Source organism: Zosterops lateralis, assembly GCF_965231275.1.
Source record: "Zosterops lateralis genome assembly, chromosome: W".
Lineage (NCBI taxonomy): Eukaryota > Metazoa > Chordata > Aves > Passeriformes > Zosteropidae > Zosterops > Zosterops lateralis.
In genome coordinates, this window is record NC_139801.1 from 30,971,171 (window position 1) to 31,034,884 (window position 63,714).

General features: G+C 42.2%; 1 protein-coding gene across 1 annotated transcript; it reads right to left on the reverse strand.

Moving 5' to 3' along the window:
• Positions 1 to 31,533: 31,533 nt before the first annotated feature.
• On the reverse strand, positions 31,534 to 46,203 carry LOC310922061 (protein FAM199X-like; the record flags this gene model as incomplete). Its single annotated transcript, XM_083882381.1, has 6 exons — positions 31,534 to 37,802; positions 39,173 to 39,433; positions 40,532 to 40,693; positions 41,013 to 41,162; positions 43,234 to 43,453; positions 46,016 to 46,203. 6 exons carry the CDS (start codon positions 46,201 to 46,203, stop codon positions 37,632 to 37,634), a joined length of 1,152 nt encoding a protein of 383 aa, XP_083738507.1. The 3' UTR covers positions 31,534 to 37,631.
• Positions 46,204 to 63,714: the final 17,511 nt, after the last annotated feature.

Sequence of the window (63,714 nt, forward strand, 5' to 3'; positions counted from 1 at the left end):
GCCAGAAAGATGGTCTCTTTAACACTCAGGGGAAACTGAATATTTTCTAATAGAGATATAAACAATTCAAAGGAGAAGAGGGAAAACAGAGGCTGAAAAAACTCTTCCCCTGCTTCTCCCCTAACAAACTGAGTGCCCAACCATAACAACAAATCATCAAGTATATTTACAGCCTTTTTGTAAACAATCACAAACAAGCCCAATCCGGTGAATATTCTGGTTAGTGCCCCACGGCTACACAAATTACGTATAAGGAGAAATACCAAAGCTATCTCTGGGTAAGGAAATAGCCCTAGACACCACAGAGGTAGTAAAACCTCAAAAAACCCTAGGGACCAGAAATATTGGCAGGCTTTCACCCCTAATGACATTATGAGTCCAGAAAAAAACATCCCAATACACCCACAAAACAATTAGACCCACCAGTATTATTATTAAGGTTTTTTCCACTTTCTTTGACTCGGTTTCCCGGCCAACGCACCAAAAAGTGTCCTGGTTTAGGATGAATTAGAGGAGAACCTCCAAAGGAATCCCCTCATAACAAAATCTCTACCACCCCTCCCCTAGCCCTGGGTTTGGGAAGGAATTTCTCAAACAAAGTGGAAAAAACCGGTTTATTGACAAATGAAAAAACACCCCCCGACACAAGGGAAAAGGAAAAAAAAAAGCTCAGGTTACTGTGAGGGGGAGGGCGCAGGGCTTCTTTCGCGGGCTCCGGAGATCCTCAGACTTCTCAGGTCAGATCAGATCTGGTGCCGGTCCAAAACTTCAAAAGGGGGGGAGGGGAAGGGGAAAAGAAAGGGAAAAGAAAAAACTGGAAACAGCGAAAAACATGCAGCGGAAAGAAAAAAACAGCGGCGAGCGAAGCGAAGCAAGTCGAGAGAGAGAGAGAGTGCCAGCCGAGCCAACAGCAAAATAGTCCCAGCCCCCTCCCCGAAAGCGGGAAGGGGGGGGGCTGGGGACGGGACAGCTGTTAGACATAACAAGGTAGTCCATGATATGGGATAGGAGGCACTGTCAACCCAGAACAGACACTCATCTGGGATTTGAAAGAGTAATTCTACTTCTGACTCTGCCCCTGCATCTCCACGTGTCATAGGCAAGGCACTTCCCTATTTGCCACACTCTGCCCTGTCTGCAAAGCACAATGTCCTCAGGGAGAGAAGCACCACTCACCCTGCTGCTTTGCACAGCACAAAGAAATGTCAAACACAACCCTCCAGCACAGCCCCAAAGGGAGTAACCAAGGTCTTGCTGGACAAATAAATTTGTCAAGTTGATTTTTCAGGGTTATTTTACCTTTTTTCTGCTTTATACACATACATTCCTTTCATTGTATTCACTCTTAATTGCATATCTTTACTAAAATCATCTTGGTTCTGGCTTCTCTTGGCTTTTCTCCTTTGTCTTGGGCCTAGTGATACCTCTCTAAAATGAAAAGATAAATTTTCCAGGAATAAAATTGTTCCTATAACAGAAAGTGAAATGACTGCAGCTACCCAAACCCAGCTTTGCTCTGCATCCTAAGGTCAAGTTGAATCTCCAGCCACCAAGAATGCTGCTTTATAACAAATATTTCAGGGCATTCTGTGCTGAGCTTTTTTCCAGAGCATTTCTTTTGTTCATTTGGCTGGTGTCACTTCCCTCTCAGGGAACTTTTTCAGTACAACAAAATATTTATCAATGCTGAATGCTCTGTGAAGTAGAAGTGGGAAGATTCTCTTCAGTGGAAGATTTAAAAAATATTTCACTTTCTAAGTAACTCTGTGAATACAGGGAAGAAATGCATAACTTAAGCACAAGGACTTACTGACCCAGAAGTGATTAGCATTAGTGTAAAGCTTTCAGACCCTTTTTCATCCTAGTGATTCTAAGCAGAATAAATCCATAAATGATAATAGGGCTCAATTTAAATTACCTACAGCAAGTGCTGCTTTTCAGCTCTCATCAGACAATCATCCTGTTCAATCAGTTCCATTCTGTATGTACAAAGCAAATTAATGTGTATAAAACAGTTGTAACTCAGGCCAGTTTTCAACATAAGAATCTTCTATGTAGCACACAACTGCTTTTTATCTACATGCTTTTAAATGAACTTATAATGCTATACCCATATTCCACCTAATTATAGCAGAAAATTCATATATCTTTCAAAATACTGACCATACCTTTTCCTTTGTAAAGTTCCCAGAAACTTTACCAGGGTAGGGAATTATATTCTCAGTTAAGCTCAGATTTGTTTAGAAACACTGAAAGGGCACACAAAGGCAATCCTGAGCCTATGGCAGTCAAACAATGTCTCAAGGACAATTACACTGGTGCAATGAATTGGCAAGGCCAGCTGTCATGGTTCCCAGAGAAGCCCACCGGCTAGCTGAGCTCTGTCGCGATATGGTGAAGTTTTAGGCAGGTCCAGATCCCAGGCAGAAGCATGCTTGCTTATGAGAAAGGAGCGACTCACACTTGGTGGTAAAAAAGGTGTTTATTCGGGGCGAAAGCCCAGGTGTTCAAGGCTTGAGTCTGTGTGTGTGTCTGAGTGTGAGTCTGAGTGTCCCTCCTGCTCTTATGAACAAGGGTGTTACTCAGGGAAATGAGGGGGTTTGACCTGGCCATATAGGGGTAAGAGAGGGTGTGACTTTGCCATTTAGGGATGAGATGGGTGTGTAGGAACTTGAAGCTTTGGCTGAGCCAAATACGTTGAGTGTGTTTACAGATAAGATACAATAGATTCTCAAAGACTGGAGCCAGGGCTATCCAGCAGAGACAAAGCACTGGGCTAGGGTATTGAAAAAATACAATGGAGGGATCCAGGGCTATTATGTGGCTTAACGACTGTGATTAAGGAAAAGGGGTGTGTGGGGGTAGGAATGAAATCTTTTACAGAAACTTAGATACAAAAATTATACAAAATTTTTAGAAAACCCAAAATGCACACTGCAACAGCCAGCTCCTCACTCCTTGAATCCAATCTGTAAATGTGCCTCTCAAAGCCAGGGAGACAGCATTGTACGAGGCACTGATAGAGAAGTCTCCAGTCTGCAAGAATTCTTTCTTAAGCAATTTGTTTCTGTTTCAAAAGGCATCTTTTGTGTCTCACTTTCTTTACTTGTGTTGCTGAGTTTACCAGGGAACAGACAGACAGGATACTACATCTTTAAAGGGAAAATTCCTGGCACAACAGAAGCAGCAATGGCAGGAAACAGAATTAAAGACGGACTCTGGAAAATACTTCTGGGTCAATCCAAGACATTTTGCCTGTGGAATTATCTTTGAGAGGGCAGCAGTGCCAGTGGTGGGGGAGATTACTTGCACTTATCTCTGCCATTTCAAGCAGGACGGCTTAGAAAAAGCTAGTGGGGGATTCTACAGAGATGAAGGAGGACAGAGCACAGGCCTTTTATTTCCACTCCAACATCACCAAGTACAGACCTTGCTACGGGTAGGAAAAATCCTGTTGTCAGCTTCCACAGCCTTTGCAATAAAGCCTCAAGCTAAGACAACAGCACATAGTCTTCTTTAAGAACCATGCATGCCATACCATGGTTACCAGCAGCAAAGAGCAAATAAACCCAAGGCTAAAATTAGCTAAACTGTTGACATTGATTTTAACATGGATAGAACTCCACCTCAAGGATGTACATTGCAATTACTCAATTTTATTGCCAAGCTCTTCTGATAGGTCTGGTCTGCATTGACACTACACATAGGACTCTCATTTAACATTTTGCTTTAAACATTTTTCTATTAACCAGTCACCCCAAACACAGATTAAGGTGGAGGACATGAGTGTAGCCACTCTTAGGTTCATATAGATGCAGCAAGTAGCTAGGAACACCACGCAGAAAGGCAAGTTCTTCGGAAAAACACAAATACTCCTCCTGATCAATATGTACAAAAGAAACCTGTAGTGTAAATTATTCAGCTACACTTCCCACCACACAAACACACTTGCCTGGCACTCAGATGAGCAGGTGGAGTATGGCAGCCAGTGCTCCCACTCAGGGCAACAGCTCTCTACAGGAGTGACCCTCTCTTTCTTCACTTCTACTTTCTTCAGGAGTTTGTCAGGCATTGCAATTAAAAGTCTGTGAGCACTAGTGGAGTTAAAGTAAATAGATGTTTAATTTCTCTGGGGAAACATTTAAGTGTACCCAGATGTATTAACTGAAGATTTCACTAATTCAAATAAATCATGTTAAAATTACAGAGTAGACTGGCTACTGTCAGTTTTCTGAAAACCTTTCAATTCAAAAAAGCAAATGGAAATGATAAGTTCATTGATCCTTAGCTTTTTGACTGGGAGCAGAGCTGACATTGATGTGGTGAAAGACATTAGTATTTAACTACTTGAAGAAATTCACATTACCACAGTGTCCTTTTAAATTGCTGTACTTATGTTCGCCACATGTGAAAAACGAGGTTCACTTTGGTAAATTTTAAGAAATATGTTTAATAAAATAATTAAGACAATTAGGAGATAAAAAAAAGAGCAAAGTACGGCTGGCAGGGTGACTTGGCATTCAGCCAAGTCCACACTGCTATCTCGGAGACATTCTTTAAATACCCTTCTTATCACAACAGTTTATGAATATTCATATAATTCTATAAACTAGTTTCTATATTCTAGGAACTGTTTTGCATGGTCCTTCCTTGGGTCCGTCTTTTTAGAGCATACGTGTTTCGTGGCTGTGTCTTCATTATCACCTCCAGCTTGGGCTTTGGTCTATACTTTCTTCAGGTGGTAGATGCTGATAGTTGGTATATCAGTAGCAGAGTCTTCTTTACATGTTCACTGGATGTTATCCCAACCAAACAGGCAGTTTAAGCATACTTACATCAAATACTACTGTTGCCCGATCCCGAGAGAAAACACAAACCAACAGAGTGTCAGTTTATGCGGTGCTTTATTCAGGGCCCTGGGGACCTGAGGACTAGCGTCCCAAGTCAGTGTCCCGAGTTGGTTACAAAAGATGCTCATCTTTTATACCTTTGTTACAAGTCTTACTTCATCAGCCTACGTGCAGTTTCCTACATACTTCACTTCAAACATTCACATTCATCTTCCAGGTAACCTTTCTAATGGTTATAAATTTTGCACGCTTGCTTTAGCTAAAATAAAGGCTAATTTTCTAAGCTTAACTCCCACCACAGAAAACATTTTATTGGTAACCATGTAATCATATTTCACAAGTAATTTGTATACCTGTATGTACTACATGCTCTACTAAGTCCTTTAAACGTTGTTTCTTGCATCAGCAGATTCTCAGGCCTCATTTCTCAGGTTTGGTTCCCATGGGCCTGCAACAGGAACCAACTCCTTAGCCTAACTACTGCTAACGGAGGCCTTATGGCAACAACTCCCCCCTTTTGAGCATTCTTCAACCAGTTGCAAGGATGCTCAATTTTCTTTTTCATGCAGCAGTCTCTATATAAGATGGTGGTGGAGTAATTCTTGTCATGACTTCATTTCGGGTCATGGCCTTCATGACTCTTCTTGTATGCATCCTTTCCCTAAAGATCATTCCTAAGAAACAACGATATGCTACAAAAATAATCACAAGCAAGATTATAATCATTATTACATATTGAATAACAGAGGATATCCAACCAGAAACCTGGATCACTAAGGAGCTAAATATTGCTCCAATCCAATTGTGTTCAGCATCTTCTTTGGTTTCCTGTATTTTAGACTCTATATCATCCAATTGACTTATGTCTTTTTCTACTTCTTTTGTAACGTTTGGGATATGGATACAGCAATGATCTGTTCTATCATGTAAGTACCCGCAGACACCATGTTCCTTTAATAACAACATATCCAATGCCATTCGATTCTGTATAGCCATCTTACTAGTTGCTTGTAGCTGCAAATTCAAATCCTTAAACCTCTTTTTAGTGGCTGATGCTAATCTCTCAGTTTGTTCCAAAAGCTGGTAGAGCATTTCCCTATTTCTATAGGTCGATATGGGAGCAAATAATGATTCTAACATCCAACCTAATTTGACCCTTCCTGATGGTTCATGCCACTCATCTTCTGGATTTATTCCTTCTATGACTTCTCTTTTATTCCTCCTTCCTAGGTCCAAATCTGTCGATCTTGACTGTTTCCAGAATGGACATAATGTGGGCACTCCCAATGTTATTTGGGTTACCAATCCATCTATAGGTATATGTGTGGTCCACATTCCATGTCCCATGACCCATACTAAATTCCCTGGACTCCTTATGGTAGTAGTTTTGCAATTCACCTGCTTTTGCCCTTTTAATTCTCCTTTTATAGAGTGGTTGTATCCTCTACATTCACATCCCCATTTTAGCAAAATTTTCACCGGTACCAGCTCTATCTGCTCTCCTGGTGTATCACACGTAATTACCCTTGTGCAATTCCATGACTCTACTTTCTCTGTCATTTTCCTATGACTTGTTTCTGCTGTCAGAACATGGGCATGTGTCTGGTTCTTTCCACTAGTCCACTGTATACACCATTTATTTTCCCCAGATAACTATATGTTTCCAGCAAGCTTGGCCCCCAGATTGCTTGCCATGTAGTCCACTCTTCCTTGCCATTCTGGCAAACTACTTCATAGTAATATTTTGTAGTGAGCATTTTATGCGATTGCACCTCATCATATTCACACTATCCTACATTTTTGAATCGTCCAATCTTGATAAATTTCGAATTGGGTAAGGCTTCACAATCCCTTCTGCTTCCAGGTGACGACCACTGTTTACGGAGAATCGTTGTTTTAACTGTCCACTCAGTACGATTATGCAACTCTTTCCTACATTCTTTTGTCCCATTTCTGGTAATCGGGGGCATTTCAGTGATAGGAATAATTCCCCAGGGTATAGGATCTCCTGCTGCATGGGGTAAAGGTAGACAAGCAGTTATGGATGATACATTCTGAGTTTTTTCCAAAGTCTCGTATCAGTCCTACTACCAGATTTTCCTGTTTAGAGTTTCTTGGTAATCCTACCTCATTATTTACCTGCCGAGTCACTCTCATCTCACCTAGGTACATCGTCGTTCTTGCATGTGCCCACCAATCATCTTGTGCTATTCAACACCAGTAAATGCCTTCATCTTTCCCTGGCTGCACATTTCTTACTATCAGGATAATTGATTCTCCTAATTTTCTTTCTATCTGATACTTTCCTCCAGATGTTAAATTTTTCCCAAACCACCATCCATACTCGGAAAAATGCTGGCCTTCTTTAACTTCACAAGTAAGAATCACATCCTTCCTTTTGGTTACCTTGTATTCTCCATGTTGGGCTTTAATTTCAGAGCCTAAGTGGGCCCTTGCCTCCACCTTTCATAACTCAAAATTCCCTTTCCCTCCACAGGACACTATGCACAGATATATACTTTCTGTCTTTCCTATTTTTGGATCAGTATGATTCAGCCACCCTTTCCCATAAGTTCCCAGAGTTCACCAACTTATATTCCTCAGCTGTCTTTCTCATTGCTGATGTTTATTCTGTTTCCACCATTTGACTTGGATATTTTGATAACATTTCTGTTCCAATTTGAAGGTACAATTTATTCTCAAAGGAGGTCCGTCCCACATATCCACCTGAGTTGAGACTGGAGTTACATTTACAGCTACAGTTTCTTCACTTATTCTCCCAGTATCCAATGGTAAAACCTTCAATTTGAAATTCTCATAATCAAAGCTTTCTCTTATCCAGACCACGCAACGATAAACATCCCTGTCAGTTATCGTGACATTGGATAGTTGCAGGGTGGTATTTCCTTTTTGCTCATCCTTATCCCAAACCATAGTTATACCTGTATGAATTTGTTCTGCCCCATCTCCTCCACCTTACATTGACTTCTTCGGATCCAACTTTCTGGTTGTCCGTGAACAGACAGGTCATAGACACATTCATTCCTTCCATCATCACTATTTTGGGTTCGAATTCTGTAATAACTAAAAATTCATTGGTTAAAGGTAATAAACAGATCAGCAAGAACCCAACTGTCAGAATCCGATCTTGGGCTGGAACACCATTCGAGTGGAGGTTAACGGTTGAACTTCCCAACGGGTCGGCACCTTCTTGACTCGGGTGTAATGTATCCAGTTGTCGATCCCCTCGACTTTTACTGCGGTGAAGGTGGTTATGATCACTTGTCGTGGGCCTTCCCATGTTTCTTTCAGGGGGTCTGTGTTCCAATTCTTCACATAGACCTGGTCTCCCGGCTGGATGTCATGGACAGGATTTTCCAGCGGCAGGGGTCTGTTCCATTGCAGGGCTCCTTTTAGGGCAGTGAGTACCTTGTTCAGAGACAAAACATAATTAAAGAGCACATAATTCCCTACTACATGAGGGTTTCTCTTTAATACTGTAGCATGATATGGTCTGCCATACAGTATCTCGTATGGACTTACTCCTATCCTCTCTCGGGGTTTAATCTTAATTCTTAACAAGGCTAATGGCAGGGCCTGAGGCCACTGGATTTTGGCCTCCTGACAGATTTTCTTAATCTGTCCTTTCAGGGTTTGATTCGTCCTGTCTACTTGCCCACTGGATTGAGGCCTCCATGGGGTATGCAAATTCCAAGTAACATCTAACAGTCCGGCGACTGTCTGTACCACTCCTGCCACAAAATGAGGTCCCCTGTCAGAAGAGATTCTCAATGGAACCCCAAATCTCGGAATGATTTCTCTCATTAATGTTTTCACTACTTCTTTGGCCTGATTAGTTCTGCAAAGGAATGCCTCTGGCCATCCCGAGAATGTGCAGACATACACCAGCAGATACTTGTATCCTTGTGATCGGGGCAATTCGGAAAAATCTATCTGCCAATAATCTCCTGGCTCTGCTCCTACCTGTAATTTCCCTAGTTGTATCTGCTTCCTCACTACTGGATTATTTTTAAGGCACACTGGGCACATGGCATTCACTCGTTTAGCCATTGTTAGCATCTGGTTAGAGATAATTTCCCTTTTCAGAAATTTTACCAATACCTCCACTCCCCAGTGGCATTTATTATGCTCAGTTTCTAAGATCACCTTCATCAATTTGGTAGGGATCACTACTTGGCCAGTCCCAGTCACATACCATCCCATTGCATTCTTCTGGGCCTGGACCAGTTGTGCCAATTTCTCATCCTCAGCGGAATAACTGGGTTTTTGTCCCATATAAGGTTGTACTGGTCCTACCTTCGTTGGAATCAGCGTCATTTCAGTCCAGACCTCTTTGGCAGCTTTTCGTGCTGTTAAGTCAGCCAGCCGATTCCCTCAAAAAATCTTTCCCTCATCTTTCTGGTGTCCTTTCACATGCATCACAGCCACTTCCACTGGCTTATACACAGCTTCCAGTAGCAGCAGGATCTCATTCCGATGTCGAATGGATGTCCCCTGTGAACTTAACAGTCCTCTCTCTTTCCATAAAGCCCCATGTACGTGCAGAACTCCAAATGCATATTTTGAATCTGTCCATATATTTACCTTTTTCCCACTGCTCAGGACCAGGGCTCTGGTTAATGCTATAATTTCAGCCTTTTGTGCAGATGTTCCTGGGGTGAGGGCCTTAGCTTCCACCACCTGCGTGAGGGTCACCACCGCATACCCGGCATACCTGGTTCCATTCTCTACGAAGCTGGATCCATCGGTATACAGTTCCCAGTCTGGCACCTCCAGGGGCACATCTCTCAGGTCCGGTCAGCTAGTGTACACCTGTTCGATGGTTTCCACACAGTCATGTGTTAATTCGCCCTCATTCTGCTCACTGCGGAGGAACTCTGCTGGATTGATGCAATTAGTCACTTTGAGCTCAACATCATCCTGTTCTCTGAGCAATGCATGGTATTGTAACAATCTGCTCGAGGACATCCAATGCCCCCCTTTTTGTTCCAAAACTGCCAGTACCATATGGGGCACAAACACCTCCATCTTTTCCCCAGAGTCAATTTTTGGGCCTCCTGGATCAGTATTACTGTGGCTGACACTGCCCGCAAGCATGCCGGCCATCCTGCGCTCACAGTGTCCAGTTGTTTAGAGAAATACCCAACAGGCCTCTTCCACGATCCGAGGGTTTGGGTTAGTACGCCCAGGGCTAGTTGCTGCCTCTCATTGACGTATAGTTGAAAGTCTTTATTTAAGTCTGGTAGGCCGAGTGCAGGTGCCTCTTTCAAGGCCCGTTTCAGATCTAGGAAGGCCTTCTCCTGTGGTTTGTTCCACTGCAGTTGAGACTCTTTTAAAGCCTCATAAAGGAGTTTAGCCATTAGCCCAAAGTTTGGTATCCAGAGTCTACACCAACCCACCATTCCTAAAAAGGATCTTAATTCTTGGTGGTTTTGGGGTGTGGGTATTGCACAGATAGCTTCAACTCTATTGCTTCCCAATTTCCTTACCCCCTTTGAGATTTCACAGCCTAGGTATATCACACTCTCTTGGACTAATTGGGCCTTTTCCTTCGAAACCCAATATCCTCCTTGTCTCAGCATATTCAACAGTTCTATGGTTAGGGTTAAACAGACCTCCCGTTGTTCTGTAGCCAAAAAGATGTCGTCCACATACTGGAGGAGAACGTAAGAGAAGGATGATTCTCTTACCTGAGTCGTCTTCCATTCCTCCAGCTCTTTGGCTAATTGATTTCCAAAAATTGTAGGAGAATTCTTAAATCCTTGGGGAAGTCGTGTCCAAGTGAGCTGCCTTTTTCGTCCGGTATCTGGGTTTTCCCATTCGAAGGCAAAATATTTCCTACTTTCTAATGCCAGTGGGATGCAGAAGAAGGCATCTTTTAGATTGATAACTGTAAACCATTGGAATTTCTCTGACACAGATGTTAACAAAGTGTACGGATTGGCCACCACCAGGTGAATGTCTTTGACAATGTTATTTATTGCCCTTAAATCCTGTACTAGTCTATACTTACCATTTGTATATTTCTTTCATAGATGCTAGCAATGTATAAGGATTAGCAACTACTAGATGAATGTCTTTTTAGTTATCTCATTTATGCCCCTTAAATCTTGTACAAGTCTATACTCACCATTAAATTTTTTTACTGGGAATATTGCAGTATTGTATTTTAATTCACATTCTTCTAGAATTTGGTACTTTAGGAATTTATCAATGGTCTTTACTATTCCCTGTCGTGCTTCTGCCTTGATAGGATATTGTTTAATTTGCACAGCACTTGCCCCTTCCTTCAATTCTACTTGTACTGGCTGTGTCAATTTAGATTTCCTTAGTATATCCGTTTCCCACACAGAGGGAATCACTACTTTTTTTACTTTTTTAGGAATATTGGAGTTGGTTTCTCTTTTACCGTTAAAATCTTTCCTGGTTTAGACTCGGGTATCCTCATTACAAGTTCACCATTCTCAAAAGTAATCACTGCCTCTAGAGCTGCCAGAAAATCACATCCTAAGAGCAGAGCTGAACACCCAGGCATATATAAAAATTCATGTGTTAAAGTTTTATTTTCAAAGCTCAGATCTAGAGGTTGCAGGAATGGCCAGATCTCCTCCTTCCTTGTGGCTCCAATAATTACAGTCAATTTCTCTCCAATCTGCCTTTCTACATAATTTAATATGGAATATCTACAAGAAAAGTGACATCTTTCCCTTCTAAGCGCAGAGTGACCATCTGTTCCCTTGATCCTGGCTTCCCCTCACAGATCCATGACTCTGGCTATGCTATCCAACTGAGGCTGAACATACTGACTAAACCAGTTTGGGCACTCTCGCTTTCAATGTCCTTCTAATTTATTTATTCTTAATACTCCACAGCCTCTGCCAAAACCACCTCTATTACTGTCCCGACCGGTTCTGCCACTACGTCTTCGCCACCTCTAAAAGCTTGTCCAAACTTCTTAACTTTCCACTTTCTAGTTCCTGTAACTTTTCCTAGTATCCTCCTGTGACTGGTCTAGAAAAACAAAGGCGAGCTGAATCCTTGCTTGCTCACTATCTATCTGAATACCAGTATATTTCCTGGCTGCATCTGAGATATCTTCTCCACTATCACTGCTTTCCGTTCTGTTTCTTTTGCATCTCCCTCCTCTTCATCCCCGCCCCACAGTCAAATCCTGATCGTTGTCAGGGATAGAAGCAGTGGGCAACTTTGGCAGAGGAGGATTGGGGATAGGGGACAGGAGCCGATGACATAGGCGTAGGTGGAAGAGGAGGGTCGGTAGAGGGATAAATCTTTGAGCAAGTGTCAGCAGAGAAGGGGGATAGCAAGGAGAAGCATTTTGGATAGGCGCAAGCAGGGGAGAGGAAACAGAATCAGGTGGGGTGAGAGTAAGTGGAGTAAAACTTAATTCTGAGGGAACGTTGGTAGGGGCAGTGGGTCTTACAAATAAATCAGCTTTCAAATCATCTCCCCCTTTTTTTTCCCAAAACCAGGTGTTCTACACAACACTTATCTTGGACGCAAGCCAAACAATGATTATTTTCTAAGACTAGTGCTTGTATTCCACATTCCACCAACCATGCTGGTTTCTCTTTTAAATAAAAGAAAAGATCTATGTATGGCAATTCATCAAGTTTCGATTCTCGTTTACAATGTGGCATCAGTTGTGATATAAGTTCTGATTGTAAAGACCCATTTTCCGGCCATCTCTGGTTTGTTTTTGAGAGCATAAAACAAATCAAGATAAGGTATCTCATCCCATTTCTCATTATTCTGTAAAAAGCACATCAAGGGGGTTATAACATCAGGGTTAACAGATCCATTCAAAGGCCACTCTGGGCCACCAGTTTCATATTGTGGCCACCAATGATTACAGTAATCAATCATTTTACCTTTATGTAACTCTTGGTGGAATCCTTCCATTTTCCACCTTCCCAGTAAACATCCCAAGGGGGAATTCCCTGGGACCTTATCATTAGATTGTACCAAAGTCTTAAAGGTTTTAAACGGCATCATCTTTCACACCTTAAGTTGCTCACACACACACACACTAAATATAGATAGACCCAAACACTAATACTAATATTAATACCAGTGCCAATATCAATACCAATACCAATCTTGCCACTTCTCGTCGCCGCGAGGGGCAAGTGCCGATCCTGCGAGGCTTTCGCCTCGTCTGACGGTCGGCGCCTAGGCTCTCCAGACCATAGACGTCTTTCGCCCAACCCTGCGGGAATCGCCGCCCCGTCTTATAGGGCAAGCACCCAAACCTAAAGAATAAAGCACCTTCGGGCTTACCTTCCCACAGTTGTCCGTCAGGCGCGGGGTCGGGCGCGGGTCGATGACTCCCCAGAAATCACCTGGTGCCGGCGTGGAGTTGATCAGCTCGCGAACCGCCCCAGCCACCTCCGGAGTCCTGCCGCGGTCGCCAGAAAACTGTTGCCCGATCCCGAGAGAAAACACAAACCAACAGAGTGTCAGTTTATGCGGTGCTTTATTCAGGGCCCTGGGGACCTGAGGACTAGCGTCCCAAGTCAGTGTCCCGAGTTGGTTACAAAAGATGCTCATCTTTTATACCTTTGTTACAAGTCTTACTTCATCAGCCTACGTGCAGTTTCCTACATACATTCCTTCAAACATTCACATTCATCTTCCAGGTAACTTTTCTAACGGTTATAAATTTTGCACGCTTGCTTTAGCTAAAATAAAGGCTAATTTTCTAAGCTTAACTCCCACCATAGAAAACATTTTATTGATAACCATGTAATCATATTTCACAAGTAATTTGCATACCTGTATGTACTACATGCTCTACTAAGTCCTTTAAATGTTGTTTCTTGCATCAGCAGATTCTCAGGCCTCATTTCTCAGGTTTGGTTCCCATGGGCCTGCAACAGGAACCAGCTCCTTAGCCTAACTACTGCTAACGGAGGCCTTATGGCAACACTACTACTATGTCTAATCTTCTTTTACTAATAGCAGAAATAAACTTATATCCTATATCCTTACCATGTTATTAATCATATAGCACACATCTTGCGAAAAGCCAATTTTATAATACACATTTATAACACCACATAAGTTGCTATTAGCAACTCTAAAAACCAAAAAAATCCACCCCTTATGTTATAGTCTTGAACATAGCAAAGGTTTATTGTACTAAATTCTCTGGAGCTTTCTTCACTCAATATTTGAAATATAATTAAAATGCTATCCCAGGAAAAGAACTATTTCTTCTAAAGTGTATCTATAACTCACTGTAAAAACAGACTTTATAAACTAATGTAGCTGACCTGTAATCTCCAAGTTTTACATCATAAAGTAAAACAAGTCCTTGTGAGAATATTGACTTGCCCCTTAAACTTGACTTCCCAGCTTTTAAGCTAAATAAAAGCATATTGGTAAAATCCTTATATTGAAGTGATTTTGATTTCTCTGAAGCATATGATAATTCCTGTTTGCCCTCCAACACTTTTTTTATTTGCATATCACTTTTCCAAATTTATAGTACCATAAAGTTCTAGAGGAGTAGAGTTTAGATGGTCTATATTTAAAGTTGAAGCAAACATTTTATCTAGGACATATCAAACCCTTTGAGAGAATCTGCCTGAAATATTTAAGTAATGATTCTCTAGGAATGAGGCTACCTGATGTTAAAAAACAAAATAAATTTTTAAATGTCTGCTTTACTAAATAAAAAATCTGCATTACATTGAGATTTGATGGGCTGAGCTTTCCATTCAGGTAAACAACATTCTACTGAAATACCAAACAAAATCCTTGTTGCTGAAAACACTCACATTCAGCATTAACAACACAGAGTGACAACATGGTTCAAATTCAAAAAAACCCAACATGCTAGTAGATTCTCATTTACCATACTTTTACACAAGAGGATCAAATTAATGACTCAAATGAAGAAAACAGGTCCAATCTGGTAGTGGGGTAGTATTAAAGAAGGAGCAAAATTATTAGGTCAGGAAGAATGTTGGAAGGTCCTTGTTATAAACGCAAGGGCAAAATCCAGATTAATAAAGAAACGGTTTATTAATCAAACAATCCCAATCACCAACAAACAGAGAAAACCACAAAATAGGATATCAGCAGCGCCGCGCCAGGTGGATGAGGGGTCTGCACACCAAGGTACAGGTCACCCAAATCCACCCCGAACGATTCTCAGTTTGCTGTTTTATAGGGTTTTTTTGTCCTGAGGCAGTACAGGTGTCCAGGATGGACCAAATAGTCCAAATTTCTTCTAGATGGCCTTCCCGGATTTGCCGAGTCCCGTGGATCCGTTCCGGGAAGGTCTTTTTCTTATGCGAATTGAGCCAGCCAGTCTTATGTTGATTCTGGTGTGCATATTGTGCCGGGGAATTTTTCGTCGTCGGGGAATTCTGCTTCACCGTTCAAGAAGGAATTCTCCTTGCGTCGGACGGGATGTGATTCTTATCGGGGCTGGCTAGCGTCTTTGTTTGGTCTGATGGTCCTTGTCCTGCTTTTTGTTTCACAGCTGGAGCCGTGGAGACTCGGCTAGGTACAGATTTCTACCTGCTAGGTTTTTACAGTTTATTAACACCATTATATTATACATTTGATTATTATTTTATTTACAAATTTTTATACCAGATTTATCACAGTCCCCCACCTAATAATTCATCAGATTAAAAATTCGTATCTTTTTGTTTATCTTGACCTTAACTCCAATTAAGGTCACAGTCTTCCCAGTCCTCCTGTGAGGATTCATCACCTTTTTGGAGTATCTGTCCTTCTTCAAACCTCCTCAGAGCTGCCGCAGCTCTCCCATTCCCTTCACCCTCCTCTAGCTTCATTAGCTTGGAAATTGAGGAGAGAGTGGTTGCTTTTCCTTGTGCGGCTTCTGGATCTAGGGGAAGGGAGGCTATCTGCATCCCTTGGACGACTGAATGAATCAGTCGGATGAAACAGGGGATCAAACATGGGAGGAAAATAATGCCTGCAATAGAACAGGTTATGAAGAACACTAATTTCTTCCACCACTCTCCTTGCCCAAAGAGCTGATCCCACCATGAGGCCTGAAGAATTGAATTCCACTTTTGGACTGGTACATGGGCCACCTTCTTAATTTCTGCGGCTAATCCTCTAATTGTTTCCCCATAATCGTCAATCTCGATGCAGCACTCTGACTCATTGAATCTGCCGCATACTCCTCCTTCCTCAGCCAGTAGGTAATTGAGGGCGAGCCGATTTTGATATACAAAACCCCGCATTTGCGAATGTTGCTTGGCCAGAAGTTCTAAGGCATCCAAGGTGTGGTTTGAAACCACCTCTACTACCGCCTGCAGCCGTATCAGCCTATTGAGGAGGTAAATGGGCGTCCGATATCCCCAACTGCCATTGTTTGCCCAGGTGGCTGGCCCATAATACTTAATGATTCTTTCCCCGGGCCACTCCTCCTCCCCCCACTTTTGGTTGCCTCCGGCTACAGGTAGTTCTCGCCTTATTTCCCTTCTCTTCCGACTCAATGTTTCAAAGAGAGGGGCCCCTAGCAAATTACTTTTGGATCGGGGTAAGGTAAAGAAAAAGGGTCTAATCATACCTAGGGTGCAGGACCCCTTCCATTTTCTGGGAAGTTCACTGTACGCCTTTTTCCCACATATCCAATATATTCCATCAGGCGCTTTCCAGCCAGCATTTGTTCTAGCTGGTTCATCCCAGTATTCTTTCAGACCCATTAAGGCTTGGAAAGGATTAGCCCCAGGATTCTTGTGCCAACATAGTTCCATTGTCTCGAACCACTCACAATTCTTTTCTTGGATTTTGCTCCAATATCCGGAGGGTGGTTCAGGTTGCCAGATTCTCGATTTATCATTGGAATTTATCGTTAGTGTGTTTATACATGGTGTATAACCTACTAAGTCGGTAAACTCCTTCCCTTCCCTGCTGATACATATAGTGCCAATTATTCTTTTCTCTAGAATTCATCCCTCTGGCCTTTTTATGGTTTTGGATATTTTTGAACCCTCCCATTTTAGGAGTTGTTCTGGGGCTAGTCCTTCTCCTTTCCAGGGCCACCTTTCAGCTGACTTCAATCCCTCACAGATCCAACAATTTGATAGTTCTAATTCAGTGGCTATTTCTTGCATCAATTCTATAAAGAGATTTTGGTTAGGAGCTGGAAATCCCCCATCACCATATTGTTTTTCTAGTTGTTCATATTGTTCGCTGAGCGTTTTCAATCTCTCCTGTTCAATCCTCCTCTTTCTGGCTTCAGCTTCCTGTCTCCTTAATTCTAGAGTTACCTGTTTCATTTTACTTTCAGGGTTCATCCCCTCCTCGTTTCTCGAGAAACAAAAGGTTTGGTCAAACTGTAAGCATACACGATTATCACCCCTTTGTAATAGGTCAAAAATGATGGGTTCGTTGTTAAAGGAACCTTCTTCCTCATGCTTGAGATTCCTTCCCTCCCAATACAACTTCCCACCCATGGTGCATATTTTTAATTTTGATTTATCATAACACAGAGGATTTACCTTGAAATAGGCGAGGAAAGTAGATTGCCTTTTTCCTCCCACCCAAACAGTTTTATTACATTGACCACACATTTGAACCGGGGGCGGAATCTCGAGTTCACGCTTGCGTCTGACATGTGTGTTTGTTTCAGCAGGGACTCTCAACTGTCCGTCCTTAAAACTTGCCCCTGAGTGTTGGCACCGGACCCTCCCTTCCAATTCGCAGAGATAAAATCGAGTGCCATTGGCCCAACAATTACCTAGTTGTTTTCCTGGAGGGCAGTCCTTTATTGGTCCGGTTTTGGGGGCTGTTAAGCACCACTCACACTTCATGGGGGGATTCTCCCCTAGGGGTGCCTCTGGAAGGGCCCCCTTGGTCCAGCACACGGCTAGACTCAGGACAATCAGGATTCCCCACTGATATACCCCTCTGCCTCGCCCTTCGCCCGTATGTAAACATACGGCGGGGTAAACCATCTTCTCGGCAGCAAGGGTATGCTTCAGGGGCACGTGTGGTCCTTATAGCAAACCTTCTTTTATAGGTTGCCCACCTTGATAACTTAATTGTGTCACCTCTGCACGGTACCTTGATGGTCCTCCGGCACTCAATCGCCAAGATCTCTGCTTTGGCGTCCAATTTTCCTCTTATCCCCTTTTTGTAAATTTGATACCACTCAGGAGAATCTAACTCCAAAAGTCCGGCTCGAGTAGCAAGTATTAAGAGACGGCTAGTGTTCTCCTGCTCTTCAGTCAAACAGTTAGTACAAAGACCCCTTGGTCGATTCCCTCCCCAACAATGGGTGACCCAAACTTGTTTACAATACACACATTCAAAATGGATAAAAGGGAAACATTCACAGTCTGGGGTGATACAACTTATCTGACTTGTCATTTAGGATGACGCCGAAGCTTGATTTTTAGTTCTCCTGGAGGGGTGGTGACCTTCCAATCCAAGGTTCTCGAGTCCTCGATCTTTTTCACCCTTGACGAGTGAGTCCAGCCTTTTTCTGCAGTTCAGACTGCGGTGTCAGTGGTGAGCAGTACTAGGAATGGTCCTTCCCAATGCGGGGCGAGAGGAAGTTCCTTCCAAGTCCTGATCAATACTTTGTCTCCTGGCTGAATCTGGTGAATTGCAAATCCAAGAGGGGCACTTTGGGGAATAAGTCCACGCCTTCGGAGCTCCTGTAAATTTTTGTTTATAGTAATAAGATAAGGTTGTAATTGCACATCCTCGACTTGGGGATGTCCCACCGGCATTCCGTGCTTGTATGGCATCCCATACAACATTTGAAAGGGGGACTACCCGGTCTCGGAGTGTGGCATGGTTCTCACATTAAGCAGAGCAAGGGGGAGGCATTTCACCCAACACATTTTTGTCTCCAACATGAGCTTTGCCAGTTGAGATTTCAAGGTTTGATTCATTCTCTCCACCTGTCCCGAACTTTGAGGATGCCAGGGGGTGTGATATTGCCATCTGATTCCCAAAGCCTCTGATAATTGTTTTATGACCTTTGACGTAAAATGTGTCCCTTGGTCCGAATCAATCCAATCAACAATTCCATATCTAGGGACAATTTCCTCTAGTAATACTTTGGAAACTGTTTGGGCCGTAGCCTTTGCCCTTGGATATGCTTCCACCCAATGTGTTAATTTATCCACTATTACCAATAGGAATTTGTACCTCCCAACCTTTGGTAGGTCGGTGAAATCAACTTGAATCCTTTCAAATGGTCTATATGAAAGGGGATGACCTCCCCAGGCCGTTTGTCTGGATCTCGATCGATTCACCTTCTGGCAAATCACACACCCCTGCACCTCTTGCTTTGCTAATTCAAAAATTCCCTTGCATCCGAAAAACCTCAGCAACTGATCTGCCAACGCCCGTGTTCCCCAGTGAGTCTGTTCATGCAGTCGTCTCAGGATTCCTCTAGCTGCGTTCTTTGGAATCAATTCCCTCCCATTGGGTAATTTCCATTTTCCCATCTCCAAGACCCCTCCCATCTTTTTGAATCCCTCAATGTCCTTCTCGGAGGGGCATATTTGGATTTCGGGGTTCTCTTCCCCGATCACCTCAGGAACGCTCACTGTGAGCAATGCTGCCCTCTTTGCCTCCTGATCAGCTAGGTTATTACCGCGGGTTTGGAATTGTAGTCCTGCCTGGTGTCCTTTTACATGGACTACTGCGATTTCTTTAGGTTCCCTAATTGCTTCTAAGATTTGCCTAATTATTTCCCCGTGGATCAGACTCTTTCCCTTCGTATTTATCAATCCTCTCTCCTCCCATATTTTCCCAAACGTGTGAACCACCCCAAAAGCGTAACGGGAATCTGTGAACACGGTCCCCCTTTTCCCTTTCAACCTTCTGAGAGCCCTTAGGAGAGCATAAAGCTCGCAAGCTTGAGCCGACCATTCAGGTTTCAGGGGGCCCGATTCCACCACCTTTCCCGTTCCACCATCCACCACTGCATAACCCGACTTTCTCTTCCCTTCTACTACCTTTGCAGACCCATCCACAAACCATTTTTCTCCCCCCTCCAATTCCTGATCCTCCAAATCTGGCCTTACTTTGGTCTGAAGTTCCACGATCTCAGCACAATCATGCAGCAATTTCTCGGAGGTGTCTCCAAACAGAAACTGAGCAGGGTTCTGTGCAGAGGTGGTTTTCAACTCAAGACTGGGGGAGCTAATTAGAATGGCCTCATATTTCAGAAGCTGAGAGTCAGTCAGCCACTTCTCTGCCTTTTGTTGTAGGATACTTCTCACATCATGAGGAGTGTAAACCACCAAAGAGGCCCCGAAGGTAACTTTCTTTGCCTCCTCCACCAGAAGCGCCACTGCTACTATTGCCTGTAAGCATGTAGGCCATCCCCGGCTCACAGGGTCCAGGATTTTTGATAGGAAACCTATGGGTTTTCTTTTTCCTGCCCATTCCTGGGTCAGGACTCCTTGTGCTGTTTGCTCACTAACGTCTACAAACAACTGGAATTCTTTATTTACGTCCGGGAGGGTCAGTACTGGAGCAGTCATGAGAACGTCTTTTAATTTCTGAAAGTCTGATTCATCCTGATCAGTCCACTTCATTCTATCAGTGTTCAACCTTTCATAGAGAAATTTTACCTTCTCACTGAAGCCTTCAATCCACTGCCTACAATATCCCAGGAGCCCCAAGATTTGACGTATTTGTCTTTTAGTTTTCGGGGCGGGTAATGCTATAATTCCCGCCATCCTCTCAGGGTCCAATTTCTTTTTCCCTTGTGTCAGCCAATGCCCCAAATACTTTACCTCGGGCTCCGTGAACTGCAGCTTGGATTTAGAAACTTTCAAACCCTTATTTCCAATGAAATTCAGCAAAGCTACAGTACATTCCCTCACGCTTTCCTCAGTGGGTCCAGCTATTAACAGATCATCCACGTACTGCAGAAGTTTTGTCCCTTCCCTCGGGGTGAATTGAGTTAATAGTTGTTCTAAAGCCTGTCCAAACAAATTGGGGGATTCCACAAATCCTTGGGGAAGCACTGTCCATCTTAACTGTTGCTTCCTATTGGTATTGGGGTCCTCCCACTGAAAGGCGAAGTAATCTCTACTTTTCTCATCCAAGGGGCAAGTCCAAAAAGCATCCTTCAAGTCAATCACACTATACCATACGTCCTCGGGTGTGAGTCGATTCAGTAAAGTATACAGATTGGCAACCACCGGAAATCTAGTCCTGGTTCGAGCATTCACTGCCCTTAAGTCCTGAACTAGTCTGAAACTTCCATCTGCCTTTCTTACAGCCAGTATGGGAGTATAATGGGGGGACATACATGGTTCTAGGGTTCCTCCCTTCAAGAGGTCATCGATTACCTGTTTCAGCCCCTTTCTCCCTTCCAGGGGGATGGGATACTGTTTGACCTGTATAGGGTCCTCAGGGTTCTCAATTGCGATGTGAATGGGGTCAATTTCCAGTCTCCCCACCTCCCCTTTAGAGTGCCATACTTCTGGATTAATGTCCGCTTCATCTTTTTCGGTGAGCTTAAACATTTTTACCACCAGATCAGAACTTTTTACAATGATGCTAATTCCTAGTGCAATGATCATGTCTCTCCCTAGCAAATTGTATTCAGCTTCTTCTACTAACAACAAGTTTCCCAAACAGATTTTGTTTTCCGACTCAGTTTCTACATTCTTTATCACCAGCACTCTAAAAGGGTCCCCTTTTGCACCAATCACCATAACTCTCTCCTTGCTGGCTATACAGCCCTGTGGTAAATGCTGTAAAGTGCTCCTTTCTGCCCCAGTATCTACCAGAAAAATTATCTCTTGTCGTTGGGGACCTACTTTCAATTTTACCAGGGGCTCGTTAGATGTTCTGGTCCCCAAGGTGAAGAGCCCCTGACACCCCTAATCCTCCTGGAAGATTTTCTCATCTTTCATTCTTTTCCTGCAATCCTTCCGAATGTGTCCCACCTTCTTACAGTAGTAACATTCTGGCTGTTCCTTCTTTGTGACTGGGGCCGTCTTACGGGGGCCCTGGGGCTTTCGGGGTAAGGTTTTATACTTACCCGAAGCCTGCTCCTGTCTCTGGACCTCTTTTACAGCTGCTACCAGAACCTTAGCCTGCACTTTTTGCTTTTCATTCTCCCTTCTCATGTACACCTTTTGTGCTTCTCTCAACAATTCTTGCAAACTCTTGTCTTGCCAACCATCTATCTTTTCCAATTTTCTCCGAATATCCTCCCAAGATTTGGCAACAAATTGTGTCTTGAGCAATACCTCCCCTACGGGAGAGTTGGGGTCAGTCCCAGAGTATATCTGTAGACTTCGCCTTAATCGCTCAATCCATTCGGTGGGGGATTCCTCTTTCCCTTGACATTCACCAAATACCTTACTGATATTCTGGCCCCTTGGGACAGCTTCCCTTATACCTTGGATTATGATATTCCTCAGGTCTATCATGCTCCTTCTCCCGTCCTCTGTCTGTGCACTCCAATTTGGACTAGTGCTGGGCCATTTTTGATCACCGGGTGTCCCCTGGGGGTTGCGCCGATCCCAATCCCTTATACCTGCCTGTTTTATCATCTCTCTTTCTTCGTTATTAAATAGAGATCTTAGGATTGCCATGAGATAATCAAAGGTATAAATGCTACTCCCCAAAAACTCATCCAGTCTCTCCGCCACCCCAAACGGGTCGTCCAACAGACGTCCCATCTCCTTTTTAAATGCTCTCACATCCCCGGTGTTCAGCAGTACATTCACGAACCCTATGATCCCAGGAGCTGTCGGTACCTCTCTCAATGGAAACAGGCTGTGCCCCTCCACCTCATTCTCCCCCCCCCATTCATTACCCATTAATTTGGCTTTCAACCGGGTTCTGCTAGAAGGAGGGGAACTGACTGTCGCAGCTGGTTTCCCTTTCGGAGGCTGCGGGAGGGGCGCCGCTGCTTGTAGGACGGAGGGGACTCCTTCTCCCAAGGACGGCGGGTGAAGTTGCCCAGGCAGAGTCCCTGTGGGGTTTTTGGGAGTCCATGCAGGTGGGGGTACCATCGACGGACTCGCACCAGACGGTAAGGGGATGAGAGGGGGAGGTAGCAACGGGGCAGTCTGAGGGGAAACTGGCCGGGAAGCAGGTGTCGCCACGGACATTGAGCTTCCATCTAGGGGTACTTGCGCTCCCCTAAATTGGTCCCGGGGATCCAAGGGAGCTGAAGGCACCACTTGGTCCATTGGAGGCGGCGATGCCGGTCCATGGTAGGGTGGTGGGAGGTGATCTAGAGGGTCCCATACTTCAGTCCCGGTTTGGGGCCGCTTTTTCTGTTTGATCGGGAAAAGCCCTGTTCTGGAGTTTAACCATAGTCTGGCATATTCCCTTTCCTCAGGGTCCGAGGGATTTTTATTTTCTACATAGAAATTCAACTCGTTACACGTCCACTTTTCGAACGTCACGAGTACTGGCCACGTAAGGTGGCTCCTCAGTTCTTTACCACCCCACACATCCATGCAATAATAAATCATCCTTTCTTTGGATTTCCCTTTTCTCTGGGGGCAATCTCCCCAATGTTCTAACATCCAACCCAGGGGACTATTTCGGGGGATATTCATAGTTCCCTCTCCCTTATTGGAAGGGAGTTTTTCTGCTGTCTTTTTCTGGAGTTTGCTCTTTCTCTGTCCCATGTTTTTACAAGTTTTTCTTACCAAATCTCCAATTTCTCTCTGAGTCGGCTTTCTGCCTTTGCGTTGTGTGTCTGGTTTTTCTCAGGGGACTGGGGCCTTTCCGATTACTCGCCCCTTCAGCGAGCTGTGCCGAGGGGTCCCTGATCGGTGCTCAATCTCTTTCTGGATTCTATCTGGACCCTTACCTTGGTCCGCTGGCAAAAAGGGTTTACCAATTCCCGAGCTCGACAGGATGTATCCTTCCCCTTTTTGCCCACCCCGTGATCGGTCCCTGTGACTCTTCCTAGTCCCAGGTCTTACGAGCGGTATGAGAGAACTTTCACACGGAATCGCACCGTTCCCCTCGCGGGAATACGGAAATGCGACCTTGAAGTCCACACTTGCTTCGTGATCAGATCACGTCTCACACACGCGCCCGATCACCCTGCTCAACACACACAGTACTTACAGCTCTCTTCCTGCGTGGATGTCTTCATGCACTTAGACGTTTTACAAGCAATTAAGCCGCGGCTTGAAGGCCTTCTGCCTTCCCGAGCTCTCTTCGCCCCTGCATCCGTCTTTTCCCCTGTCCTTTTTGTGGTTTTCTCGCTCCTAAATTTGGTTTGGGTGTTCGGGTGGAGCCGCGGGGTCTCCCCACTCACCAGGCCGCCGAAATCAGCGGGAGTACCCCCCTGGATCGCAGGTCCCCGCAGCTTCCTCCGAATCCGAGTCACGGCACCAAATCTGTTATAAACGCAAGGGCAAAATCCAGATTAATAAAGAAACGGTTTATTAATCAAACAATCCCAATCACCAACAAACAGAGAAAACCACAAAATAGGATATCTGCAGCGCCGCGCCAGGTGGATGAGGGGTCTGCACACCAAGGTACAGGTCACCCAAATCCACCCCGAACGATTCTCAGTTTGCTGTTTTATAGGGCTTTTTTGTCCTGAGGCAGTACAGGTGTCCAGGATGGACCAAATAGTCCAAATTTCTTCTAGATGGCCTTCCCGGATTTGCCGAGTCCCGTGGATCCGTTCCGGGAAGGTCTTTTTCTTATGCGAATTGAGCCAGCCAGTCTTATGTTGATTCTGGTGTGCATATTGTGCCGGGGAATTTTTCGTCGTCGGGGAATTCTGCTTCACCATTCAAGAAGGAATTCTCCTTGCATCGGACGGGATGTGATTCTTATCGGGGCTGGCTAGCGTCTTTGTTTGGTCTGATGGTCCTTGTCCTGCTTTTTGTTTCACAGCTGGAGCCGCGGAGACTCGGCTAGGTACAGATTTCTACCTGCTAGGTTTTTACAGTTTATTAACACCATTATATTATACATTTGATTATTATTTTATTTACGAATTTTTATACCAGATTTATCACAGTCCTGCTTCCCTTTCAACATCTGTCAGAATCCAGGTTAGTTCAGAGCATTGTGTTTTCCTCTCTGAGAACTGGGCAGTAACATGTCTTGGACCTACAGGAATGAACACAGGATCAACTTGCTTCAGTACAGAAGCAGCTTTGCTACTCTATGCATACTTAGATACAAGCATCTAACCTGTTTAAGTAACACAAGATAAACAAAAGCTTCAGAGAATGGAATTCTTTCACTGACATCATTACAAAATGTCTCTCACTGGCAATTTATATCTAAAAATATAAGTAGTCTCAAAATTTCCCTGTATGACGTTTGCAGCTTAGTGCCTTGCAGCAGCACAGAGTCCCATGTTCCATTAGGCTTCATTATCAATAATATTCTTTATGGTATTTTAGTCAGGGGGACACAGCTCATTAACTAACCAGGGGGAAGGAACAAGACAAGAGTGACAAGAAGAGGAACCTCAATGGCAGAAAATTGTTCACATCACGTGCATCCAGCAAGCAAGTGAGTTTATCAGTTTGAAAGATACACTTTCTCCATCAGTGCCAAAACACTTCATTAAAGAAATGTAATTAAATATGCCTTCAGGAATGGGCTGAAATACTGCTGAAGTGGGGCTTTCAGGTCTCACTTTAAAGTGAGACTTCAAATTCTATTCTGTGGAGTTAAAGAGGGACCAAAACTCCTTTTTCTCTTACACAAACACTCTTACCTAGACCACTTCCAAAAATATTTTTTAAACAATTATGGCTGGGCTCAGATTCTTCTCAATTCTTACTTTTTTTCTGGCAGTACTGCTCAAGTTAATTTTTGTTGTCTCAGCAGAACAAATCCTAGATTTCCATGTTTTTCTAGTTGCAAAAAATGCTGCTTTCTTCTGGAACAGAGGATCTAGATTTAGTTCAGTCACTACATTAATTTTTCTAATGCATTCCAGGTCTCTGGAGACAGGTGGTTCAGGATGGAGAGAGATAAATATAGCTGTTTCTCCATGGAGCATTCTGTTGCCTCAGGTTTCCAAATCCAAATTAAGTAGTTAATGATTTATGTATACACTGAGCATTAGCATCTTTGTGCCACGTTAGTCATCAGATCACAAGTGGCTCTAAAGAGGCTTTAGTCAAACAAATGAATATTAGGTTGAATGATTCAGCTCACTTCATGTAAACAGTTCCAGCATGTTCACATCGATCATCACTAAACAGCACAGAGGCAGCAGGCTCAGTTGTAAAGGTGAAGGAAAAAAACAACACTATCATGGGAGCAGCAACAAGTCCCTGGCTCTTCTTTAAATTCAAGTTTTATCACATGGATATGCCCTTCTCCAGATGTATTATCCAAGCTTGCAAGCATTCACTGTAGGTAATGTTTTTATTAAAGCTTCACTGATGTCATTATGAAATTGCAGGACTATGTCTCTTCCTTTAAAGATAACTTTCAGCTTCCACAGTCACAAGAAACCCTGAACCTGTAAATGCATAACCATAGACCAGCTGTATTTATGCAAACATGCAAGTAGTAATGATTTTTTTTTAAACTTAATTCCTAGTGCAGAGATTTAACTTGGACTTTTTAGACACTGAGTAGGCAATACAGGGCAGGTATGAATTCTTCATCCTCACCAAAGCTTCTGGTTGTACATTTTGCTCTTTAAACCAAACTTTTCTCTGAGGGTGTTGGGTTGGCTTTTGTCTTTCTCATTTTTGATACTCAAAGTGAATAATTTTATCACCTTCGCATTGTCTTCACTGACAAGACCAACACTCCGGAATCTCTGACTCAGGGAACCAGGGTGGAGGAATGTTGGAAGGAAGACTTTCCCTTGGTCAAGAAAGACTGGGTTAGAGAACACCTATGCAAACTTGACATCCACAAGTCTATGGGCCCTGAGCATTCTAGTAATAAGCAGGGTTTACTCTGCAACAAGGAAACCAAAATTGTCTCAAAAACAGTTAACTTGCAGGGATGGCCTTAAAAAGAAAAATTCAGAGACAACTTGAATAATACCAATTTTAAAGGTTAAATTAGTTTTGTTTTACAGATACAAGATCATTACTGCAAATGGTTTGGCCTGACCAAGTAGAATAATTAAATTTCAAGGAAGGGAACAATTATAATTTTTTTTTCTTTATACTCTGCTTTAAATAAAGTGACATAAGTCCTTTAACAAAAGTACTCCTCAGCTGTATTCCCAGTCCCACAGGGACCCTAGGACACAAGGCAATTCTCTGAAGGTAGAGAAGATAAATTGTGCTAATGCCACTAAGCAAACATGACATTTTTGTTGTACTGTGATCATAGATGATTCACCAAGTAAAATCATTAATCACAAATCCATGTTACTGAGCTCATTTAGAGATGATTCTCCTTTTACAATGCAGGTAAAAGCTCTAAATTTATAGACTAATGTGTTTATTCGAGCTGTAGCAGTCTCATTATTGGTCTTAAGCATCAGAGTCTGCAGGAAATTTGTGTGCAATTAAGCTAAAGTGATGACTTCCTTATACACATATTGGCACTTTTTTATCTGACAGTCTGTTGTGCAAATATATTAATGAATTGAAGCATTGCATAGAAATTACAGGTAATGCAATACTAAGAAAAATAGACATATCCCCAAACTTTAATACATATGCCAATAAGGTGTCTCGACCATAAATTACATTAATTTTATCAATCTACAGATGGGTTTATCAGCCCATAAATAGGTTTGTGCTAAGATTTTAGACTGCTTCATTTTTGCTTGGCTAACATTTGTAACTTCTACAAAGTTTTATGACCTAAATTGTTTCAGGAGGAAGTGCATGCATTTGTGAAGCAACATGTTTATAAGTCAAACACACATTGTGAATACTTTCTATTTGGTAAATAAACTTACCTTATTTAAAAATTAAGCAGAAAAAAAATTCTTTCCAACTTCATAAAGGCTTGCTAGCACCATAGTGCTTTTTACCTCACCTTGAATTTAATAAAGTTAAATACTTACATAAACTCATGCATTTTTTTAATCTGCCTACCAAATTAGTCAATATAAATTGTCACTGAAGTGATCATTTCCATCTACCAAGAGTAAAAGGTTTTACCAATCCTAGATAGGCCCTGGTCCCCTGTACTACCTGAAGGACTTTTCCAAAGCAGAGCTAGCTGAATATCAAACATGACTTAAAGAACATGAAGTAAATACATGACAATTTGATGAACTTTAATGTTTAATTACACTTTCAGCAGGGAGTAATTAGTTGAATATAATAAATATACTTCTGAGTGTGTGGTGAAAGTCAGCACCATAATCACAAGTTTTTAGACCCTCCTAACACACAATGTTTTTGCTTTGTTCAGCAGCAACAAAGAGATGGGATACAGAGGTCCCCAAACTGGTCTATGTTCTAGAAGAGCAGAGAGGAGTTGCCAGGTAGAACCACCCAGGAGTTGTGAGACCCTAAACAAAAAGAATTTATAGTAACTGCTAAGCAGTTGACACTGCTCTTGCTAGAAAGTACCAGCCAGGTAGTGAACACACCACTGTGCTCTGGCTTTGGAACAAGATCAAGAACCAAATCTCTGGACATGCACAAATCTGCCCTGCATGAGGAGAATTTATTGCTCAAAGCATATGCCCATCATCACAGTTCTTGTATACTTCCAGTGCTCCTCAAGATCATAACTAGTGCATTGCATCTTTAAATACCTCTGGAATGCAGGAGACATGAAACCTACATAATGATCTAAACTATGTTTAGATGCTGTCCACACCTAAAAATTGACCAGCTATTAAAATGAACTAATTTCAGCTCTTCCTTTGCTCCTACTAGGCAGAAGAGAAGGTAAAACAAAACCCTGTGATTAATTATTTATTTCTACACTGAACAAAGAAAGCAAGGACTAAATCAACTTTTAAACTACTAAGAAAGGAAATAAGTACCATGAAATGAGAATTACCTAAATAATAAGGATGATCTATAATGAATTAAAACTATGTTTTCAGCAACTCCTGCAATGAACTGCCATGTTGTACTCACAGCTTACTATGGGTTTTACCCATACCTCTGAGGGTCCAGCCTGGCAGAGACGTGGCTAAAATCAATTAGCGAGACAGCATGATGGAGTGTGTCTTGAAAAATCAAAAAGGTTTTAATAGAGAAGGAAAATAATGCAAAAACAAAAGCAAAGCTGAGCACAGTATAGAGACAAGTCTCCTACTTGCTACACCACCTCAAAAAGCGTGGAGTTTCTTTGTTGTCTCTCTTTAGTACTTAACAGTTTAGGTGGGCTTTTTGGCCATTGTCCCAATGAGATGCACAACAGACTTTGAGTTACATCCTTGGAGTCCAATCCACGCTTCTGTGCTGGCTCCAAGCCAATTACAATGAGAAAATCACAGAACTTTGCAGCTAAACTTCCTAAAATGTCTAAAGGTAATCTGAAACTCTTTCTCTATTTGGAAGCACCTGCTGGAGGTGTGGGATGCATTACCACAACTTACTGTTCTCAGGAACTAGGTGTCGAGAAAAACAAGCTATGTAGATATAGACAGCTTTCTGTCACATTTTAAATCTCTTTACTCTGTGATTATGATTTAAAACTTTTTTCCCTCCTTTCAAGATTATTTGGGCACACATCTTCCCTAGGGAAAATATCCTACAGTTGAAGACTTTAGAATCTGCTACTGTTTTTATGACAGCTACTGATACAACAGAGGATGGCTCTGCAATCACATAGAAGTACTCAAAGCCTTCCTAGTTCTGCACAGAACCATTAAAAGCTTGACTTCCAAGAACAAACCCAAGATACCAGGGAGAACTCCTCACATGTTCTCTGCAGTTATGTGTGTTAGTAAGCTTTTTGAAAGGTAGCAATAACTGTCAGATGAGCAAAGAGTGAAAAACAAACACTATAGAACAGCTCCCTTTGAATCAGTACTTTCCTTTGCTCCAAAGGAAGCCAAATTCAGAGGTTATTATTTAAAAAAAAATAAAGCTAGTCAAGCTACATATTTTCTGCATTGCCTCTCAGGGACAGACAGCTATGTACATTATGAGGCTCAGCACATGACAAGTTGGCTGCTTGTTTTCTATCATCACCTAATATTTTCAACTGCAAAATTCTCAGCCCCCAGTGAGGAAGTTTGAATTAAAAACAGAAATCAGGAAATTTAAACAGCAACGCAGTGCATACATAACACTAAACAGGAGTGTACTTCCACCTTTCAGTTGCAATAAGCAGGACCAGGCAAGAATTAGCAATCACCACAAATAGAAAATCTAACTTTTCCCTTAGTCACTGGAAATGTTATTGTAAAACTGACCCTTAACAGAGAGATCCCTACCTCAAAAACAGCATAAGAGGAGAAGGAAATCCCCCTAACATCTTTTAATAGGACGTAACAGAATAAAGGAAAGCATTTGTAGCAAAGCAACGTTGGCAGCTGTAGTTAAAAAAAACAGTAAACCAGTAAATGACCACAGTTCTCCCCCTGGCGACAACAAATGGGCCGAGGTACCCGCCGTGAGAATCAGCACAGCTCTGTCACACTCCAGCATCAGCTACTGCAATAAATCCTCCTTTTTCGAGAAACTTTGTAGCAATACTGCAGTTGCTTCCACTGAAGTAGGATCAGAAAGACTCTAATGCCATGATGAATTATCATGCTTTAGCTTCAGGCATGTGTTCTACATTATCAGAAATAAGTTCTTACACCAGTGATGCTGCCAGGTGTAAGTCACTGCAGCATGGAGGAAAAAGCATTAAATGAGATTTCAGAGCAGAAATGTGGATTTGGATTTAAATTTAAATTTGATTTCAGCACTAGAGAAACAATTTACAATGGATGAATGTTCTAGAAGGAGGTGAAAAAAATGTTTCCTACCCAGTAGTGCACGGGATCTTTAGGAACACATACAAAGGATCTCAGGAAACCAAACTGTAACTAGTTTTGTACTGGAAAATGTTTGGATGAAGTGTACAGTTCAGGCCAGTATAGAAAGAGTGGGCTGAGGACAGCAAGCCCATAGCCAATGATACCTTTCCCTGTCAATTAAGTAAAGCAAGCTTATCAATTGTTTTTGCCAGTGTGAAAATCTTCATTCAGCTTGTGCCTCAATAGTGTTTGGCCATCAATGAGTGAAACTGGCTACACTTGAGAGAGAAATGAAGAAATGCTTAAGGATGGCTAATAAGAGATTCATAACATCATTGGTTGTGCCCATGTAACCCTGGTGACAGGCAGCTGTTGGCCAGCAGATCAGACTCACCCGTGCAACTGGCACCTTGATAATGAACTGCTGCAACGGGACAGACTGGGAAAGTCCCTGTGAAAGTGTAAGCCTCAACTTCCCTGCAGCTTCTGGGTGCTATCCAAGGAAACATCAGCCCTTACAACAAGTGAACATCCCAATGGGTCAAAGTCCCTGGAAACATTTCAATTTGGTTTTTGTTGCAAAACATGCCACACTGTCATTCACCTTTGGATGAAAACAGAAAAAACACACAAGCAAGCTGTCGCTGTAGGATACGAAAGACTCAAAATATTTCAGAAGGCAAAGAGCATAGAAAAATAAGGCTTTATTGTCTAAATTCTTACTACCTTTTATAAGGTGTTCTAATACAGACTTAACATGATTGGTGAATAGGAATGACACCTCTCTAATGCCATTGGTTAAACTAGAGAAACAAACACCAGCTGGACAAAGATCAATTTGAGAAAGGATAGTTGTTTACCAAGATTGTTTTGAGAAAAAGCTTTCTTGAGAAATTTTTCCTTGGGAAAAAGTTAGCAGCTGCTAGCAGGCTAAAATCTCTCAGGCCCACAGCAAGCTGTTTAGGTGAAGGCATAGCACCACAAGAGCAAGAGCTTCCACAGTTCTGTTCACACCAATTAAAGATCTCTCACAGTTTGACAAGACTTGCTGTGATATGCAGCATTTTTCACCCTCTCCTCCATCACTTGACATCTACAGAAACTGGGATAGCAACACTTGGTCAGTTTTAACTTCTGTCACTGATGAGAATCAACTCCCAGAAGTGCTTGATGAGCCATAGCCAAGACAAAAAAGGCAGTTTTAGATCCCTGAGATGCTGCAGGAAACTGCACACTGAGGAATACATCCCTATGGCAGCTATCCTCTTCTCAGGTTTTCCAGATTTTTTTTTTTTTTTGGATTCCAAGGGGAAAAAGGAGTTTTTGCAATATTACGCTTTAAACTTCAGTATTGCAGAAGGTAAATTTTGTTCAGGGACACAACTTATACAAGCTGGCAAGTGTCCTAACTCTTGCCTATTCAAAGACTGCTGTGTCCTTGCTGGTGCTGAGCATATATATTAAAAAATACCTCTGGCACAGGAATCAAAACAAAGGACAGCTTTAAGTACATGACCTTGGGTTATACAATTCACAACAATTAATTGCTTCCCTATGAAACAATTCTTGTCAGATTTTGTGGTTAACAAACACCTTTAGCTAAGGGGGGACCAGTTTGCTTTCTGCCATCAAGAACAGTTAAGATGTGCCACTTTGTATTCTCTGCCTGAAGAGTGACTCTGCAGGTCCTGTATACGAATCCTCTGAGACATAGATTTGAGAAATCCCAACTGATCCTTTATAGTAGATTAAAGAGCATATACTGTATGTTAGAATGTATTCCAAGTAGTATTTTAGAATATATGAGATGGCATTTAGTGAACACTGAACACTGTGTCTGTTACCCTTTTGCATATATTTAAACACCACAAGTATGGGAAACCTTTGGCATACTCAGAAGATGAACTAGCCTAAACAACAGAATAACAGGGCTAAAGGCACAGATAAAAAGAAGAACACAGACTCCAAGATGATATGTTCCCTTGAAAATGTGCCAAGAAGGCCAAAGCACACATGGGAGAGATAAAGGTGAAGAGGTGAATGAAAGAAGACCACTACCATGGCCCGGCCCGGAGACCACCACCACTAAAGACTGAGCATGCCCAGAAGGGTGTGGAGTAATTAGGATACCAAGCGAGGATGAGCAAGGTCCGGAAATGATTATGTATGAAGAGAGTCTGTGAAATGTCATGCATATGTAAAGCTTCAGAGAATAAGAAAGAGAGCAAGTTCCCTGGTGGGTATGCGTGTCTTTGGTGAAATTATTCCCCACGCATCTCCACAGTTGATAAATACATACTGCTCTAACAACTATTATTAGTTGTGGAGTTCTTTCCGCAGCGTTTCATCCCCCTGCTCTGAAGAAGATGCCACATCATTTCATAAGAATCTTTGCTATATCATTAATTTTAATTCCAACCTGTACTTCAATATGCACATAACTATTTTCAAATACAATGAAAACTTGAATTCAACAGCATTAGAGCTTTCAGTAAATCCTTCACAACTTCAGAAAAATCTCTATAAACATTGTGTAAAGTAGATACAGAATGTACAGAGAACGGTTTTCTATACAAAAGTGCATTTTATCAATACAATTAGCAGAGAACCTGGGAAAAAGATCCCTCAATTTAAGCAATACCATATACTCTAATCTATACCCTCATCTCTCCCCCCTACAAAAAGAAAAAAAATCAACCTCCCCACTTTCCCCTTGCTTTGGTTATTAACTATATTCAAGGCTTCAATATTACAATTATTTTTTTAACATTGAAGAATTTATTTGTCATTTGGAAATGTTTTAAAGTTAGCCAGATGAGAGAGAATGCAAATATGATTCATCAGAGTTAACAGTCAAAATAGACAAACTTTGAATATTACTTAGATTTGCCCTTGATAGATTAATAAACTAATCTTTGCAATCTTTAAATTGACAACTTTTGACATTTCTGTGCCCAAGAATTGCAAGATCAGTAAGCTTAAGAACATTAAACCAATAAATCTAACAACATTTGCCATGAAAATCTGGCTTATATGAATGAACTTTAAAAGCTCCCAAAACAGTCAGGTTTATTAATATTTATAGACCAATGCATCAACTGATTTCAAAGTTGAAAGAGCGTTAGGAGAAAAGAAATGGCTTTAGGCCATTCAGCATAGATGAACATTAAATATTGCCATTTTTATCTTTCTGTATTGTATATGCACTCTGATGTAAATGCATGTAAATTCCAAGGAGGTTGGTTGGTTTGTTTCTCCCCAGAGAATGATCTTCACACGTTTCAAACCACAATATGAGAACTAAAATTTGAGCCCAGGAAAGTCTTGCAAAGACTTTTCCTGCTCTTCCAAGTAAGCACCCCATACTGAGCACATTGTTACCATCTTTTTATCAGCTTCCCAGATAAAAAAAAAAATAGGTATTTTAACAAAAGATTACATTAGATACACAGAAATCAGCCAAGTTTGTCAGGCAGCTTTCTTTGTCATATTTAAAATCATATTAGAAAATAATGTTCTCTCTTGTTTACAGTCCTATTGCAATCAGACTTTCAGTGCTCCTTCTAAGCCTTTTTAGAGAAAAAGTTACCATGGAAGCAAACTGTTATTGTTACAGAGTGTAAATCGATTATATTCACATTGCAGTGGGTACAAAATTCCTACAGACAGTTTCAATACCATGAAGCCATGTAACTATAAGCTTTTTCCTGTGTGTCTCTGTGTTGCTTGTAAGCCTGACATTTTTTCTCTATTAATAAAATGCAGGGATTTGATTTATTTTTTTAAGAAAAAAACACAATAAGGATGCATTATTTTAGCAGTCTGTTACTCTTCTTCATCAGAATCCAGTAGTTACACCTGTGGCCACAATGGCCAAAACTTAAATCAGCAAGATCAGATTTCACTGACATTCCAACTGTTTGACTAATACCACGGGTATTTCACAGAAATTCATAGATTTAGATTGGAAAAGTCCTTTTAAGATCATCAACTCTAACCCTAAATCTAACACTGCCAAGCCCACCACTAAACCGTGTCTCTAAGTGCCACATTTACATGTCTTTTAAAACTGCCATGGATGGGATCTTCCTGAGTAAGCATTGAGCATGCTGCAGGGAAAAACATGAATCTGACAAAAAACCTCCCCCCCACCACAAGATGAGTGTGTCACTGGAACTACAGAGGATGAGAAAGCAAAAGGAAAAGAAACCAGAATGTGTAGAAGTATGTGAGAACTCTTGAATCCCACAGTCACTTCAGGCCTGATTCTCTGAGATCAGGAAAAGACAACATTATATCTCTGATTACTTAGCAAAGAATATTCAAGGTAAGCAAGATGTTATTCTGCATTATTACCAGAACATTCGCAGTTTTGTATTCTTTGTATTCTTAGGAGCATCCTGGATCTATGAGATCACAGAGCTATAAATTATTAGCATGGAACCCCTGGAAATCCACTCTCTTCTATCATTTTAACTGTCACAACACATGACTGAAGTACCTGCTGGAGACAACATAGCACAATCAGCTATTTTGGCACCCAGGACCTTTTTGTCCAATGTAACAGATGAGCAACTGGACCCATCTAATCACTTAGAATAATTTATACTTGCATCCTCACACTATGATGGAAATACTATCCTCCCTCACTTCATGATCTCTGGAAGCTAGTAGACAGGTGACCAGAATGAACTGGACCTCATCAAAATGATGGGGTCTTCTCTCAACAAAACCCTGAGGCATTTTAAACTCTGAATAACTGCTGAAACAGAATAAAGTGACACTTTCAAGCTCCACCACACTGAGATATTGCATCTTTCTTACAATTCACTTCAGTTTCAATTCTCTATAGTACAAAGTGTGTATTTTTCTTCAGAGAAAAAATTCAATCACATTTCAAAGTCATTGCAGAAAATAAAGGTTGTACTGAACTGTGACAGTGTACACATGGTGAAGTATTTCATCATGAATTCTTCCATTACCATGAAAGAGTTTAACAACCGCACCCTGAAATTCACCAAATTGATAGCATTTAAATTTTATCTTTCATACAAGATATTTAAAAGAAGATTTGGATTCAAGCCAATCTAAATTCTCAGTAAAGTGTATAGTGTTAAGAAGTTTTCAGTATTCATTATACAGGAGGGAGGCATCAACCAGCAACAGTGCAGTACAAGCAAATACTGACAGGTCATGGACACTTGTGGTTAGTGGACAAATAACTGGCCATATGGGATAGCTAACATAAGCTTAAAATTATATTACCTGGCTTTAAGTCAATCAGTGGCCAAGCCTGGGGACCTGTTGTAGAGCAGCACTAAGTTCAAACATATTTGTTTGACTATGGACCTCATTTATTTCTTATCAAAACCCTTTCAGACACCATTGTTCAGATAATTTACTGGTAAGCTTATTTTGAGGCTAAAAGGAATGCCATGTCTGAAAGAAAAATACTTCAGCTGTCAGGGCTAATAAGTCTGTGCGAGACATGGAACATTAATGTCAGTAGTCCTAAAGCTGATTATGCATTTTGCAGGACTGAGTTATATCCTGCAATTACAGACACCTGTGGCCACACTAAACTGTCAAACTCCTTAATTCAAGAGCAAAATTAAAGTAATGAAGCATCAACATAATTAAAAATTATTTCCTAAACTCAGAACTCAAAAATACTTTTATAAACTTTTAAATTTCACATTAAAATTTAGAACAATCATTTTTATCTCAGCCGTCGGGGGAAGGAGTTCTATAAAAATAGTTCCAAGATAAAGACTAAAATCAGCTTAAAGATTGTCAGAATTAATAAGGTTGAAACTACTACTACTTCCCTACCTGAAAGCCACAATTTTACCTAATTTTCTTATCATGAGAAATTTCAAAAGCTGATAGACAAGAAAAGGAGAATTCTGATACATGTCATGGTGTAATGACCCACACAGAAGACAACCTCAGCTAAACATACAATTTAAAAAGTACAGCTCCATTAATTAAGTTCTCTTGTCAACAATATGAATCTATTTAGATATGCTTCTAGGGAAGAAAACCACTGAAGTTGTGTGCCACCTGTTTGCACTTTGGCTTCCAGTAGTGTTTTTAACTATTTTAATTAGTCCTAGACAACTTAATTCCAGATTAGTGTATTTTCAATGCATAAATATGTTTTTATTAGATTTTTTTCACAGAAATACTAGGGATGTACTGGTGAACCATTAGTAACAATTGTAAGATACTGAGCAGCAAAATAACCTTCTGAAGACTAAGCCTGTGATTATTTTGAGGTGTTTTTTTTTTAAATTTTAGTTGGTTCCTAAGAACTACATTAGGCAGTATTTGTATTACAGATTCTCTGCATTAGATGTCCTGCTTCTTGTTTTCTGTGTAGTTTGAGTCAAATCACAACTTTTAGAAAAGTATCAACAGTAATTTGATTTTGTACAATCAAGAGCAAGGCTGAAGAAAGTCCCATAGAGCAAAAGATTTTTCCTCATGCTAAACAATCTTCCTAATAATGGAAAGGAAGACAGAAAAAGTCAAGTGTAATACTAACTCTAAGTTGGAAAAAAAACTAAAAAAGCTGAAGCATAGTAATGCGTGCTGTGTGTCATCCAAAAGCACCCCTAGACTTACGTGCAAGTAAGTTAGCATGTTAGGCAAGTTCAAATTTCCTTAAAATCATATCTATTAAGCAGCTTTTCAGAAGACAGATAAGTTTCTGAATTCTTTGTTGCAAAATAAGTCTCAAAAAGCTGAAGTTACTCAATACTTAGACCTTTTAGCAAAATTACACTTGAGAAAAGATCTGGTTTGTATTGTGAATACTAATCAAAATTTGGTCAAGAAATATATGTAAACAATAAGGATAATACATTTAAGGCTTAGAAAGAACACTGATAAATTTACCCCTGTCACATTAAAATATCCACATCTCCTTCATGGTCCTCCTCAGTCACTTTTAAAGACAGCACTTCTTCATTAAGAAATAATCCACTCAGTCTTTCCTTACGAGCTTGTCTTTGTTCTTTCAGTTGTCTCTTCCGTATGGTCTTTTGCTGGAGTTTCCGTTGCTTGGAACGTTTCTGTCAAAATACAGAAGAGACAAAACATAAGATTTTGTTCTGTAAATTAGAAAAAACACCTTTACAGCTGGCAAATATAAATTAATTTTTAAAATAACATCTGCTCTGAAAAATAACAAATACAAATTCTCAGAGGTGGTGTAAACATTCATCCAAAATCATGCCTAATATTAAAATATCAAGACCATTTACCAGAACTGAATTATGAGGCACAACATTACCCTGTGATGTTGCATAGTCAAGTCTTTGATTGGAGGAATCTATATTGCTGGAGAAATGGTGCAGTCTTACATTAACAAACACAAGATGCTGAAGAGAAAGAAAGAACTGCCCCTCTCCTCCACACTTGAAATTAAAATTATGGGGCTAGGAGAAGTGCCACAGTACTACTTTAAATAAAACATGCTTCAGAGGGTCCCTGCCCAACAAGGAATCTCATTAGACATGCTCAAAAAATAAAGAAGATTCAAAAAGCCTGATGAAACTTCTAGGTGAGAAAAAAACAAAAACAATTAAGGGTGTCTCCACGGTCCAGAAATTATGCCTAGATTAGGGTTGTGGAGGCTGTTAGGCCAGACAATAATATAAACACATGCCCGTGGAAAGAGAGCAGCCATTAGGCTTGAGCTTGTTGCAATCCCCCTAAGGGAGAAACCCTGGCAGATAGCTCTCTTTGTCATGATGAGAAAGTGTGTTACCCTCAACAGGCTTTGAGGCAACTATGTAAATCTTTTGTACCCCGTTGACCCTTCCCCCTTTGCTCCTCCCCTGAGCCCTCAGATGACTGGCCCTGATGTTCTACCCCACCCCCTGCCTTTCCCATATAAACCCCTGTTCCTTCTGACTCTCTGGCTCTTTGTCACTGGACTCCTCCAAAGAAGCAGCTGAATAAAGCCTCCTGTGGAACTCCATACGAAGGCTCTGTCTTCTCCTTCAGCGTCGCCCCAAAGAGCTGATTTCACTGAACAGCTTGAAATCACTCAGTGGCAGCGGACGCACCTGTGCCTCTGGGACATCCTTCTAAGGACGCTTCTCCAGGAAGGTTGCGGCACTCTGACCACCACTGCATGCCATGACATAGAGTGATCATTCTTAAACAATTTTTTTCTTAAGTAAGATGCATAAGCCCTTATTCAAGCCCATGCAACTTATCCTAAGCAAAAGGAATTAGAATATCTACTATATACAAATATCAGGCTTCTGGTTAGATGGGAAGAGCACAAATTTAAACTCCTTATCATCATTGGTTTAGGTAGATAACTCAGTTACTCTGTTCCTTCAGGACAAACATCCCAGGTAAGATCCCATGAGCAACCTTCAGGAGTTAAGACAGCTTAATTAATACAGATATACATAATTAGAAACTTTACTTTTGAATCCCGGATTCTTTCTGCAGCACTTGAGGACAAATTGCTGTCGCTGTGTGCTCGACTCATGTTGGCACTGGAATTTGAAGCAGAGTTGGCAACGCTGGAGCCACTGCTGCTTGCTGAGCTAACCATGCTGGCACTGCTGCTGCTGGCACTGGCACCACTCACACCACTGGTACTCGCACAGCTGTAGCTGCTCCTCTTCCAGCTCTCCCTTGCAGACCGCTGGCGAGGTCCATGTTCCTTGATATAGTTTCTCACCTTTAGAACAGAGGCAGCAAAATTACTATAGCTTGATAAATGCTGCACTGAGATACTCCTTTTCATGGAAAAAACACAATCTGCCTATCAATAATGATGAAGTTATTGGGTCAGTTCAGTTAGGCTTTTAAAACATTTTCCTATGGCTGCTTAAATCCCAAGCAATCTGGAGTCACCCAGAGAACTTAACTAAGTTAACATTTGTGACATCTCATTCTGGAAGGAAGAAAAATAAGTAGCAAGGGCTGGGGGTTCTTGTCTCTTCTGCTCATCAGGTTTGTGACTATGTAACAATATGTTATTCTTTTAACACCAAACAGGAATATCAGACAAGTTTAACTAAACTAAGTTGTTTACCTAATGTATTAAACCCCTTTATTTTGCTAGGTATACTCAAACAAAAGTGCATGTTAATAAAGAAGCACTTTTCTACTATAAGATGACACTTACAAAATGCTTGAAATATGAAACGGACCAAGCCCATAAAAGCAGTGAATGTTTTCCATTTTCAGCTTTATCTTCATCATTATCAGTGCAACACTAAGGAGTTCGGCTTGTTTGGACACTGCATCTCTTCCCAACAACACATCTCAATAATTCAGTGACTGAGAAGACGTATCTACCCTATCAGCCAGGCACCTTTCTTGGTTATAATTTGCATCTTGTAGCATCTTTAAAATGCATTATTCTCTATCCCTTTCTACATGAAATTTATGGTCTTCCCCAATGAATTCCAATCTTTTGGAGTTTTAAATGCTAGTTTACATTCAGTGAGCAAATGAAGACTCAGCTAGCTGATGGTCATGAAGTGGAACTACAGTGCCATAAGCAGAACCAGGTCCACAACATAACTCATTATGCACTCACCATCTCTGGTTTAACACATAGTGAAAATATACAACCAGTCTTTTATGTAAAGGTTTAATACCTATAATATGCTTTTGAACTCTATTTTCCGTCACTGACAGTATTGTGCTCTAGTGTCTCTCTCTCTACATCTAATGATTATGCATAAAAATTGATCACAACTCCACAAGATTTTGCAAGATATAATCAGATGCCGAAAGCCTAAAGTCAAATGTACAAACCTTAACTCACCTGTTTCAGTTTTTCATCTGTGAGACAGTTCAATTCAATAATGAATTCACTATCTGTAGGTGAGATCTGAGCAGTAGGATCAATAATTTTAATAATATCAAGTTGCTCGCGAAGGCCCATCTCTGTACTGACTTTGCGACTCAAATACTCAATATATTCAACCTAGGACCCAAAGAAAGGCAAGTCATTTTGAAGTATTATTGATTCTAAATGAGAGACAGAAAAAAGAAAGAATCGACAGAATAAAACATGTACAAATATCATGGTTCTAGCCTTAAGTATCCTAAAAAACTTAGGGTGAAAACTTGAGAAGGCATTAAACTGTCTCCTATAGATGCAAAGAACAAGGTTTAGTTTTAAGAATCAAATAGTACTGCACAGGTCTCCATTTACACCTACAGCAAACAGAATGGCCTTTAAGTTGTGTCTTAATTGGAAGTTCTTCCATACATTGCAGTTCTCACATAGGAAAAAAAGTCACCTGTTCATCATTTGTCATTGCACTCCATGGAAGTTCATCAAGATTCCTAAGTTTGTTTTTCTTTTTGGGAAGCAGACAGGGAGAGCTCGGAATACTCGGTATAACATCAGAAAGCACATCACTCCCACTTGTAATGTCGCTGCCAGGCAACTTGTAACATGCAAAAAGAAGAACAAAGCTTTAGAATATAGTAGGCAGATTGTAAATCATTCTAACACTATTAACAATTCAAAACATACCATCAAATTAGCAAAGCATTGATTATCTCTGTACTTTAAGAAACTCATAAACCTGCAATACCCCTTAAAACTTCCCACAAACAAGTGCAGCAAACTCAATCCACACTAGTCTGTACTTATCAATCTTCTTTTTAAAAAATTGTGTTTAAGAAAACAGCAGATTGAATTTGCATTTCAAGTATTTCCCTTCTCCTTTAGAGGAAATTGTCCATTAAAATCCAAACCTAAATCTAAACCTCCCATTTTGGAGCATAAGTCTAGTTTAAGGAGAATAATTTTAAAGTAGGCCTCTAATTCCTAACAATCTCCATAATTACACAATTCAATTAAAATCACTGTCATTTGAGTGGAAGCAGCTGAGAACTTCAGCTAGCTTCATTTATACAACTGCTGTGATTTCTGCACTTCCAGTTAAAGTGGGACAGTTGGATTACTTGTGCTCAGATTCTGCCAGATAACACCATGAAGAGCTACAAAAAAGTCTTTCCAAAATCCTACAAATCCAATCAAGTAAGTCTCTTAAGAAAAGCTTGTTTTAAAAAAGAGTATTTAAAAAACTAGTTACCAATCAAACATATCAAACATACTGTCAGCTAGCTAAGGCATAGGAAATGGCTTCTTTTCAAAACAATTGCCAAGTTTAGCAGGCAATTGAAATTTCATAACTAAGTGAAGCTCTGAATCTTTGGGATCCAACCTGAGTTGTTCCTACAGGCTGCATTATACACACACACTTGTAACTTCAGTGATATAACACATTGAGACCAGCAGCTGGACTAAACCAGTCAGAAATTCAAAGCTGATCTCAGTACACTCTCAATTTCACTTGCATCTTCTGAAACAGGATTTGAGCTTTCTTGAAATCAGTTTCCAGATCTTGTACTGTCCTTAGAAGACTCTCTACATGCTCTGACTAAGCTTTATGACAAAATTTTAAAGTATTCCTCAATAAATCTGAAGTCCTATGTCACCTATTTCAAAATTATGTATACATTCATAGTTGATTTAAGTCTTTAATACAAAAACTCAATTTAGGTCTATAATATATTAAAAAATGCATATTACATTTGAAAAACTGCTGAACAGGGAAGACTATCACAAACTAGAAATACCCAACAAGGGCTGCACAGAGTAGGGAAAAGGATGCGATTCACCTTCCCATTCTGATGAGACAAAATGAGCTCTGTACTCTTACTGGCATAGAAAAAAATAGGATAGAAGTAAGCTATGGCAAGAGTTTGTACACTTTACCTAGAAAGTTTCAGTAGGAACAGATATCTTTAACAAGATTTCATTAGCAGGGCAGATTCTCAGTACAAAGGGTCTAAGTTCATGGCTACAAGAAACATACATTGGTCCCTAAAACCAAACAACCATAATACGTAAGCATCCTTCTTTGGAGAGCTGACCTTCAGTCTCTCCTCCTGATTAAGGAGGTTGGAATAAAATGAAACAAAACTTTTTTTCTATCATTCAAGATTCAGATATGCTCTCCTATGTTCAGTAGTTACAAAGAAACAAGTGCTGAGGTCACTTGGTTTGTTCAGAAGAGGAGACTGAGGGGAGATTTCATAGGTGTCTACAGCTTCCTCAAGAGGGGAAGAGAGGGAGGCACTGATCTCTCCTCTCTGGTGACCAATTACAGGACACAAAGGAACAGCAGCATGCTAGGTCAGGGGAAGTTAAGGTTACGTATCAGGAAAAGGTTCTTCCCCCACAGGCTGGTCGGGAACTGAACAGGCTCCCCAGGGCAGTGGTCACAGCACCAAGCCTGACAGAGTTCAAGGAGTGTTTGGGAAACGCTCTCAGACACAGGGTGTAATTCCTGGGCTTGTCCTGTGCAGGGCCAGGAGCTGGACTTCAGTGATCCTTGTGGGTCCCTTCCAACTCAGCATATTCTATTCTATTACTTTTCAACTACAGCTAAATCCAGCATGCAATAGTCTACAGAAAATTTTACATTTCCAGTGGAACCAGTTTACCTGCCACTCAAACTCGCTGTCTGACCAATCCCAGTATGTGCTGATAGAAGAGGAGACATCACTGCAGACACTGCCCTCGGGGAACAGATCAAAAGAAGTGAACTCCTGGTCATCCAGCAGAGAGTAACAATCATCTTGATCCCCCACTGACACTGATGAGAACAGCTCCTCACTGCACTCCGAGCTGGCCACGCTCGTCCCACAAGATGTCAAGTTCCACCTGCAAAACAGGACAACACAATTAGAGAGTAGCAAACCTTGGCATCATGTGTCCTAAGAAATTCCTTTAAGCTTTGTAAAACTAACTCCACTTTGCTAGTCAGTGATATTATACATTGATTTTATTGAAATAAGTAATAATTATGTAAATTGAAGTATTCTTAAAGAATTTAAAAATATTTTTTAAAGTACATAAACAACACCAAAGGGAACACAGTGTTACAAATATCAAGGCAAAAATCCATATACAGTTAGTATAATTACACCTTTATTTTGATATATTATCAGTTTCTACCCCAGAGTTATGACTCCTGTAGTATGGAAATTACCCTTTTTTTGCTGCTGGTTGGGTTATTAAAACACACTGATCTAAAAACAAAATTTTCCATATATTGGGATATTTAAACTTCCATATAAACTGGAATAAACAGAACTAAGTAATTAATCAATTTGACTTCAGGACAAATAGAAGTCAAAAAGAAATTTCAGTTTGATAGTCCCCCACAAAATTAAGGCTTAATAAGGAAACACATTATGGATCTATTATTCTCAACTCTGAATGTCAAAAACATTGGACATGCTATTGGAATGAGACAGTGCAGGATGGGGAAGTGACCTGTGTGAAAATGATACCATGCCAAAACTAAACACTTTTTTCACCTCATTATTTCATTACAAAGCTAGTTGAAGTTGTTGCTAAAGGAAAGCTATTGAGAATTCAACTTTCACAGAACAGATTTTTTTACTCTAATGAGAGTAAGCCAGAATGTAGCAAGCTCATGAAACAAGTCTCCATATCTGGACTTATTTTACATATTGGAGAAAAGTAGGTCGAGACAAATATGAGTCAGCACAGCACTGCAATATGGCCAAAACAATTTGAAAAGGGCTTTTAAAATGCACCACACAAACCCACACAACTCCTGTTCCATCAGCCTGTCCACTTTGACCTGGCTAACTAGAAAAATACTCTTCTATCCAACTGAGCAATCCTATCACCAGAAAGGCTGGTCCTCAATCACATTAAGCTGCATACCAGGCTGGCTAAATATGTTTGTGATGGATTCACTCCCACATCTACTTGGCCAGATGTGAATTTATCCAATGTTAAAGACATTTCCAAAACTTTCTTTGTAGCAGATTCAGGAGTTCTTGCCCTGCCTCCCTTATAGATGTGCAGTGCTTTGCTGGTACAGACTTGTGGGCAGGGCACTCCATTGGTAATGAGCAGAACAAGACTGTGGTGACACATGTTACTCAACATGAATACAGTTTCAGAATTCATGAAATAATAATGAAAGGAAAGATAGAGTGGACAAAGTTTCCAGACATCAAAACAAAGGGTGAGGTACAGTGGATCTAGCACCAACAAACTAAACAGATACTCCAGGTACAGGCAGTCAGCATTGCCTTCTCATAGCTGGGGGGCTGCTGTACTCCCTGGGGTGAACTGGATTAACAACAAAGAGGAACTACATTAAAATTACTCCTAACTTTAAAAAATAGAAAGCCTTATGTGAACACCACGGATTAAGCTGCACATCTCCAATGGCTTAATCAGCACAAGACAAGGCATGTCCTTTCCCAGAGAAGTTAAACAACCCCTCAAGATGCCTGGTTTACAAACCTGGGCTTGTAAAATGAGCAAACCTGAGCAACACACTTGGGAAGGCAACAGAAAGAGAAATGTACAAAATTAATTAAATACAAATTTGGTGACTATTACACATTTATTTACAGATATTCTAAGAATATATCTTACTACCCATGCCTTATTACTTAGGAACTATATTATGAAAGTGTAGCATGTTTGATCAAGGCTCTTCATGCTGAATCATTTAAGAACGTACAATTAAGAGTTTGCCCTTGTGAATGACACTTAAAGTGCAATTTCCATGACTTCATACAAATTCACTGGAATTTCTTTGCAGAGCTATATTTTCACTTCTAGAATAGACCTTTTCTACAAATTACAGACAGAATAATTTGCCCTTAATTAGTAGCATGGGATGAAAATGCTTCTGCAGGAGTCAGTGCAGTCAGCAAGCTGCCTAACATTCTGAATCCCTAAAGGTCTGCCTGGTGTCCATGCGAGGTCTGCCTTTAAGTCTTATAAACATACCATTCTGTAGCTGTCTACAGCCTTCAAAAATTCAAAATCTCAAAAATAAGAAACTTGGAATGAGGCTAGGAGCAAGCTGATCCTAGTGGAAGGTCTCCCTGCCCAGGGCAGGGGAGTTGGAACTAGATGACCTCTAGGGTCCCTTCCAACCGAAACCATTCTGTGATTCCGTGAAAAAACATCTTAAAAAACCGACCCAGCTCACACTGTCAACTGTAACGTGATGAGCCGAACCCAGACTAAGCCAAAGGGAAGGGTAACCCAGCAGGGCGTGCGGCGGACACGTGGGGCACCTGCAGCCCAGCCATGCCCGGTTCGTCCCGGGCAAGAGCAGGGGAAGGATGCGCGGCCCTGTCAGGGGCGGCCCCGACCCCCGCGCCGCCCAGCCCGGCCCCTCAGCATCACCCGGCCCGGCTCCTCACCCCGACCCGCCGAGCGGACCTGTTGGAGTGGAAGCGGTGCAGAGGGTCGGTGCGGTGGCAGGAGGAGAGCTGGCAGCCGAAATCGCTGACGTCCAAGCAGCCTTCCTCGCTCAGGCTCAAGCTACCGCCCCGCGGCGGGTGCTGGTGCGAGACCAGCGGGCACGGCTCCTCGGGGGCCAGGAACTTCTCGTACGGCTCCTCGGTCATGACGGCGGGCGCGGGGGCGGTGGGAACGCCTCAGACAGCGACGGGAGCGCCTCGGGCACACGGCTTCGGGGGCGCCGCCATCAGCGGCCGGTCCCGGGACACGGCGCGCTATCGCGGCGGCTCCTTCCGGCGCCGCGCCCCCCCAGCGCCCCCTGCCGCGGGGCGGGCGCGCGGCGCGGCCATGGCGGCCGGGGCGGCGCAGGAGCTCGGCGAGGGCCGCGGCGGCCGCGGCTTCCTGGGCCCGCGCGTGCTGGCCGAGGTGGAGACCATGTCCCGAGGCGTGCAGGACGTGGACAAGGAGACCTTCCAGCGGCTCCTCAAAGGTAGGGCCTGTGCGGAGCCTGGGGGGCGCCGCCCCAGCGCGGATGGGCCGCGCTGCCCCAGCACGGGGGTTTCCCAGCCAGAGCTCATGGGCAGGAGCCGCGTTCCCCGAGGAAGCCGTGGATCCTCATGGGAAGGCAAGGACAACTATTAGAGAACTTCCAAAGGAGACCAAAGAATCTGGTGAAAGGCCGTAGGGGGGAAGCCATACGGACTGAGGTCACTTGGTCTGTTTGGCCTGGAGAGGACTGAAGGGAGACCCCAAAGCTGGCAACAACTACCTCACGAGAGGCTGACAATGGCAGTGACATTCAACAAAAGGTGATATTTACACATGGTTCTCATCCAACAATCAGATCTCCCTGAGGTACACATCGTGTTGTTCCATCTTTTCTGCATTACCCATCATGTACAACCTGGTCCCTGAGCAAAGACAATCCCATGGATGGGTTTGTCTGTACTTGAGGCAGAATTGATCCAAACTGTCTCCCCTAACAAACCTCTTACATGTACTACAGGGACTTTATCTCCACCTACCGTATGCAGGAGGTCAGACTGGGCAGGGCCTGCTCTGTTGGTGGAACCTCAGGTGTTAACTAACCAGGTGGCCTTTGCCAGATGCTGCTCCCAGTTCTTGAAAGATCCCTCACCCAATGCTTTCAAGGTGGTTTTTAACAGTCCATTGAATCTTTCTACTTTCCCAGCAGCTGGTGCATGGTAGGGGATATGGTACACTCATTCAATACCATGTTCCCTAGCCCAGGCGTTGATAAGGCTATTCTTGAAATGAGTCCCATTGTCTGACTCAATCCTCTCAGGGGTACCATGCCTCCAAAGAACTTGCTATTCAAGGCCTAGAATGGTGTTACAGGCCGTAGCATGAGGCACAGGGTAGGTCTTCAGCCACCCCGTCGTGGTGGCTTCTACTATTGTGAGCACATAGTGCTTACCTTGACATGTCTGGAGTAGTGTGATATAATCAATCTGCCAGGCCTCCCCATACTTATATTTGGACCACTGTTTACTATACTATAGGGGCTTCACCCGCTTGGCCTGCTTGATTGCAGCAAATGTGTCACAGTCATGGATAATCTGAGAAAAACTGTCTATGGTTAGATCCACCCCTCGGTTTTGTGCTTACTTATAGGTGGCATCTCTGCCTTGATGACCTGAGGCAATGTCCTAGGGTGAATATGATGCTTGTATCCCCAATCGTCTGTTCTGTGTGTTCTGTACCTTTAAGACTGGTTCTGGAAGTGAGCAGAGAAAGAAGAAGCGCGCAGTTTGTTTTGAAAAACTATTCAATCCTCTGCACTTTTTCTTCATCCTTGGACGGTGAGTTCATTGAACGCACGGACAGCGGTCAGATTTTTTTTTCCTTTAAGTTAGTCTAGCTAGCTGGGGCAAAGAAGCTTCCTAGACTGTTTTTTTTTTCCTTTTTCTTGGAACTGTTTAAATCTGCTCTGGACTGAAAAACCCAGAGGAGCACCAGGAGCTGCACCTGTGGCCCACCGGGGCCTGGACCTCGGCATTTTCCAGCACCAAAGGGACTGGGACTGATAAGAGACTGAGAGAGCTGAGCTAACTCCTGGCAAGGACTTCTCTCAGTTTTGCCATCTCTCTTCAGAGCAGTGAGAGGTTTTATTGTTTCATATTATTCATTCCTTATGCTTGTGGACAGTTTGTTTGTTAAATAAATAGTTTTTTCCACTTTTCTCTGAGGAAATTCTTTTCCCGGACCGGCTGGGGGGAGGGGCCATTTGGGTTTGCCCTCCTGAGGAACCCCATTCGGAGGTTTCCTCCCAAATTTACCCTAAACCAGGACAGACATCATGAGCCCATTGAGCTACGAACAGGTCTCCCTTGTGTTGCCAATCTAAATCTATCTTTGATACCTCTATCTTTGCAGCCTGATCTACCTGCTCATTGTTTCAGTGCTCCTCAGTAGCTCTACTCTTGGGGACATGGGCATCTACATGGCGGACTTTTACAGGTAGCTTCTCTACCCGAGTGGCAATGTCTTTCCATTCATCTGCAGCCCAAATTGGTTTTCCTTCTACGCTGCCAATTAGCCTTTTTGCACTTCTTCAACCATCCCCACAGATCATTGGCTACCATCCATGAATCAGTGTAGAGGTAGAGCTTTGCCACTTCTCTCTTTCAGCAATGTCCAGGGCCAATTGAACAGCTTTGTGTTCAGCAAGTTGGCTTGACCCACCTTCTCTTTCTGTAGCTTGTGCGACCTGTCGTGTGGGGCTCCACACAGCTGCTTTCCACGTCCGGTTCATCCCTACAATGCGACAGGAACCATCAGTGAAAAGAGCATAGTGTGTTTCTTCTGCTGGCAGTTGGTTGTATGGTGGAGCTTCTTCAGCCCTTGTCACTTGTTCCTGCTCCTCTTCATCTGTGAGACTAAAGTTTTCACCTTCAGGCCAATTTCTAATTATCTGCAAAATCCCAGGGGGATTCAGTTTTCCAATATGAGCGTGCTGTGTGATGAGAGCAATCCACTTACTCCATGTTACACTGGTGGCGTGGTGGGTAGAGGGAACCTCTGCTTTAAACATCCACCCCAGCACCGGTAGTCAGGGTGCCAGGAGGAGTTGTGTTTCAGTGCCTATTACGTCTGAGGCAGCTTGGACTCCTTCATAGGCTGCTGAAATTTCCTTCCTTGTTGGAGTGTAGTTGGCTTCAGACCCTCTGTAGCTTTGACTCCAGAATCCCAGTGGCCGACCTCGAGTCTCCCCAGGCACCTTCTGCCACAGGCTCCAGGACAGACCATGGCTCCCGGCTGCAGAGTAGAGCACATTCTTCACATCTGGTCCTGTCCTTGCTGGGCCAAGGGCTACTGCGTGAGCAATCTCCTGCTTGATCTGGGCAAAGGCTTGTTGCTGTTCAGGGCCCCGGTGGAAAGTGTTCTTCTTGCAGGTAACCAGGTAGAGAGGGCTCACGATCTGGCTGTACTCAGGAATGTGCATTCTCCAAAAGCCTATGGTGCCTAGGAAAGCTTGTGTTTCCTTCTTGTTGGTTGGTGGAGACATTACTGTGATCTTGTTGATGACATCAGTGGGAATCTGACGCCATTTAATTTCCCACTTAATTCCCAGGAACTGGATCTCTTGAGCAGGTCCCTTAACTTTGCTCTTCTTGATAGCAAAACCAGCTTTCAGCAGAATCTAGATGATCTTCTCTTTCTTTCTCAAACACTTCAGCTGCAGTATTCCCCCACACAATGATGTCATCGATGTACTGCAGATGTTCCGGAGCCTCACCCTTTTCCAGTGCAGTCTGAATCAGTCCATGGCAGATGGTAGGACTGTGTTTCCACCCCTGGGGCAGTCGGTTCCAGGTGTACTGCACACCCCTCCACGTAAAGGCAAACTGAGGCCTGCATTCTGCTTCCAAAGGAATGGAGAAAAATGCATTGGCAATGTCAATAGTGGCATACCACCTCGCTGCCTTGGACTCCAGCTCGTACTGCAGTTCCAGCATGTCCGGCACAGCAGCGCTCAGCAGTGGAGTCACTTCATTCAATGCACGGTACTTCATAGTCAATCTCCATTCTTCTTCAGATTTATGCACAGGCCAGATGGGGCTTTTGAAGGGTGAGTGGGTTTTGCTGACCACCCCTTGGCTCTCCAGCTCACAGATCATCTTGTGGATGGGGATCACAGCATCTTGAGTTGTTCTGTACTGTCAGCGATGCACTGTTGAAGTGGCAATTGGCACTTGTTGCTCTTCCCCCTTCAGAAGTCCTACAGCAGATGGGTTCCCTGACAGTCCAGGCAAGGTGTTCAATTGCTTAACACTTTCTGTCTTTACAGCCACTATCCCAAATGCCCATCTGAGTCCCTTTGGGTCTTTGAAATACCCATTTCGGAGGTAGTCTATGCCCAGAATGCATGGGGCCTCTGGGCCAGTCACAATAGTGTGCTTCTTCCACTCATTTTCAGTCAGACTAACATCAGCTTTTACCAAAGTAAAATCCTGTGATCCCCCTGTCACACCAGAAATAGAAACAGATTCTTCCCCCACACGTTTTGATGGGAGTACTGTGCACTGCGCACTAGTGTCAACTAAGGCCTCATATTTTTGTGGTTCTAATGTGCCAGGCCAACGAATCCACACAGTCCAAAAAACATGGTTTTCCCTAGCCTCTACCCGGCAAGAGGCTGGGCCCCACTAAGCCTGGTTATCTGTCTTTCCATGGGTAACTGGAGCTACTTCTTTCTTAGTGGAACTTCCTCTCTGAGTCTTGCCATCCAACAATTCATGCAGCCATTGTGCCAGATCATCAGTAGATTTTTTATCTTATCTTTTTATGTCCTCTTTACAATTATGCAGGAGGGACCACAGCTTACCTCGTGGGATGCCCCCTCCCTCTCTATCTGGGGAACGTCTGCGTTTGGTGCCAGAACCTCTGACCTGTACCGCCGAGATTTGGAGAAAGCCCTCCTTCATCTCTTTAATCTCGTCTCTGAGTGTATGGTGATTCTCCTCTATTTTGTCTTCTAATTTCTGCAGACGGGTTTCCACAGCTGCGATTCTGGCATGTGTTGGGCCATGCGCAGCATCTGTATATGTTCAAAGTTTCTTTGCCATATCCAGCACGCTCTCCCCCATGTTATCCCGCTTCATTATTGCTAAAGCAGAAGAGTATTCTTGTGGCCCAAGTTGTACAGGTTTTTGCTACATCACGGGTGTACATGGTACCAAGTCTGGGTTCCTAGTGTTTAGGTCATCTGAGAAGACAATCTCTGCCACTGCCATTTCTCTCAAGTGTTGAATCCCTTGTTCTATGACCTTCCACTGGGTTTGCTGCATGTAGAGATTGTCTGCACACAGATATCTTAGTGCCACACTTCCCAGGACCCGTTCCCAGAGACTACAAGGGGTAGCCTTCGTCATTCTTTGGTCGATAACTGGATCATGTGACAGGGATCCCAAATGCCTTGCTTCAGTGCCGTCCAGAATTGTAGCCTCGCCTGCAGCATCTCAAAAACAGACCAACTAACTATAGATTCATCCGGTCGCCAAGTGTAATTCTTTTTTAGGCCTCAAAGGTCCTTCAGGGAAAAGGACTCAATAGTGGCTCCTGATCTTGTGCCAGCTGGTTGGGCTCCTGATTTTGTGTTAGTTTGGTCAGCTTCTGATTGGGTGTCAGTTGGTTGGGCTTTTGATTGGGTGTCGTTGGGAGGCATTGAGGGTCCTTCACTTGCATCATCATTTACTGGTTGATCTGTTTTTTGTGCATGTTTCTTTGCTGGGACAACTGCCAGTGTCTTAGACTCACTGTCTGGTTTAGCTGCTGACTTAGGCTCACTGTTCTGGTTCAGCTGCTGTCTGAGTGACTGGGATAGCTGCTGATTTATGTCCCTGCCCCCCTGCCTTTATCTGCTGCCCTACAGTATTTAGCAGCGTGCAATAAGCATATGCTAGGGCCCAGCTTATCGCAATAACTTTTTTGTCCTTGGAATCTTTCTGGCACTTTTCTTTCAAGTATTTCCCCACCACAGCCGGGTTCTGAATGTGTTCACATGGAAAGTCCCAGGCTATAGGGTCAGAAAATTCCTTCAGGGTTTGGCCCATATCCTCCCATTCTCCACATCACTCAGGGTTTTCCACAGCTGGGCCTACTTCAGGGCCAGGGGTCTCATCAGCCCTTCTGGAAATCTCAGACCTCACTCCAGACAAGCTGCAAAACATATAGAGGAAGCTCACCAGATGAAATACCAGGAAGGTGGTATTTTTAACATTCAGGGGACACTGAACATTTTTCAAAAGTGATGTAACTGATTTAAAAGATAAGAGGGACAGGAAAGACTGAAAAGCTTCATCCCCTAGTCTTCCTCTAACAAAGTGGGTGCAATTATTCATAAATCCCCAAAACACATAGCTGGAACTAGGACGCAGGGTAGGACAAAAAAACTAAACATACCCAGCACAAACTCCAGTACCTGTATAAAATTTTTATAAATCATGATTACTGAGCTCAACAAAATGGCAATCCTAATTTGTGAACTTCTAGTGTAAAAGCTATGTGTTAGGGACAACACAAGCTAATTTTGGATAAGAAAACAAGCCTAGGGACTAAAAAGGTATTAAAACTTTTAAAAAACTTAGGGAACAGAAATACAGCAAGGGCTCTATTCCAAGTGACGTTAGGAATTCAAGGAGCAACATGGCTACTGACTACTTTATCCCCACACAAAGTATAACTAAAATGCAATCAATAATCAATACAAGTTTTTTCTACTTTCTCGAGCCTCACAGTTGGGCACCAATTAAAAATGTATTGTCCTGGTTTAGGGTAAATTTGGGAGGAAACCTCCGAATGGGGTTCCTCAGGAGGGCAAACCCAAATGGCCCCTCCCCACCCAGCCGGTCCGAGAAAAAAACTTCCTCAGAGAAAAGTGGAAAAAACTATTTATTTAACAAACAAACTGCCCACAGGCATAAGGAATGAATAATATGAAACAATAAAACCTTTCACTGCTCCAAAGAGAGATGGCAAAACTGAGAGAAGTCCTTGCCGTGAGTAGCTCAGCTCTCTCAGTCTCTTATCAGTCCCAGTCCCTTCAGCTCTGGAAAATGCCGATGTCCAGGCCCTGGTGGGCCACAGGTGCAGCTCCTGGTGCTCCTCTGGGTTTTTCAGTCCAGAGCAGATTTAAAAAGAAGATGCAGAGGAGTGAATAGTTTTTCAAAACAAACTGTGTGCTTCTTCTTTCCCTGCTCACTCTCAGAAGCAGTCTTACAGGTACAGAACACACAGCACACACAGAACAGATGACTGGGGATACAGGCATCATAGTCAACCTAGGACACCTGTGCAGGGCTGAGTTGGACTTGATGATTCGTCTGGGTCCATTACAACTCAACATTCTGTGATTCTGTGACAGCTGGAGGGCTGCCGCTGTAAGGCTACAGCTTCCTGAAGCACTTCCCATTGCTTTTCCCAACAGGAAGCTAGAGCTGAGCTTTAAATAAAATGAGGGGCTTGATTCATTGTATTGTATAATTCTGTGAAATCTTTGATAATGAAGAATGGAGTTCTACAGCTGTGGATGGCCCCTAAAGTCAGCTGAGTGCTGTTGAAGTCATTCCTCTCTCATCCCTGTGTCCCAGAGCCAGCAGCCCCAGTCACCATCAGGTTGTGTGGCAGTCAGAAAACCCCGTGGATGTCGTTGTTGAGTCGGCCATGCACTCAGAGTGCTTCATTAAAAACTTCAGAGGGCTTCAAGCATCAGCACCATGTTATCTAGAAGTCTTTCATACCTTTTCTATGCAGCAATCCTATGGGCCGCTCCCCACAGCTCTCCAGGTCTTTCCATTTATGCTAGCAGCTAGTCTACAGACTCAATGCCTCAGCTCTTCTTCTCTCTTCCTTCTGCTGTTCTGGCTCACTGCTTCCTGTCCCCAGCATGGCCACCTAACCCTATCTGTCCCTCGTACAGTGGCTTACCTTATCTGTCCCTCACACAACCTCCTGTCTGTTCATCCTCACAGCACAGCCAGCAAACTCCAAAGTACCCACTACCAACTAACTCACTCTTTTATCACACCCAGCTGTGAGGGCAAGGCTGTTCCCACTCTTTGGTAATTAACACAGCTGCAATATATCGGAGGCAGGATTGCCTATCTCTGTCTTCCCACACGTGGGCATCTACAGAACTTGCAGGAAACAATACAGCAACCCCAAGGTGCAGGTGTCCTATTGAGGTTGAAGCTGTAAGATTGAAAATGACTGATTTCATTTTTGTCTGTGAGGGTTCTCCCTGTGGTGAGAATTTTCTCAAGGCACCTTTGACCATCAAAATCAAGAGTTACACAGTTGAGTAAATTAGGGTATGTAAAACAATAATGGAATAATGGAATAGTTGATTGTGGAGTCCTCCTGAGGAGGCTGAAATCTGATCTTACTCTCCTTGTATTATCTCCTCCCTTGACCCAAACCCTAAGACTCCTCCCCTGCAATACCCTGTAAAACCCCAGCACCCTACCCCTGCAGTCTCTTGGTCTTCTCCTCTCTCTCTGGCTTGGGGGGGGGGGTGTGAAATAAAAATGAATTTTTGAGTTTAACAGAGACTTGTCCTATCTGTTTCCCTGCCAGCAGCTGTAACCTCCCTGGACACGATGATCCCTGTTGCGTTACGCTGCAACAGTTGATTAGTAGAGTGAAAGCATAGCTTGCTGGAGAGTAGCTGCTGCCCAGCATGGTATGATCCTGGCATGTTCTCTCAGCTAATATCTTGTCAGGGATTTTCTTTTTGATTTGAAGGACTCAAAATGTCTGGTAGCTGGTTTGTCTCTAAAAGTGTTGCTGCACAATAGCAGAAATGAGCAATGTATTCAGGGGTTCCTTGTAATACTTGAAATAATAAAGCTGTGTATAGGCAGAGGCATTTGGGACAGAAGTACATGTTGAGCTATATTTGCTGTCTAGTGCAGGGACATAGAGACTGAAAAGCGTTATCAGTGCCAGGAAGCCTGACTGTCTGGGTTTAATTTTGGTGTAAATTATCACCTGCTTTTGGGTGTGCAAAAAATGTTTCCTACCATAGCTGGGGCAGAGAGTCCTTCAAACTGCCTGGAGCCAGGGCAGTGACCCCAGCACAGATCCCACTGGAGTGGGTGGCCACAGCCTCCCTCCAGTTATGCAGAGCTGGCACAAATCTCCCATCACTGTCTGCTCTTGCTGACCTGTGACTCAGTTTGCAGGGCTGCAGTTTTTCATCTGAAGGTTTTGTAATCTTTGAAGATGTGATGGATTTCAGCACCGTATATCTACATTGCTCTTGCACTTGCACCAAGTTAGGTTTTCGAGTGAGATGCAGGTTCATATGCCTGGTCAGTTCAAGATGTAAAAACTGCATGTAACAGTATCTGAGGGTTATCCAGCCAGTGTTATTGCAGGCTCTGCTACACTGTCTCAATGACTGATTTCATTTTTGTCTATGAGGCTTCTCCCTGTGGTGAGAATTTTCTCAATGCACCTTTGACCATCAAAATCAAGAACTATACAGTTGAGTAAATTAAGGATCTTGCTTTGCTTTCTTATTCACAGTCACTGTTAATGCATTGGAAGGAAAAGACCACAAGGAATCTGTCAGGCTGGTTGCAGAAAGTGCTAATCTCTCAGAATAGCAACTTGCTTTCCTCATTTCTGGCATGTACACCCTCCTCCGAGAAGCATTGGGACTCCCCTTATCAACTTTCAAACAAGAAGTATGTTCTGGGAGTACTTGGAACCCTGATAAGGTAAAAGCTGTGTCAGACACAAGTCACCATCTAAATCTCATTTTCCTGGATGAGAAGCTGCACATAAAAATGATTCTCCAAGTTAAGGTTGTTGGAAGAAACTGTTAAAAATCTGGAACTTATTATTTCACTTGTTGGGTAGATTTAGAGTGAGCTTTTTGAAAAAATATTTAAACTTTATGAAAAAGATTCCTGTATCTATTTCTGCTTCAGCATGTTGTTTACTGTGCATGTTTGTTTTCACTCCTAAATTAAAACCACCAAAGTAATCATAGCAAAATTTTTTTGTAGGCATCAACACTCTCTCTTACTCTAACTGGGTGTTCACACATACCACTCATTTTTGTCCATGCTTATAATTTCTCAGTTTTGTTTGCCTCCTTTGTTCATATTTCTGCCATAGAGGAAGGAAGGTCTTAGGGCCAGAACAATATAGTGGAATTTGGAAGAAAGTGCAATTTCCACTTAGGCTGTGGATGTTTGGTGTGAATATGTGTAGTGGTGTGTTTTGGGGCTTTACCTGTTTTCTATATGCATCTCTTTGTTTTATACTGTTTCCCAATGGTTTTTCCCATGTACCCCATGTTTTACCCCATTATGGTTTACCCCAGTTACTGTTATTAATCAATCATCGTTTATATGACACCCGAGTCCTGTCTGTCACTTTGAGGCCTCACCCTGAAGTCTAGAAAATTCTGGTGAGGAATCCCAATGATTGGCAGGGTCCCAGTTCTCCTTCCCCCTTTGTTCCTTGATTTGTTCCCTGGGTTGTCACTTTGGTTTGGGGTCACTCCCTTCCCATTCTGGATTGGTTCCAAGCTGTAACCTCCCTCCTCCCCCACCCTCATATTTAAGTTGAAACCCCTCGAGTTCAGCAGGCTTTGGTGGGCTGACTCCTGGGCGAGAAGAGATTCAATAAAAACCCAGTTGAAGTTCCCCACCGGAGTTCCATTCCTTTATTTCTTGCATTGTTCATGCTGCTGCTGAGACAAAATCCCACAGGATTGGAACTGTATTCCAAAATACAGAACTGGACCTGCTTGCAGCGCCAGTGCTAGAGCGAGCCAGGAAGCGCGGGCAAAAGCCCCAAGAGAAGCACCGCACCCCCGCAAATATGTACACACCTGCCATGTTCCCAACCCCTATCCCTTCTTCATGGCTATTTTCTTCATTTTTCATGGTTCTTTACCTTACAATTTTCTCATTTTCATGTGAGTGAACCCCTTCTGGGTTTCCAGTACCTCTTTGTGGTGGTGGGTTTTGTTAAGCTGTTTTGGAGTTATGTATTCCAATGGTTCATTCCTGCTTCCCCCTCCCCAATAAATCAGGTACCATCCAAAGGTATCTCCTCCCCTGTCCCTCTGTTCATCTCTCCTGACCCTGCCCTTGCTTGGGAAGCTTTGGTCAGCTGTCCATCTTCTCCCTGACCCTGCTCTATGTTATAGAAAATTACCTGTCAGTCCAGCTTGAGGCCAATCACCTTTCTGCCCCACGCTCTCTACCCCCCGGTTTAAAAGTGGGCGTGCAGGCTTTTTTCAATCTCTTTTTCATCCCTCCATCTTGGGGAATAAAGATCTTTGAGAAACCATACGGAAAAGAGCCTTCTCTGATCCTTGCTCTGAAATCTAGACACTGCAACATCTGTTGCCGTATAAGAACAGCCTTGTTCTGCACCATTACCCGAGACTGCAGGCAGATTCGGGAATGGCCCTTGGCACTGCCAGGAATCAGAGCTAGCTGGGGATCTACCGGCCAGTGTCACCTCTTGTTTAAGATACAGCTTCAAATTTACCCAGGCATACTGGGAAAGCTCCCATATTGCAGGAAATGTAGTAGAAGTATACTTTTAATATTCAGACCTTATCTTTTGCCATTTCCTTTTTCTTGTTATAGTTTAAACAAGTTACTGCAAAATGTATTTGGGAATAAGGGCACATAGTTACTGTAAAAGAAGAATGTTTCTGAATAAAAAGGTGGCAGAGACGTTGTTTTGAAAAATAAAGGCTTCCAAGATATTTAGGTCTTTAAATTACAACTTGATTGAACACTTCTGAAAATTCTTTTCAATATATTGCCAGTCATTTCAAAACTAGTGGCACTCAAGTCTAAAATTTTTGGGGAGAGATACCAAATAAGTAACCACTATTTTAGTAGGTAAGAAATGATCATTTAAGGCTATATCATGTAAAATTTCATCTTCCTTGTCTTTTTAGGTTTTAAAAAAAGGCCTGAAGGAGCTCAGGTATGCCTGTTTACACCAGTTCTTTTAATGTTTGTTTTTTCATGGCTTTTATGTAACTGCTTCCCCAAATTAACTTTTTTACACAAAAACGTTGGTATAAAAATTACTTGTAAATATCTCATAATGCATCTGTTGCCAAATGTCATGCAAAGCCAGAGGAAAAAAACAGGTGTTGTGTAAGACTTGATTTAGCACTGTGAATGAGCAGTTTTATTTCACCTGCTGGGGAGAATGGTCTGATTTAGTCTGTAATGTAGGTTATGCAAATATGAGTGACCTTCTCTCTGCCATCCCCACCTTGCCCTGCAATATTTTTTAAAGTGTTTGGTAAGACAGTGGTAACATTTCAGAAGCTAAGAACTGCCCTACTTCTTTCCTTCTTTGAAAGGTCAATGATATAACGCTTATTAAACCCTACCACCATGTTCAGCTATGATTTCTCCTTCCCATTACCCAAGAAATCATGACCTTTGTTACAGCCTTTGCCAAAATCTGTATCAGTCTTCCATGAGTATTTCTGAAGGGATCATATCCTAAAAGGTAGATATCAGATGCTAGTAATATTTATAGATTTTCCCTTATTTCTATATTCAGTAGCAATGAGAGAATAACAGCAGTTGATGTTTTCTTCTGTAGTGAAACCTCTGCATTAAGGCTTAATTATTTTAAAACACTATTTTCGCACATTTCTTTAACATTCTGATTGCTCCCTAGGAGAAATAGATGTTTCTAATTCTGTCTTTTTTCATCCTTATTTGTCTGTTAACCTGTACATTGGCTTTCTCCTCATAAGCAGTTAAATCATAAACATGATTTACTTTATGAGCAACTTCAGGCAAACTAAAACTGCAGATGTAATTGGAGTGTAACCAATGAAAGGTGCCATTTGAGCCATAGTGAAAAGTGCCTTGCAAGTTGATAGTTTTGTCTGCGGCTCAGTGCTGGAGTTCAGCCTGCCTTTTGTCTTGAGAGTTCAAATGCAAGCTGCTGCCTCTGCCATGTCATGGAGTTCCCACCCAGGTTAAAGTAGGTCAGTAAGAAACTGACAAACTGCTTTTGACCCAGTGAGAGCTGGTGTTTTTTGAGGTGCACACAGAATGTGCCAAGTTTGATTATGGAATAATGAAGAATACTAAAAGTGCCATGCCAAATTCTCTGGGGCTGGGTGAATATTCTTCTTCTGAGCAGTGGAGAAAGTTGGTATAGGAGTGTCAGAAGTCACTCTTCAGGCTGGCTGTGTCTAGAAATGCAGACTCCCAGGTCCGTCTTTGTCATTTGACCACACTTTAATGACTTACGCTTTTGTAGTTGTGTTTGGTTTTTTTTCCTCACTTAATGGTTTATTCATATATTTTATTCAGACACTTTTCAGTCTGGATGAACTTTTTTATATCTTTTATATCTAGATACATCTTTTTATCTTATTGTTCTGGTTAATATGACTGATCTAGCAGCAATAGTTAGGTAACTGCATTTTTGCTGCTTGCAGACTTGAGTGTTTTATGTGCTGCTAGTTGCTGCTATGCTCCCATTATTCTCACAGTATTGGGACTCTTCCTAACTTCCGTCTCTGACAGTCTTACTTCCTGTGAGTAGCTCTCTTCACCTTGTGGCTAAACTTTTAGAAGACTAAATAGCTTATTCTACTCTCAAGCTGTGATAGTTAGAAATTTGGTAGCACCTTTAGCACCTTCATTTCCTCTGGGAAACATAATTTCCTACATTTCCCAATGGGCTTGGGTTTGGAGATTAAATGCTTGTTTTCAAAGCACTTACTAATTACATTCAGACACTTAGCCTGCCGCAGTGGCCATCAAGTGTACAAAGAACATGACATTGGTTGAACAGTGATGTCTTGGCATTATTGGCATCCAGTGTTTGGGCAGGTATTTTGCCTTTTAAGGCAGAAAAAGGGCCTATAGCCCTCATTTTTGTTCTGTCTTCTTTTAAAAAGGTTTGAACTCTGTGCCATGTAACCTTTTTTTTTTTTTCTTCACTTCTTGCATTCTGTTTTGTTTCTTTCAGTGAATCTGAAGCTTGAGCTAATACTGCCCATATATTTTGTAATTTTCAGTTTTCTGGTGAGATACCTGATCTTGGCTTCTAGTTTTGATGAAGAGAGAGACTGGAATACATGCTAACTTCTGATTAACTAGATCAGTATTACTAGTTTAAGAGTTGTAATTCCCTATTTCTTAGCCTGAGTGGCTGAGCCAGTGGGAATACATTCACACTAAATTGTGGGTGCTTTATTTCCCTCCCCTCACAGATTATTTAATAACTTTATGACTCAGGCAAATAACGTGGGATTGAGACATCTTCACACATTTCTTACCCTTTGAGTCCCTTCCTCGGAATGTTCCACTGACAAGTGATTGCCATCCATAGTTCAGGCTGAACTGTGCCATGTTCTATCTTATCTGTGTTGTGTGTGACTCTGTGACTGGCCTCATGTGTGTTGCTTGAGCCAGGAACAGAATTTTCAGCAAAATCATTGACTGCACAGCAAAAATAATGCAAACTCAAAGGTATTGTAATGCTTCTGTTTAAGTAACGCTCTTGGGTCAAGCAAGTGTTGTGGTAGGTATCATCATAATCATATTACAGCCCCCTGTCTCCAGCTATTCCACTACATAGTCAGGATATCCAGTCAGTGTCAGGATGGGTTAATGATACACTTGCATGAAAGTGTAAGTAATGTTTGCAGAAAGTCTTGTCTCCTCTGAAAGACTGACTCTTGCAGCCAAAAAAGCACTGTTCTAGTGCTTGCTAAAATGAATTGCTTTTTATCCAAGCACTATTTAAAAATGTGGTTTAACCCCACTTCTTTCTTTACAAATTCAAGCTGTAGTGACTGCTGTTTCATCTTTCCACTGTGTGAGTTGATGAGTTGTTTTTTCTCTGGTCATTAGACACTGTGAGCTCTTTAGGACAGATAACTTCCTTGTTTGCTTTGATTTTTCTTTGATACACTGCTGTGTGTCTCAAGCCTCTGGTGAGTAATGTCTCTGGGCACTGATTCATGGTGAGTGCTGGACTTAACTGTGGCAGCAGCAGTAGTGACTTCTCCCACTTGTCCAACCTGTCTCTGTAGGAGGTTACTGTCCCTGTGGCAAAGGGAGCTGAATGGATAGTGTTTGCTCTGTGGTCTTTGCAATTCACAGCCAGATCTATTGAACTGAGAATCAACAGTAGCTTGTTTGTAAGGCAACAGCAGTGTCAGAGGAATGGTGGAGTGGAGAGGTGTAGGGTAGATGGAGTGTGTTAGTCTCTTCAACCAGTCCCCATGTATGCTCCTTTTATAAGTAGCCTTGGCTACAAGGGCCTCTGAATTTTGAGGGGGCAATTCCTTCTGTCTTCATTACACTTGAGGTGAAAATGAAATGAAATGTGTAAGTTTGGTATTTTTTGCATTGCTGGCCTGCCTTCTACACTTGTCAGAGCCATCAGTAAAATTTTTCTCGACTTTACTGAGAGAAGTTAAGCAAATACTGGGTTCTTTTGAAATCTACTGTTGCCATACAAGGTAGGACAGGAAGATGTGGTACAGTTTTTAGGGTTGTTGATATATAAACAGTTGTCCTTTTGAGAGCCCTGACTGAATCAATACTGAAGTGCTTACATAAGAGCTGGCAATTTTAAGCAATGGAAGATGGAAAATGTTGACACATCTGTTGTGTTCTGTAATAGATTTAGGGTTTTTTCAGATAAGGCCATATAATTGTGGTTACAAAAAAACCCTAACTGTTTTGTCTTGCTCTTCTCTTTCAGAATACCAGAAGATTTCATTGTGGACTTTTCCAGCGTAGTCTTTGGTAACAGGTTAGTGTCTTCATTGTGCAGACAACAGGGCTGCACAGAGCTCTGCTGACACAAATCCTTGGTGTATTGAAGGAACAGCAATATTTTCCAAATTAATGAGAACAAGACTTGTCCCATTGTTTTGATTCAGCACAGTATGATGTCCATCATGCATGGCAATACATGCATTAAGTAGTTTTCTTGCCAATTTTCAGTTTTTCTGTGTTCATCAGTTTTTATAATGTTCTATAGACTGTGAGGTGGATCAATACCTACAGATGAAAACTGCAGTGCAGAATTACTCACTTTTGCAATCATTATCATTAGCAAGTTATAGCAAAAGGCTACATAAGCCCTCTACATGCTCTGGTTCATGGCAGCTTTCTTAGATAGCATTTCTCAAGTCTTAATGTACAGTTCAGTTGGGAATTCACACTGAGTGACTTGATGACAACACATAAGATATCAAGTCCTCTGCCTGCTGTAATTCACTTTTTAAGCAACATTCCTCAGTAACTCTAAAGGAAGTTTTAAATTGAGAGCTTTTTGAGCAGCGTCTTTTGTCCATTCTTGGGATTCCCTTTTTCTAGAAGTTTCTCTGCTCAACCATATTTAGCCTATTCTACATCTAGATATTCAAAATCTTGAACATTTTGAATATGCAAACTTGTGCAGGGCCAGGAGTTGGACTCTGATGGTCATTGTGGGCCCCTTCCAACTCAGGATACTCTGTGATTCAAATTTTCCTTCTTGAAACTTGAGGTCACTCAGCACGTGACATCACTAACCTAATGCTGCTCCAGATTCTCTGCATGGAAGCCCAATAATCATAGTTTTGGTTTTTCACTTACCCTCAAGGGTCTGAGTGCTGCTACCAAAGCTAAAAATATTTTTCATCTAAGATCTTGGCTTACAGCTAAAGGTTCTTGGAGTAAAAATAAATTCAGTCTTCTCATCTTTTCTTTGCTCTTCTGTTTGAATTATAGGTGTTAAGAATGCAAAATTCGTGGTTGCAAAGTGGAAATATTGTTTGCAGTAGGGAAGGAAGATAAATTTAGATGTAATTTGAAGCATGCATGATTGTCTGTTTTCTACTGTGAAATCATGATGCTGGAAAATTTAGCTTTTTCTCATTTTGAAAGCTGTGATTATCCAGTGTAATCTTGCTCTGTGTTTTGAGACCAGAGAAGAACACCTCAGGTTTGATTTTTAGACAGATCTGCTTCTACAATCTTAAATGTAACACTGAACCATACATATGCGTATTGAGTTGTAAATAAATATGTTTGTGATGGTAAGAGATGCATTAGCATGTGATCAAAAATTCAGTAATTCAGTATGAGCTAGATAACCCAGAAAAATCCATTTTTAATACTTTTCCTGGCATCTTATCTTATTTTTGGAGTTCTTTTCGCTAAACAACAGCTTTGAAGTATTTGGCATTTTTATTTGTGTCCCCACAGTTCCACCAAGCTATGTAGACTGAACGAAAAACTTGTCACATTGGCACTATCAAATAACTACATTAAATTAAAACTTTTTAAGGGAAAGGATAACACTAACATCCCTCTCTGAATGTTTATAATAAATGCACTGCTTTTTTTTTTTCTAACGGTGTAGCTTTAGTTTCTACCAGGAGGGTATTGCCATAATACTAAACCTTCTGATGATTGTTTACATATGTTCCTTTGGAGTCTCTCAAAACAATGTATATTGTTTTCATTCCTCTCGGTGATAGACTTCTGGATTGACCACTGGGGTCAGAGAGGTGTTCCTCTCATTGACCAATCCTTGACCAAATCCCAAATACTATATAAACCCTAAATCATAATAAACTGCCTTCTTTTCCCTGCTTCTACCTGACAGGTGAGTGTGGTTCTTTTTGTGTC